Here is a 72,089-nt window from a genome sequence, read left to right as displayed (position 1 = left end):
TACTAACCAGCGTGTAAATTAGTAACTGAAACATAATAAGTGCATTTGTTTTAAAAAATGTTTTTGTTTTGCCTGACCAGGCAGTGGTACAGTGGATAGAGCATCAGCCTGGGATTCTGAGGACCCAGGTTCGAAAACCCGAAGTCGTCAGCTTGAGCGCAGGCTCACCAGATTGAGTGTGGGGTCACTGGCTTGAATAGACATGATCCCAAGGTCGCTGGCTTGAGCAAGGGGTCACTGGCTTGGCTGGAGTGCCCCGGTCAAGGCACCTATGAGAAGCAATCAATGAACAACTAGGATGCCACAACAAAGAATTGATGCTTCTCATCTTTCTCCCTTCCTGTCTGTCTGTTCCTCTCTTGTGAAAAACAATGTTTTTTTTATTTATCGTAATAATGGTTAATTATTGTTTTAGACCAAAATTCTGCCACCCAGAAGCTGCTTTTTGGGATAGTGACTCAGAAAAGAACTTTGGCCCTTCCCCCCCTTTTCTGCACAAGAGATTCTGGCAGAGAAACTTGATTTAGGAAAGAGAATTTAGGATTTTTGCCTTAGTCTAATTTAAATTAAGTATGGTAAACCAGAGGGCTTCAGGCAGGAGACTGTTAACTAGACACCCCCACATCCCATTGTTTCTGAGTCCCCGAGCAAGGATTTAGCAAGGATTTTTCTGACATGTGTGTTGGATCTTCATCAACTACCTGTCAATTGCCCATTCTCACTTCTGAAATCTAATATCTCCTCCTCCCTCATTTCTTCTTAGTCCAAAAATGTTTTATATATCCAGTGTTGCCTTACTGTCTTTGGAATTTTCATGGAATTGTCATGCCTATGCCAATCTTATGTGCATGTATTAAAATTTGATTTTTCTCTTGTTAAACTGTTTGGAAGAACTTAGAAGGCAGAAGGAAAAGTATTAGTATTTCTTTTATTAAAATTTTTTAAAAGGTTTATTTATTAATTTTAGAGAGAGGAGAAAGAGAGAGAAGAGGATTAGAAAGCATCAACTTATAGTAGCTGCTCCTCATATGTGCCTTGACCAGGCAAGCCCAGGGTTTTGAACTGGCAACTTCAGTGTTCCAAATTGATGTTTTAGTCACTGTGTCACCATAGGTCAGACAAAGTATTAATATTTCTTTTATCCCCACAATAACAACAGTAAAATATAGCAATAAAAATAATGATCACTTATGTCCTCATCACCAACACCTACAAATGCACAGTTTATATCTCAAGAAAACAGTAACAGAGCCCTGGCTCTTGAACTTGACCTTGCTCCCTTTGACATTTAGACAAACGATGCTGCTCTTATTCACCATTTAAAAATCTCCTCTCATATTCCAGCTTCTTTACATGAACCTTAAAGGGATACAATCACATTGAGGAACATTGGTCATTTGGGAATAATCACACCTTTCTAATTCTAGTACTTCTTCCTGCTTACAAGCATATGTGATCTTTAACAACATTTCTTAATTGCCATGAATCTTTGAAGATTTTCCTGAGCTAACAGCAATTTGAATTCTATGGAGAATTTTTGCTTGTTTTTGTTTGCAAGGGTTCCAAATAAAACATTTTTTGTAGCATCTTGCTCAGTCATCCTCGTCATGTTGCTTTATGATTATTACCGAGAGTAAAGTCCCCCCCCCACTGGGTTTAGTCATAATTTCCTTCTTAGCTGAAATCTTAGCTCATTTCTCTCTCCCACCTTTCAGCAGGGAAGAACAATTCTTGCCATTTTCAGTAGGTAACAACGTGGCATAGACATGTAAGCACTGACTCAATTCTCACTCAGTCTGTTCTTTCTTCAGCTGAATCATCCTAATGCCCACTGGACAGATTGAAACTGTCCAATATATATTTTTAAAGTACTTTTGGAAACAGAAAACTTAAAAACAATTACCTTATTCTTCTCTGCATCTGGGCAGGATCACTTCTTGCCGGGAAGAGCAATATTCTTTCTTCATTTGAAGTGCTAGAATTGTAGTAGGCAGTTAGGCATGAGCAGAGCAACGATGGTAGGCCAGGTATGGAAGCCCACTGGGGCAGAAGGCCGTGGGTGCCTAGCAATGAGCAAAACTGGGACAACAGGGACCTCACCCCCAGGGTGACCTTTTCTCCCCTGGCATATCACTGGTCATACTGTTTGGACCCTCCCCGGTATGTCACTAGTCATGTTGTAGACACCCTTAGAGGAGGAACAAGCAGGCCAGCAAATAGCCTCATGTGATTCTCATACAAGCCCTTGCATGACCACTCCCAAAGCATTAATCCCTCCAAACAATGAGGTTCTGACCTTCATCAAATAATCTTGGAACAAAGCCTGAGGTCTGTTGACCACAGTTTTGGTCGAACAGGAGATAACATTTAGTTGTGTTTCAGTTCTAGATGGAGAAAAGCAGCAAAACCAGATGGAGCAACTCCATGACTGACATCAGGACCAGATGCAATGACTAATGACCCCTCCCCAGAGGCGGATTAAGGTTAGTTGAGGATCCGGGGACAGAGAAAAATATTGGGCCCCTTACATTAAAAAAAAGTGTAAAGCTGGGGTTTTGCAGGGCCTTTCAGAAGTCAGGGCCCAGGGCACGCGCCAGGTGTGCCCTCGGTTAAATCCACCTCTGCCCTTCCCCTAGCACCAACAAATCAAAAGAGACAATGACCCTGAAAGCACACACCTGGAAAAGCTGATGAATATTCTACTGAGATCTTTCCCTGTCACCTCCCTTAAAACCACTGCCTTTAGAGAGAGGATAAAAACCCTCCCCTCCCTCTGGAGCACGTCCATGCCACTTTCCCTTCTCCTTCCCCCAGGAGCCACTACCTTTGCCTTTTATTCTCCTAAGCCCCAAGGGCCCTTCTTTTGCCTGTGTAACTTGTTTCCTGAGCCCACGCAGCCCAGATGGCTAACTTATTCCATGGGTCTCTTCTTCTACCTCTGTGACTTTCTAAATAAACTGCTTATATTTGAGTCTTGGCCCTGAATTCTTCCTTAGCCAGAACTCAAGTACCAAAGTTGTTGAACGGAGGCCCAATTGTCAGTAACAGTGTCTCATCACCAGTAACATTCTGGTGCTATTCGTCGCTAACAGAATCCCCAAAGAGAGGGAATAAGTTCCAGGCTTCCTCATACTGCTCCTCTGATAGTAACTTAAGTCCTACTTTTAAATTGATGTTGGTCAAATAAGTTTGTAAATATGATATATATGTTTGCTCGCTTATAGTTTGCATTGAATGTGGGGGGACAGGTTATAAGCAGATAGGCTTCTTATAGCCTAAGGCAGGGGTCGGGAACCTATGGCTCGTGAGCCAGATGTGGCTCTTTTGATGGCTGCATCTGGCTTGCAGACAAATCTTTAATAAAAATAATAATAATGTTAAAAATATAAAACATTCTCATGTATTACAATCCATTCATTTCCTACTGCTCATGTTCATGGTTGCGGGTGGCTGGAGCCAATCATAGCTGTCCTCCGGGACAACACCAAATTTTTATTGGATAATGTGCAAGGTACATGGGTCGTTGTATGGCTCTCGGGGAATTACATTTTAAACTATGTGGCATTCATGGCTCTCTCAGCCAAAAAGGTTCCCGACCCCTGGCCTAAGGCTTAATTTTAAGACTAAGCCTTTCCCACCCTTTTTGATGTAGGGTGGTGCATTCTCATGAGAGATCTCATTATGCCTCAGATAAGTGACTTTGTATCAGAGACTTCCTTGTTTGTATATTGGATTAAAGGTTTTGATTTCTACACTATAAAGTGGGTCAGACTGGAAGCTTGCTCTTTCATGGTTCCTGAGATTAGCACTAGAGAGGAGAGCAGAGAAAGACCATGTGGAGAGAGGAGAAGCAGCCAAGATGGCAGAGTGCTGAAGGAGAAGCCAGTTAGTGCAGAGTTTGTGCAGAGAGAAGGAGATGGGGAACAGAGGTGAATAGGGCTGATGAGGTGCAAACCTTTGATTCTAGGAAACTCGGCTAAGTTAGTGGCTTTGGGAGCCCTGAATGGAAAGGGAAGTGTTTTCCCACTGTGTGTATTACTTGCCCGCCAGGTGCAAGCTAGGATTAAAGGTAACAGCCCACCAGTTCTTGGCTCCATTGTTTCATTACCGTCTGTCCGAATCAAATGCAAACCTGCACGGGCCAGGTGGCTGTGATGGTGGCCATGGATACTGGCTTTATAATTGCTTACCTTCTTTCTTTGGGTGTACAGATAAAGAGAGGGTCCCAGTGCCTGTCTTTTAGTAGTTTAGTATACAATGGGAGATAAACTTTATTTAAATGACATAAATTGGCAGCCATTTCTAGTGTGATTGCTAAGATAAAATTTATTTTAAACGTATCTAACCTGAATCTTTGTTGCTATTACTAAGTTCATCAGATGATGGAAGTATTTATTGCAGTTCATTTGGGGAGGATGACACAAGGTGGAATAAACCAAAGGATTAAATGTCTCATGTCTATGTAAGACACCTGAGCTAGGGATGAGGCAAGGTGCCTTGGGGCTTTGGAAGGTTATTGCAGGTAGAGCACATGTTCAGGTAAATCTGAAGAGGTCATCTCCAATGATCTTACTATGAGCAAGACCCCTAACTCAAGTTATGGGTAGTTAAGGGAGGTGCACAGGGTTTTCTTGAGCCCAGGGCCAAGATTGTATTAAGCTAAAAAAAAAAAAAAAATACACATACCACAGAGACAGAGCTTGGGGTAACTGGCTCTGAATCCCATATACATTAAGCACTTCTCTAGCCGTGAAAATACAGTTTTCAACAAAACAGACCAAAGAAAAAAGAGGCAATAAGCAAATTAAATAAGTAAACAGAATGTTACCATATTTCCCCATGTATATGACACTCCCACGTATAAGATGCACCTTAATTCTGGGGCCCAAAATTTGAAACAGAAATGTATTACATAAAGTTATTAAACTCAAGTCTTTTTTTCTAAATTTATTTATTAAATTTAATGCAGTGACATTGATAAATCAGGGTACATATGTTGAGAGAAAACATCTCTAGATTATTTTGACATTTGATTGTGCTGTATACCACTCCCCCAAAGTTAAATTGTCTTCTGTCACCTTCTATCTGGTTTTCTTTGTGCCCCTCCCCTCCCCCAACCCCTCTCTCCTTCTTCACCCCATCCCCCCTCCCCCCACCCCCCACTCCTGTTGCCATCACATTCTTGTCCATGTCTCTGAGTCTCATTTTTATGTCCCTTCTATGTATGGATTCATATAGTTCTTAGTTTTTTTTCTGATATACTTATTTCACTCCGTATAATGTTATCAAGGTCCATCCATGTTATTGTAAATGATCCAATGTCATCATTTCTTATGGCTGAGTAGTATTCCATAGTATATATGTACCAAAGCTTTTTAATCCACTCGTCCTCTGACAGACACTTGGGCTGTTTCCAGATCTTCGCTATTGTGAACAATGCTGCCACAAACATGGGGGTGCATTTCTCCTTTTGGAGCCGTTCTATGGTGTCCTTGGGGTATATTCTTAAAAGTGGGATAGCTGGGTCAAAAGGCAGTTGGATTTTCAGTTTTTTGAGGAATCTCCATACTGTTTTCCACAGAGGCTGCACCAGTCTGCATTCCCACCAGCAATGCAGGAGGGTTCCCTTTTCTCCACATCCTCGCCAGCACTTATTCTGTATTGTTTTGTTGATGAGCGCCATTCTGACTGGTGTGGGGTGATATCTCATTGTGGTTTTAATTGCATTTCTATAATAATTAGTAACGTTGAGCATTTTTTCATATGCCTATTGGCCATCTGTATGTCCTCTTTGGAGAAGTGTCTATTTATCTCTTTTGCCCATTTTTGGATTGGATTGTTTGTCTTCCTGGTGTTGAGATTTACAAGTTCTTTATAAATTTTGGTTATTAATCCCTTATCAGACGTATTGTCAAATATGTTCTCCCATAGTGTAGTTTGTCTTTTTATTCTGTTCTTGTTGTCTTTGGCTGTGCAAAAGCTTTTTAGTTTGATATAGTCCCATTTGTTTATCCTGTCTTTTATTTCACTTCCCCGTGGAGATAAATCAGCAAATATATTGCTCCGAGAGATGTCAGAGAGCTTACTGCCTATGTTTTCTTCTAAGATGCTTATGGTTTCATGGCCTACATTTAAGTCTTTTATCCATTTTGAGTTTATTTTTGTGAGTGATGTAAGCTGGTGATCAAGTTTCATTTTTTTTGCAGGTAGCTGTCCAATTTTCCCAACACCATTTGTTAAAGAGGCTGTTTTTACTCCATTGTATTTCCTTACCTCCTTTGTCAAATATCAGTTGTCCATAGAACTGTGGGTTTATTTCTGGGTTCTCTGTTCTGTACCATTGATCTATATGCCTGTTCTTATGCCAGTACCAGGCTGTTTTGAGTACAACAGCCTTGTAGTATAACTTGATATCAAGAAGTGTGATACCTCCCACTTTATTCTTCTTTTTTAAGATTGCTGAGGCTATTCATGTTCTCTTTTGGTTCCATATAAATTTTTGGAATATGTGGTCTATATCTTTGAAGTATGTCATTGGTATTTTAATTGGTATTGCATTGAATTTATAGATTGCTTTGGGTAATATAGACATTTTAATGATGTTTATTCTTCCTAATCATGAGCACAGTATATGCTTCCACTTGTTTGTATCTTCCTTGATTTCTTTTATCAATGCTTTGTAATTTTCTGAGTACAAGTCTTTAGTCTCCTTGGTTAAATGTACTCCTAGGTACTTTATTTTTTTGGTTGTAATTGTGAAGGGCATTGTTTCCTTAATTTCTCTTTCTGACTGTTCATTGTTGGTGTATAAAAATGCCTCTGATTTCCGAGTATTGATTTTATATCCTGCCACTTTGCTGAATTCATTTATCGGGTCCAGTAGCTTTTTGACTGAGACTTTAGGTTTTCTATATACAATATTATATCATCTGCTAATAATGATAGTTTTACTTCTTCTTTTCCAACTTGAATGCCTTTTATTTCTTCTTCTTGTCTGATTGCTGTGGCTAGGACTTCCAGGACCATGTTAAATAAGAGTGGTGAAAGGGGGCACTCCTGCCTTGTTCCTGATCTTAAGGAGATTGCTTTTACTTTTTGTCCATTGAGTATGATGTTGGCTGCGGGTTTCTCATAGATGGCTTTTATCATGTTCAGGTATGTTCCCTGTATTCCCACTTTGCTGAGAGTTTTGATCATGAATGGGTGCTGGATTTTATCAAATGCTTTTTCTGCATCTATTGAAATTATCATGTGGTTTTTCTCCTTCTTTTTGTTTATGTGATGAATCACATTAATTGATTTATGAATATTGTACCATCCTTGCCTCCCCAGAATAAATCCCACTTGATCATGGTGTATGATTTTTTCCATATATTGTTGGATCCGATTTGCTAATATTTTGTTGAGGATTTTAGCATCTATATTCATCAGAGATATTGGCCTATAATTTTCTTTCTTTGTGTTGTCTTTGCCTGGTTTTGGAATCAAAATTATGCTCGCCTCATAAAAGGAGCTTGGAAGTCTTCCTTCCTCTTGAATTTTTTGAAATAGTTTGAGAAGGATAGGAGTTAGTTCTTCCTTGAATATTTGGTAGAATTCCATTGTGAAGCCATCGGGCCCTGGACTTTTCTTTGTTGGGAGTTTTTTGATAACTTTTTTGATCTCCTTTGTTGTAATCGGTCTGTTTAGGTTTTCTGATTCTTCCAGATTGATTTTTGGAAGATTGTATGTTTCAAGGAATTTGTCCATTTCATCTAGATTGTCTAGGTTTTTGGCATACAGTTCTTAATAGTATTTTCTTACAATATTTTGTATTTCTGTTGTGTCAGTTGTTATTTCTCCTCTCTCATTTCTAATTTTATTTATTTGAGTCCTCTCTCTCTTTTTCTTGGTGAGTCTACTTAAAAGTTCATCAATCTTGTTTACCTTTTCAAAGAACCAGCTCCTAGTTTCATTGATCCTCTGTATTGTTTCTTTAGCCTCTGTGTCATTTATTTCTGCTCTGATCCTTATTATTTCCTAATTTTGAATTATATTTTAACAAGCACACAACATTAGCATTCTCCACCCCTAGAAGATTTATGTATTTATTTATTTTTTATTTTTCCTTCTTTTCCAAGTGAGAAGATGGAAGATAGAGAGACAGACTCCTGATGTGCCTCAACCGGGATCTACCCAGCAATCCTTGTTTGGGGCCGATGCTCTACCCATCTGGGGCTATGCTTGCAAATGAGCTATTTTTAGCACCGGAGGTGGCTCCATGAGCCATCCTCAATGAGGTCAATGCCCTCAAACTAATCGAGCCATGGCTGAGGGTGGGGAAGAGAAATAGAGAAAGAGAAGAGTGGGGGAGAAGCAGATAATTGCTGCTTCTGTGTGCTCTGACTGGGAATTGAATCCAGGACATCCACACACTGAGCCAATGCCCTGCCACTAGGTCAACTGGCCAGGGCCAAGATTCATGTATTAATTTGGTTTTTTAATTATATTTATTTATTCATTTTAGAGGAGAGAGAGAGAGAGAGAGAGAGAGAGAGAGAAGGGAGGAGCAGGAAGCTTCAACTCCCACATGTGCCTTGACCAGGAAAGCCCAGGGTTTTGAACTGGCGACCTCAGAGTTCCAGGTCGACGCTTTATCCACTGCGCCACCACAGGTCATGCCAAATTTGGTTTTTTATAAAGACTGTGAAGTAATGGCCTTGCCAAGTAGCTCAGCTTGTCAGAGCATCGTTCAGATACCCCAAGGTTGCAGGTTCAATACCTCGTCAAGGCACATACAAGAATCAACCAATGAGTGAATGCATGCATGGGTGGAACAACAAATTGATGTTTCTCTTTTTTTCCTTCCCCCCACCCCCACCAAATCAATCAATAAATAAAAATCACCAAAAAAAGAGAGACTATGGCCTGACCAAGCAGTGGCACAGTGGATAGAGCAGTAGTAGTCAATCTGGTCCCTTCCTCCCACTAGTGGGCATTCCAGATTTCATGGTGGGTGGTAGCGGAGCAGCCAAAGTATAAATAAAAAGATAGATTTAACTATAGTAAGTTGTTTTATAAAGATTCATTCTGCCAAACAGCGAAAATTCGACATAAAGTACTTGGTAAGTAATTATTATTATATGCTTTAACTTGCTGTAACTCTGCTTTATAAATTTTATAAAGTAAAGTTACTTCCCTCTTTATAAATCACTATTACTGTGGAACCAGTGGGCAATTAGAAAATTTACTACTAACAAAGTTACAGAAGTGGGCAGTAGGTATAAAAAGGTTGACTACCCCTGGGATAGAGCATCAAACTGAGATGTGGAGGACCCGGGTTGAAATCCCCAAGGTTGCCGGCTTGAGAGCAGGCTCACCCTATTGAGCATAGGATCGTTGGCTTGAGCATGGGATTATAAACATGACCCTATGGTCATTGGCTTGAGCCTAAGGTCTCTGGCTTGAGCAAGGGGTCACTCGCTCTGATGTAGCCCCCCTCCCCGCTCCTTCTGTCAAGGAACATGAGAAAGCAATCAATGAACAACTAAGGTGCTACAACAAAGAATTGATGTTTCTCATCTCTCTCCCTTCCTAACTGTCTGTCCTTACCTGTCTCTCCTTGTTCCTCTCTCACAAAAAATAAAAAATAAAAAGAAAGAAAGAAAGAAAGGAAGAAAGAAAGAAAGAAAGAAAAGACTATGATGTCAGTTTCTATTTCCTGAGAATTTGGGGCTGTGCATGCTTTAGAACAGTCAGCAGAATGTGTGATGAGCAAGAGCCGGATGGTGGCTGGAGACCGAAATCTCACCTTGGAAAACCGCCTAAATACAAACGTAGCTTAGGTAATTGATGCTTATAGGGTTTTTTTTTTCTTTGTATATGTGAGAAAAACTGGTTTGTTTTTCTGCATTAAAGAAGAATTAATGAACCTCAGAAATGAAAGAAATCTGAGATAACATTTGTGACATTAATGATTTTAAATACTTCTCTAGTGATTAATAAGTGCAAGGCACTCTGCTCTTTCCATAGAATATCTCACTTAATGCTCACAGCAGGTTCATGCAGTGAATATTATTATTATTGAACAAGATTACCTTAGTATTCCCTTCAATTTACTTTAGTATGGCTTCCTTCTGATGCTAGGCACTTAACCTCCATTTCCTTTACTTTTCTTTCTTTCAGATTTTATTTATTGATTTCTAGAGAGAGGAGAGGGAAAGAGAAAAAGGGGGAAGAAGTGGGAAGCATCAACGAAGCATCGACTTGTAGCAGTTAGTTTCTGTATGTGCCTTGATTCAGAAAGCCCAGGGTTTCAAACCTGTGACCTCAGCGTTCCAGGTTGATGCTTTATCCACTGAGTCACTACTGGTCAGAATCTTGACCTCTTTTTTTACAGAGCATTTACTTTGGATGACTTGCCATTGTAAATTCTTCCTCTGCCCCTTTGAGATGCAACCCCCCCACCCCCCAGTCTCTTGTCACTTTTTCAACTCCAGGATATTTTTCTCCTGGATAGGAGCCATCTCTTTGGAATGTAATCCTCAAAGATTAGCACTCTTATCACTTAATTTCTGTGGGAGGCTAGGAGCCTAACATCTGACCACACCTAGCTTTAAATTGCAGAACTATCGACTGTAATAAAGGTATGAGAGAGATTTTTCCTTTGGATAAAGCCAATTAGCAGACAGGCATGGCCTATGACACCTCTTCAGGTCCTCCAGCTCTTTACCATTAGCTTACTTGCTTCAGCAGATATGACTTCATACTCAATTCTGGTCTGTCTCCCCTATTGCAATAGCTATGAATAAAGTCCTTTTTTCTTGCTTAAACTTGGTGCAATTTTTACTTTGATATTATCCATTGTTTATCGATTAAGAATCTGAGGCACAGAAAAATTGAGTAACTTGCCTAAGGTCACACATTAGTGAGTGGGATTCTAGTCAGTCAGGGCTTTCTGTATGTTTGAATTCTTCCTGGAATAAACATTACTGAATGATTCAAGTGAAAACATTTGTTTCCATGAGTTTAGGGCCCCAAGGTTTAAGGTTCAATCCTCACTGCATTCTTGGGCTGTGATTGTAACTAGAACTAGAAATGTGGGAAGGGCTAACTTCCATCCAACTCTGGAAACCTATGCTCTCTCCAAGCCAGCTAAGTATCTGTGATCCCTTCTTTCCTGTTCCAGCAGTAGTTCCCCAACTCCTTTCCTCACCCAACAACCTGGAAGGCCTTTCTGTAGTTCATGCAGTAAAGCCATTTCCTAAAGCTCTCTCTACCCACACTGCTTTCCTTTGAACCAGCTCCCTGTAATGATCCTGCCTTTCCCCAGCCTCTTAGAATTCACTTAGGAATTCCAGTTCATGTATGGATGTGCCATTTTGCCCTGTGAGGCCACAAAGTATGAGCTCCAGCCTGTTTCCTGCGAGTGTCCTGTCTTCCAGATCGGCTTCTTTTTCTTTTCACAAGGCTTCCCAGATAACCAGTACTGCAATGGGGGCGATGGGTGGAGCAGGTAAGAGGAGTTGTGACAGAGCTACATCAGCCGAAAGGGTATTGATTGGTAAAAGAGGATTGTGTGGTAATGTACTGCTCACAAAAATTAGGGGATCAGAGAATGTGCAGTACTTTCAGCTTTTTGTATAGTGTATTTTCAGCAATGAAATAAAAGTTGGTTTTGCATCTCATTTGCATAATCAAGTTTCTTTGACTTGTCGTTTGCTTTTCTGATGTTCTTGTTTAATAAAAAAAATCAAATGCTTCTTTTAATCGCTTCATATTAATTTTGAAATATCCCCTAATTTTTGTGAGCAATGTGTACTTTCACAAAGAGAAGGTATCTAAGGGAAAAAAGCCCCTCAGGTCGGGAGAGCGCACCTCTATCTCTAGCTGCTAGCCGCGTGATTTTTGTCATGCTCATTTCCTTTTTTTGGGCCCTTTTTCCCCTTTACAATCAGACCCTGGGCTAGTCCTTTCAAGCTGTGATATTCTGGGATTTTCAAGCCTGGTTTTCGAAGTGAGGATGGAGGTGTTTACCTCTTCCCTGCCGACTCACAGAGAACTCGGTTGTCCTTAGGGGGTCATATGGTGAAAGGCAGCGGAGAGCCGGAACCTTGCGGCTTTACAAGGACTGCAGTGGCTGCGCGCACCAATGAGCACCGCACTGCCATGCTTCGGATCCGTTTTTCCTAAACGCGGCTGACCGTGCCACCCTTCCCCCACCCACGTGGCAGAGAGGTGGGCACTGCGGGCTGGTCTGAGGATGATCTGCTGCTGTCAGGAGGCGACCGGCCGGCCGAAGAGCTCTGTCCCACACGCCCCCGTCACGGCAGGGACAGTTGGTGACTGGGAAGCTGGCAGAGGAGCCCACCTCTCCTTGGGAGAAGGTAGGGCCCAAGCTTGTGCTGGAGAGATAGAGGGGAGCTGAGAAGCTTTTTGTTTCCAGGGCTAATCATAGAACCTTCCCCAAACGAATGTGATTCACCCTCGGAATTCTTCAAAATGTGCCTGGGAGAGGACGTGGGGGCAGAATGCTTCTCTGCCTCCCTCCCTGGTATTGCCTGTGCGAATCCATCAGTTACTCCTCAGGGCTGTGCGCACCGAGGAAAGCAGGGAAGAGGGGCACCGGACCCAGGACCACACCCTACCTCCGGAGCGCTGTCCCCACCTCCTTCTGGGCGTACTGCTTAGAGGCCTTCAGTTACTCATTCCTGTATCTAATATATATAGTTCCGGGCGAAGCTGAATGTAGGAATTGCTTCGTTCTTTGGTCTCACCCTTTTCTCCACGAAAAGGGTCAAATGTGCTGTTAGTCTCTGTAAATGACATAATCTCACAACCAAGGTGACCTTAACGTTTCTTCAGCTTGACTCAAGTTTGGACAGGCTTTTTCCTGACGCTTCCCCCTAACCTCTTTTCATAAAGCATTTGTTTTAGAGAATTTTATTGTAAATCCTTTCTTTGACCCTTTGAGATGTAAACCTTCTCCCTTCCTCATTTCTGTTTAACAACCCAGGAAAAGACTGAGAACCCTGTCTCTATAATGTAAATATCAGGGAAGATAGTGCTCTTATCTCCCAGTTTCTACAGAAGGGTAGACACATAACTTGGGAGGTGGGCATGGGGAGGCCATATCTCCAAGTTGTAAAACAACCTCTTGTTTGAAGATAACCACAAAGTTTACTTCTCTTTTGGGTAAGGCCAGTTACCAAACACAGATGTTTAAGATACTCACAACCTATTGTTTCCACGGAGCTAGGGATCCAGCTTTCATCCATGCTCTTGCCCTTGCTGGCAATAGTACCAGAATAAAAGCAACCTCTGCCAGCTCATTGTATCTGCTATGAATTTTTTTTTAAACACTCATCATAGTTATGATTTCCTTCAAATTCTTCTCTCCTGGTCTTTGCTGTCTTGCAAAGGCAACCAAGTAATACATTAATGGAAATGCGTGTGTGTGTGTGTGTGTGTGTGTGTGGCCTCTCCTAACCTAGTAACATTTTCCTGGGGCAGCACTGCATCTAGGATGTCTGTACCACATACTGCCTGGTAGAGCACTGTAGGTACTCAAGCCCTCTTTGTTGACAAAACATTTTCCACCCAACACAAACCATGATGCTTAGTTCTCTAATAACATGGCAAGGTTTTAAAAAATATTTTTATTTGTATTGTTTTCTGCCAGCAGAAAATACAGTAAATGTTTTGCAATGGCCAAAAAGAGGGACTCTGTATCCCATTCATCTTTTTTCCTATGAAGAGACAAAATTTGGGATAGAGGGAGGAGCTAGTTTTAAGGGGGAGGCTGCAAGTGGATCTCCTCCCATGAAGCCTCAAGAAGAAAAGCAAGACTCTGGTGTTGTGAAGACATTCTGGAATTTAATTGGGAACACATAGGATGAGTAGAGGGAATCCCACTGTGGGTTGCACCAAGGTTTCAGAGTCTAGAAGTAGGATTTTTTCCTTCCTCACTTAGCTTGAGCTCTTTGAGAACATTCCAGCAGCAACGCTTGTTTCTCAAACTTTATTATTCTTAAAGCTTCTAAGTGTCCTGGGAAGTGTCAAAGCTTGGGAGAAAATTAAGTCTTTGTTCAGTTTACCACTGTCTATATCATGTATTCTAATCCCCACATAGTAGAGAAACCAACGTGCAGAGAAATTAAATGACGTGCCTAAGGTCTTTCTCTGTGTGTGCAGTTCATGACAGCCTCAGGACTTAGATTCCAAATCTCTCAGCCCAGTTTCTTGTCCTGTGTCCCATGCTGTCTTTCTCCCACTGAGCTCAGGGGTGTGAAGGGCCAGGGAGAAGGAGCTGGATGTTGGAGGCAGTACTACCTCCTGCAAGAAGAGGTGGGAATTAGACTCTTCTGTGAAGCCACTGCTGTCAGAGCATGTGCTGTTGTGGTGGTGGGGAAAGCCTGCAATGGGAATTAAAAGGAAACACATCTTTAGAGACAAGTTTGGCTGTTGGCGTCGGTAGAAACTTTCATACCCCACCTGTGGAAATGTTTCTCACTACTATGAGTAATACTTAAAGTTATTAGCAGCAGCAACTTTCTGCTTTTCTTACCATGAAGTGACATTTCTGGAAGCGTTCACCTCTTATTTTTTAGACTTACAAAAGTATATCTATACTTTATTCTTTTATGAGTATTGCTGAACACTGCTGTAAAAATTGCAAGATCATTGCCAACGCATGTCCTGCACCTTGAGCTGAGCCCCAACTTTATTCACCTATTCAACTGTAAATATATGTTTCTATTAATAAATATTTCTCTTGTTCTGCTCTATAGTGACAAATAAAATCTTTTCTATCTTCTTGAAATTTCCTGAGTCACCCTTTTAGTGATGACACAACAGGAAAAAAAGAGAAGCTAATAGGCAGAAATTTCTTGGCTTCCCTTCCAAATGACCAATGTAACCACATACCTGTCCTTTTTTCCTTTCTTCTAAATCTACACCTTTATTTTATGGCTAACCCATTTCCCACCACAAAGTACTTTGGATCTCAACTCATTCTGATTCTCCATTGACCTCAGGTCATCATTCTCCCTTCCATCCTGAACCATAGTTTTGCCCACCCTGTTGATTCTTTTCCTGCAGCAAATATACATGCTTAAACCTTCCCCATCCTAAAACAAACAAACACCTCCCCCTAAAATAAAAAAACACTCCTTAGAGTCTCTTGACCCCATTACTTGCTTTATTTGCATAATTTTCTATTCACTTTCAATTACTATTTTAAAGCCCTGTCACACAAATAAAAATAGTCTTATCAAGGTTCCTAATCCAATGGTATTTTTACATTCTTGCATTCTTATTCCTACTGGTTATTTTATGACATGTATTATATTAGTGAGGATTACATCCTCCTTCTTGAAACATACTTTATTTGGCTCCTATTTAAAACTTTCTTTTTCCAATCACTATGGTCACTTCTTTATGGATATCTTTTCTTTAATCAATCTCAAATATTAATGTTGCTAAGGGTTTCTTCTTTTGTTTTTCTTTTCGTTTAGTGTGTGTGTGTGTGTGTGTGTGAGAGAGAGAGAGAGAGAGAGAGAGAGAGACAGAAAGGGAGAGAAATGAGAAGCATCAACTCATAGTTGCGGCATTTTAGTTGTTTATTGATTGCTTTCTCATACTTGCCTTAACCGGGGGACTTTAGCCAAGCCAATGACCTCTTGCCCAAGCAAGTGACCTTGGGCTCAAGCTAGGATCTTGGGCTTCAAGCCAGCGACCTTTGGTCATGCCTATGATCCCACACTCAAGCCAGCAACTCCTTGCTCAAGCTGGTGACCTCAGGGTTTCAAACTTGGGTCTTCAGCATCCCAGGTTGTCACTCCATCCACTGTACCACCACCTGGGCAGGCTAAGGGTTTCTTTTTTATTCCAACTCCTGACTTTGCTTTACTTAGTGAATTATTATTTTCATGCCTTCACCTATCATGAGTAAGCACTAAATTCCAAAAAATGCTCCTCAAGTTCCAATATTTAGCTGCCTGGTGGACTTCTTTAGTTTAGCATTTCAGAAGTACCCCAACTCATCATATTCAAATCTGAACTCATCAAATTTTTCTAAACTTAAAAATAGGCCAACAAGATTACCAAACATCCTCTTGTTGTCTACTTACATGGCTACTTTATCAGTCTGTAGGGGCAGCGGCTACCTTGAAAATTTATGTTGAGTAGAGATGCAAATAATTCTTTCCAGTGTGATCAATATTCCTAGAGATTATGGCGTTGTTTGATATTTACTAGTTTTGTAACTAACCGGGCCACCTATTAAGTTGTCTGTATATAACTAGCTTCTCAAATACTCTCTGGACCAGTTTAAATACATTAGTTACCTTTATTAATTAATGAATAAAAGATTTGAACTGCTTGCCTGACCAGGTGGTGGCGCAGTGGATAGAGCGTCGGACTGGGATGCGGAAGGACCCAGGTTCGAGATCCCGAGGTCGCCAGCTTGAGCGCGGGCTCATCTGGCTTGAGCAAAAAGCTCATCAGCTTGGACCCAAGGTTGCTGGCTCCAGCAAGGGGTTACTCGGTCTGCTGAAGGACCGCGGTCAAGGCACATATGAGAAAGCAATCAATGAACAACTAAGAAGTCGCAACGCGCAACGAAAAACTAATGATTGATGCTTCTCATCTCTCTCCATTCCTGTCTGTCTGTCCCTGTCTATCTCTGCCTCTGTAAAAAAAAAAAAAAAAAAAAAAAAAAAAGATTTGAACTGCTTATCTTATACTTGCATGAGTCATTATTTTGCTTTTTGAAAATTATACTTTTAACTGAAATACTTGCCTTCTAACTTGTTACTTCTACTTATTCTGTTCTAATAAAAGAACATTAATATAAATATTTACTTGGTCACCCTCAAAACCCTAAAAATTTCTTCATTTCTTTTCTCACCTCCCACTTCTTAAATACAAGTCTATTGGTCCTAGGTTTAGTCACAAAAACAATAAAAACCTCAAAATTTCACTCCTTTTCCCATGCATTCCCAGCACACTCATTTTATTTCTGGTCTTTACATTTATCCTCAATCTTTTGTGGTAGCCATTTTAAATGATTTCTCTTCCTCCACTGTCTCCCTATACTGTCCATTGCTCGTATCTCTGCCAGAACGATCTTTCTAAAAGATAAACCTAATTTTATCATTCCTTGGTAAAATTTGAAGTGGCTCCCTATCTTTCTAAACTAAATAAAAATAATCTAAAATAACATACAAAACTTTGTTTTATAGTCTGTTAATCTTTCCTAGTCTTAATTTTTACCTTTTTTTTTTTTCATTTTTCTGTAGCTGGAAACAGGGAGAGACAGTCAGACAGACTCCCGCATGCGCCCGACCGGGATCCACCCGGCACGCCCACCATGGGGCGACGCTCTGCCCACCAGGGGGCGATGCTCTGCCCATCCTGGGCGTCGCCATGTTGCGACCAGAGCCACTCTAGCGCCTGGGGCAGAGGCCACAGAGCCATCCCCAGCGCCCGGGCCATCTTTGCTCCAATGGAGCCTTGGCTGCGGGAGGGGAAGAGAGAGACAGAGAGGAAAGCGCGGCAGAGGGGTGGAGAAGCAAATGTGCGCTTCTCCTGTGTGCCCTGGCCGGGAATCGAACCTGGGTCCTCCACACGCTAGGCCGACACTCTACCGCTGAGCCAACCGGCCAGGGCTCTAGTCTTAATTTTTATCTTCTCCCACATATCTCTTTTCTTCTACTAGGCACAAGGTGTAGTTTCTGAAGATATTGTAACTTTCCGTTCCTCTTGGCCTTTGAACATGTTTTTTCTCTAACTGAAATATCAGTGTCCTACTTCTTCTTCTATTTCTTCCCACTGCTTTTACTCATCTGTTCAGATTCACCTGGAAATATCATTCTCTGGAAACTTCATTTTTCTATGTCCCCATGGCATCTAATGAAATTAAATTTAAATAATTGTTGATTCTCCTGTCATGTCTTTCACTAAAGAATGAGCTACAAGTATCCTGTGAATGTTCTTACTTAATCTATAGTATAATACTCCTCTTGCCAGTGAGTTTATAAGAATGCAAGCAAAACCAGTGGTGACACAGCTCAAAGGGTTAGGGGAGACCCAAGCGCAGGAAGTGAGGCCTGCTCTGACCCACAGCCACAGTCTGAACTACATTGTCAAGGCAGTGTGCTCTCAGGAAAGAAAAGTTGGTTTGTGAGTCAGGAAACCTGAACTCTAGTTCTGATTATAATATTAACTAAGTAGTTACATGGTCTTGCTAAGTCATATTTCATCTCAAATAGTTTATATGATTATTGACTTACATGAGACAATATCTCTGAAAATACTATATATGCACTAGAGGTATTTGTACCTGAAGGTAGTATAGATGGAGTGCAGCATCTGCTCTGCACATCTCCAGGAGCAATGCTTACATTGCTGTCTATGTGAATGTGAACTTAAAATTGCATGGCTTGACAGCTTTGGATATAGCCTTGGTAATTTATTGAAATGTTTGAAATGAATAACTCAGAAAATGAGCATTATGCAGTGCAGAGAGAGCATTTCCTCCTGCTTTCCATAGCTCTAAAGAAGGATGGGGCCATACAGACAAAGGGAAGGCTAAGGAAGAGAAAAGAAGATGCACAGAGGTGAACTGGCAAACACAAATCAAGAAGAAGCTTAATTCTCCCTCTTGTGAAAGAGGCTTCTTTGCCTCCCCACCTTTTCTTAAAGCATGTTTCCTTAGAAAACTTGTAAATTCTTTGTCTCTTTGAAATATATGTAAATCTTTTTAAAAGGCTTACTAAGTCTCTTGCTACATTTATATACCAGAAATGTCTTTCTCAAAAGAAGCCATTGCTTTGAATTGTAATCATCATGGGAGGATGAGTGTAACTTACATGCCTGGCTCCGACTTACAAAACTACCTTCTGCTATAAAGATAGGAGAAGTTTGCACCACTCTAAGTCAAGTCTCCTTGCATCGCCATTTATCCTCCTTTATAATGCAATATAGCTCTGGCCAGTTGGCTCAGCAGTAGAGCATTGGCTGGCATGTGGAAGTCCTGGGTTTGATTCCCAATCAGGGCACACAGGATAAGCAACTATCTGCTTCTCTACCCCTTCCCCTTCTCTCTCTCTTTCTCTCTCTCTCCCTGCCCCTGCAGCCATGGCTTGAATGGTTACAGCAAGTTGGCCCTGCCCCGGGCACGAGGATTGCTCCATGACCTCACCTCAGATGCTAAAATAACTCTTATTGCCAAGCAATGGAGCAGTGGCCCCAAATGGGCAGAGCATCATCTGGTAGGGGGCTTGCCGGGTGAGTCCCCAGTTGGGGCACAAGCAGGAGTCTGTCTGTATCCCTGCCTTTCACTTAATTAAAAAACAAAAATAAAAACAAAAATCCCCCAAACAATACAATATACAGATGATGGATTATAGAATTGTGCCTCTGAAATCTATATAATTTTATTAACCAATGTCACTCCAATAAGTTCAATAAGAAATAAATAAAATGATAAAAATTTAAAAAAATTAGTAAGAAAATAGGGAAAGCTTTATTATTCATTTGCATAGAGGCAATTAGCTAACACAGAGGCCACCACAGTTACCAGGTAAACCCAGGTAGGATGACCTATGTGTGACGAATAGTGCTGTCAAGTCCTCTTACTGAAGGCCTAGCTATTGTTTATTTTTACATGAATGCAATGTGCTGTATTTGCTTGGCTATTTAAGAGGTGAGATTTCTTTCTGCCTTTGCAATCTTGTTCCTCGATTGTGTATGATGAACACCACATTTTGGTTTAATGCTTATTTAAAAATAAAACTATTTTCTTATTCTTATACTTTTCTGGAGAGATTTTTCTGGGGCAGAGGAAGATTTTGTTTTTAATTATGTGTCTCCAAGAGGCACAAAACCACAGAGGCAAGAATTCTAAATGAGGCAGCTTTGGCCAGTTAGCTCTGTTGGTTAGAGACAAGGTTGCTGGTTTGATCCCTGGCCAGGGCACACACAGGAAGAAAGCAATTAATGCACAAATAAGTGGGACAACAAATAAATGCTTCTCTCTTTTTCTCTCCCTTCCTCCCTCTTTCTTTCTAAAACTTATCAATAAAAAGTGAATACAATAAACTTAAAGACTATAAATGAGGCAGAAAAACAATTGTCACAGTTTCATGATGCTCTCTCTCCCTCTCTTCTCCCCTTTATTCATTTCTCCCTTTTCTTTAATCTATTAGTTTTCCTTCAAAATTTATTTTGGTATAAAAATAACTGCCCAGTGCTATCATCTATACATGGGAAACAATAAAAAATTATACATCATAGGATTAAATGATTTAATTTCCATAAAGTGCTAAGAATAGTAGTGTCTGACACAGAGTGAGCCTTATACATGTTATTGTTAATATTATCATAAGAAAAATCTTACATCAAAGGGCAGGTCTGTAACTACCTGGCACACATAGGTTCCACAGGTACAAAAGATAAGCACATTGAGTAACCCCCTGTGGGGCTGTCAAACTAGCTATCTTTTTTATCCCATGCTCTGCACTAGTCCCCATCCCTTCCTGTCTCTTCTCTCACTGCTACCAGAAGAGCTGATCATAAAATGATGCCTCTCATCTCCATATGTGATCATTTCACAAAGAGAATATCTGTTGGTCTGTTCTACTTCAGAGCTACTAAAAGAAACAACAAAAATTAAAAACTTCCTTGGCCCAGCCTTTTATAAAGGTGGTAAAGGTAGAATGGTTTAAATTTCAGCAATAGGGCACTACTAAAAGGGCTGTAGATTTGAAATTCTTGAGCATGGTGCAAATGATGAGGCATGATGAGGGTCATCCTTTCCCAAGAACTTGGAGGAAGATTAAGACTTCTTCTCTGTACAGACTAAATAACAGAAGTGGGAGGGAGGACAGCTGAAAGCTGGGGACTAGATCCTCTTTTTTTTAAGTGAGAGGAGGAGAAGCAGAGACAGACTCCCGCATGTGCCTGGACCGGGATCCACTCGGCATACCCGCTAGGGGGCAATGCTCCACCCACTTGGGGCCCTTGCTCCATTGCAACCAGAGCCATTTTTTAGCCTGTGAAGCAGAGGCCATGGGGCCACCTCAGCACCCAGGGCCAACTCACTCCAATTGAGCCATGGCTGCAGGAGGGGAGTTAGAGAGGGGGAGAGAGAGAGAGAGAGAGAGAGAGAGAAGCAAGAGGGGGAGGGGTGGAGAAGCAGATGGGCATCTCTCCTATGTGCCCTGGCCAGGAATCAAACCAGGACATCCACACACTGGGCCAAAGCTCTACCACTGAGCCAACCAGCCAGGGCGAGACTAGATTCTCTTTTAACAGAAAAGGTGATCTTGTGCTAATTACAGAAAACACTGACCTTATGTAGATTAGGTCAGTGTTTTAGGAGATGAAGACCCTTTAGCTTTTGGGTGGTAAGCTCAAGAGAGTTGATTTTGAATTCCTATTTGTCTTTCTCAGTGATTGTCTTTGTGCAAGGTGAGGACTATGCACACTGGACACAGTAGCTGGTTAGGTGCCACTTACCCATGGCAAGTGGTACCTTTCTTATCCATGCTCACACTCCTCCTACACCAGATAATCAGGAGTAGATTAACGGCTGGGACTTGATACAGAGATCCTGGGAGATAATTTGTCTCTAGGAGATAAATTCCCCCTTCCATATTTCTCTCTTTCTTTTAAAAAAGATTTTATTTATTAACTTTTACAGAAAAATAAGGGGGTGAGGGAACAAGAAGTATCTAGTCATAGTTGCTTCACTTTATTTGTCCTGTATTGCTTGTTGTATGTGCCTTGACTGGGCAAGTCCAGGGTTTCAAACGGCGACCTCAGCACTCCAGGCCAACACTCTACCCACTGCATCACAACAGGCCAGGCCATATTTCTCACAAAGGCTTTCATCTTGGCAGTCCTGAGCTGTTCTCATGGCTATCCTTCCCTTCCTGGGATATCTTAAAGGATCATAGTGGAGTAGATTGAGAGAGATAGTTCACAGCTTTGTGAAAAGATGATTAAACAGACTCACAGAGAATTGGAAAGATTTGGGAACCACTGTGATCCATGTCTCAGCGACAGATTGTCAGTGAAGACGAGACTTCATTCTTCTAGGGAGGGAATCATACAAGCACAATTTATAAAATCACTTCCTCATTTACCTGAGAGATTAAGTACATTTAATGTCTAAAGTTAGTGTTCTGAATTTGATAAGTCATTGTTTGTAAGACTTATAATTATTTTATATTCCACTAAGGAGGCAAAAATATTAAACAATTAAATTGGCTGACAATGACAATTAAGACCTATTCTATTTGAGAGATTAAAATGTAGAAAAATATATGCCTTAGAACAGGGGTCCCCCAACTTTTTACACAGGGGCCAGTTCACTGTCCTTCAGACCGTTGGAGGGCCGGACTATAAAAATAACTATGAACAAATCCCTATGCACACTGCACATATCTTATTTTAAAGTAAAAAAAACAAAATAGGAACAAATACAATATTTAAAATAAAGAACAAGTAAATTTAAATCAACAAACTGACCAGTATTTCAATGGGAACTATGCTCCTCTCACTGACCACCAATGAAAGAGATGCCCCTTCCGGAAGTGCGGCGGGGGCCGGATAAATGGTCTCAGGGGGCCGCATGCGGCCCGCAGGGCTGTAGTTTGGGGACCCCTGTCTTAGAATAAGTGAAACAGAATTTCTAATGGAAGTTTCTCTTGCTGTAATGAAGTTGTACCACCACAGCAGAAAGTGGAATCTAGTAACTTATTTGAAATATGTTAACTCCTAGAAAAACTTCCTCATGGCATAAGCATATTGCTCCTGCATGACCTGCTTTGCTGGACATCTTGGTATTTTTCTTGTGCAAGGCTGACATCTGCTGGATAAATAACACTTGAGCAAAGTTCTGTACAGTAGTCATCTGCTATCTACAGTTTGGCTTTCTACCATTTCAGTTGCCCATGGTTAACAGCAGTCCGAAAATATTAAATGAAAAATTCTGGAAATAACCGATGAGTTTTAAATTGTATGCTGTTATGAGTAGCATGATGAAATCTCTTACTGTCTTGCTGTGTCCCACTCAGGACGTGATTCATCCCTTTGTCCAAAGTTTCTACCGTTTGAACATTTCCTGCCCAGTAGTCACTTAGTAGCCATCTCAGTTATCAGATCAACTGTCAGGATATAACAGAGCTTGTCTTCAAGTCACTGTTATTTTACTTAATAATGCTACATTACCTTAACTTTTATTATAGTATATTGTTATAATTGTTCTATTTTATTATTAGTTGTTAGTCTCTTACTGTGTCTAATATATAAATTAAACTTTATCCTAGTTGTGCATTATCAGAAGAAACATAACATATATAGGGTTCAGTACTATCTGTGGTTTCAGGTATCCACTGGGGGTCTTGGAACACGTCTCTCAGGCTACTGTGTGTATGTGTGTGTGTTGTGTGTATTCTCCTATTTTGTAGGACAAAACTAAAGTGATTTCTGCAGAACTAGTATGACGTTTGTCATTTGTCTCCACATCTAAAACTTTTTCAACCACAATGTAATATTGCTGCTTTCTAATATTTACCTCTTTTGTGACTGATTAACTGTATACATACAATCTGTATACCTGGAGATGCGGGTAATGGGTGAGAAAGAAAGAATAACCATTAGGGCTCTAAAACCACAGAGAATTAGAATGAAAAGAGTTAGAATGGTAAAGCACTTTGTGATTACGAACTAGTAGCACTGAGATTTTGAAGTATTAACCAAAAAAGCTTTTGCGCTAGGAAGTACGGTAAATAGTATTAAGACATGCAAAATGAAGGGAACTCTAAGCCAGATAAATTTTGATTCATTTACTTAATTCAAGAAAGGTTTCAATTCCTACTATCTTGGATAAATCATTTTTCCTGATGCCACCTTCTCTTTGTCCTAGGATATAGGTGGTAACTATGGGAGGTTAATTTTCACTTAGTTTAAATAAATCTTTAACCAAAATGTTCAAAAGTATAAGGATGACTCTGAAAGAGTTAATACCTATAATTCACATCAAGAAGAAAGACATTTAGTGGCAATAACTATGTATGTGAGGTTCATTGTCCTTTGAGGAGGGGATGGGAGCTACATACATCCACCCTCATTGCAAAGAAAATCTCAGAGTCTAAATGAACAAACCTGTGAGATACACTGAGGAGCCTCCTCTAAGTCCTGTGATGTGGGCTGAATAGAAAGTAGCTAAAAAATGTAGGTGCTGGCATATAGAGCTCCAAAACTACTACAACAATATTTCTCAAATTTCAATATGCAAAAAAAAAAAATCACTAAGGATCTTGATAAAATCACTATTCATCAGGTCTAGGGTAAGGGCTGAGATTCCAAATTTCTAACACAATTCCAAGTGATGTTAATGCTACTGGCCTGCAGACTACGTTTTGAATATTAAGGTTATACAGACTTTCCCCCCAGAACAACAGTTCTCCGACTGTGATCACCAGACCAACAGCATCAGCATTGCCTGGGAACTTGATAGAAATTTAAGTTCTTTGGCCCTGTCTAGACCTATTTAATCAGAAACTCTGGGAGCTGGGGTCCAGCCATCTGTATTTTAATAAGTTCTCCAGATGAGTCTGATGCTAACATCTGGGAACCATTGATTATTCAGCTATCACAGAATTACCTTAAGAACTTAAAAACAAAATATCAATCACTGGTTTCCATGCCATCTCCAAATCAGAATTTCGGGATGTGGGGCCCTTTGTTGTGAGTATTAAAAAAATATTCCCAGATGATTACAATGTGCAGCCAGGTTTGAGAATATGTGTGTGTGTGTGTGTGTGTGTGTGTGTGTGTGTGTGTGTGTGTGTTTAGAGAGAGAGAGAGAAACTTACTTTTTGAGTCTTTGCCAGCAAAAGTCTGGTAGAGGTGAGGGGCTCTGAGTCTGCTGGCCCAGTGGGTCTCCTCCTCCTCACTGTTGCCGTGCACCTGTAACCAAGATCCCAGCAGAACTAGTCAGAGTCAGTGGTGGGCAAAGGTGCAGGATGGCAGGCTGCCATAGGGGTAAAAGGCTGCGTGTACTTGAGGGCCCTGGCCTCTGCTTCTGTGCCAGGATCCCAGTAGTGAGGAAGGCAGGAGCTGAGGTACAGCTCTACACTCAGTGAGAGGTGACAAACAGTGCAAATGATATTTCAAACCATCACAGCTTCTCTTTGTGGCAAAGACTTGAGAGCTTTTCCAAGAAACCCTTGCTATTGATGACAGTACTACAGACCTAGGCAAGAGGAGTCCTGAGTTTTTGAGAGTCTATGGGATAACGAGTTGATGGACCTAAAGAATGTGCTTACCTAGATCCTACACTACCCCTTATAGACCATGCTTGGGTTACCTAGAATGCCAGCTATACTGCTTAAGTGGCCCTAAGCTTGCTTCAGTGAACTGCACTGATTTTGCCTGGTATCTATTCTCTAAGGGCCATCTTCTCTACTGGTCTATGAACTCCTGGGCCTGAGTGATGGCTATTTGAAATATCAATGGATGGCTATTTGTGTGGTTGGGGATATGCAGCATTTAGATATGCAGGCGGGACTGTTTACACACTTGTGTATGAAGTTCCTGATGGTTCAGGGAAGATCTGGGATGGGAAAAGAAGGGGAGGGGCCAGGGGCTGGGAGGTAGCTCCACCTGCACTGCCATACTCTAGCACAAAAGTCCTAAGAGTCTGAGAATTCTAAATTTGAACCTGGTCTTTCAGGGGTATTCATGGTTATATATTTGTCAAGGGAAAAGAAAAGGTATTTTATTTAATAGTGTTTAGTTACTGTATAACTGACCTCCACTCTTGTGTGGATCCCACAAATGATAGGGGCAGGAGTACATGATGAGAAACTTCACAAACATCCTATCAGATGAGGAATTAGAAAAGCAGTTCTGGAAACCTGGATGCTCATAAGAAACCAGGCTCATTACTTTTTCTGCTTCTATATTAACTCACTCCCCAATGTTTCTGAATGTAATTCAAGGATGACATATCCGATGAGGACAGCAAGCCCAGATTCCCTTTACCTAAAGAGAAGAATTCAGAGTCTTTCTCTGCCAACCTCTTTCTCACCTCCAACTGACTCACCTCCTCTAAATCAAAAGTGTCCCACAGGGGCTGAGTTAGAGATCGGTGCAGTTCTGGTCTCTCCTGGCTCTGCTTCCATCCCTGCTGGATGATGGACAGGTCCAATGATTTAACCTTCCTGTTCACGGGATTCTTCTGAAACAAGCTCTTTCTTGCTCTGCTCTTCTTTTTCCAGAGACTTCCATCCTTGGCTGAATGCACTTCCTTACTGGTGGCCTGTAGACCCCACCCCTTTGTGCTCCACTGTAGATCTGCTCTGGGCAGAGAATGTGAGCAGCATGGTGTCTTAGGGTTAGAATGCAAAGTTTGTGATGGTGTGCACACTGTGGCCATCCCCCGCTGTGTTTCCTCTTTCGGGCAGAGGACACATGAACAAGAAGTAGGCAGCATTGAACCACCAAGACGGGGCACAGGACCTTCCTGTGAGCCTGGCCCAAACTCCGGATCTTGCTGGAGAATCAGTTTCTCTCCTCTCACTCTGTCCATCACTTCCCACACCACTTGGTCCAAACTGTTCCTTTTGGGAGCATTGTGGGGTGATGATAGCCGAACTCTGGGGCATGTATACAAGCACATTTTGGAGATGGCTTTCCGGAGGCGCTCTATGGGTGACTGAGGTTCAGGTTCTGGGGCCAGAATTTTGATTGATGGCACATCAGTTGGGTTGCCATTCCAGAACATGTGGGATGGTGTGAACTTTTGGACAGGTGTCTTAGACACGTAGGAGTAGAGACAGAAGAAGGCGTCGGCAGTGACTGCCAGTGTTTGCACCTGCTTAAACCTGCCTGGGTACAAGGGTTGAAGTTGGTAAGCTTAGGGGTTCAAACTATCAGCAAATTATTTATAGAATTTCTCTCTTCAATAGCCTTCCTAAACTTAAAATTCAGAAAGAAGGTGCCAATTTCCCTAACTAGTGTTTCTTCCACTTAGATTTCTGACACCCAGGATCCCCTTTCTTGATTTTTTAAAAAAATCATTGGTTAATAAAATTAATAGGTTTCAAGTGTACAATTCTATAATACATCATCTGTGTATTATATAATATTATATGTTCACCAACCAAAAACTCCCCATCCCAAGTAGGTATTTTACTTTAGTCCAAAATTAATTCTGTATGGGATGAGAAACATTGCTATATCTTGAGTTAGCATGTCTTTCTGCTGTCAGCATATTCTAAATAATGGCCTCTATCACTATGTTTGCTTTAGATGAGAAACATGATAAAAAGAACAAATACACATAAACATTCTCTTAGTAACACAACATTGGGGTTATAGAAGGCTTCTGGATAGCAACAAATTTGAGGGATAGAAATGACTAGGCAATGGACTGGAGTAGAAAAATTTAGATGGACTTTATCATTTCTGTTAGAGCTTTGCTTCTCAGATTGTGGTCAGTAGTCCAACAGCATAAGCACTGCTTGGCAACTTGTTATAAATGCAGAATCTCAGACAGTATGTCAAGCATTTTAGCAATATCCTTTAGTAATTCATATACACATCCATGTTTGAAAAGCACTGTGATAAACCATATAACCATTAAATTGTAATTTTCCTGAAGGCAAGAATTACATTCCTTTTGTCTAGCTATTGTTGTTCCAGAATTTAACTCCTAATTATGTACCTGGAACATACAACAAATTCAATAAATCACCCTCGAGTGAACGTGACTAAGAAACATCTAAGGAATGAAAATATACCAACTCTAAATTTTTGATTCAGCAGGTGACACTCAGGAGTCTAGTTTTACCAAGTTTTAGAATCTGAAACAACATTGTCAGAAACACCTTTATGTATTTTGTGTGTGTGTGTGTGACAGAGACAGAGAGAGTCAGAGAGAAGGACAGATAGGGACAGACAGACAGGAAGGGAGAGAGACAAGAAGCATCAATTCTTCATTGCGGCACTTTAGTTGTTCATTGACTGCTTTCTTGTATGTGCCTTGACCAGGGGGCTACAGCAGAATGAGTGACCCCATGCTCAAACTAGAAAAATTGGGCTCAAGCTGGTGAGCTATGCTCAAACCAGATGAGGCCATATTCCTGCTGATGACCTCGGGGTCTCGAACCTGGGTCCACCACGTCCCAGTCTGACACTTTATCCACTGCGCCACCACCTGGTCCAGCAACACTTTCATGTTTTGGGTGTAGCAGAATATAATGTGAAATATGTTCTAACATATAAAATCAAATAAAGTCTTTTATACCTCATCAAGGTGAAGAAGCCCTTTCATATCTTTCCTTAGTATGAAATCATACAACTTACTGTTTCCCTAGATGTGGTCTAATAATTACACATAAAAATAATTTCTGTGCTTGTTTAAAATAAATATTCCTGAGTCCTTCTTTCTCTGGAGGAAGAAGCCATGAATATGAATGCTTTGCAAACTCCCTGCACAATTTAACATATTGAACTTTGAGAACCACTGCCTTAAATGAAAGTAATTTTAATGCAGTGGCCATAAATAGGAACATTTGATAATTCCAACTAAGAAACAGAAAATTGGGATGAGATTTAGAGATATTCTGATTTAAGAAGGCCAACAAAAAGCAATGGTGATATGAGGTCTCTTAAAGAATATTTCTTTTTTTCTTTTTATTTTTTTGTGACAGAGACAGAGAGAGTGACAGATAGGGACAGACAGGCAGGAAGGGAGAGAGATGAGACACATCAGTTCTTCGTTGCAGTTCCTTAGTCTCCTTAGTTGTTCATTGATTGCTTTCTCATATGTGCCTTGATTGGGGGGCTACAGCAAAGTGAGTGACCCCTTGCTCAAGCCAGCAACCTTGGGCTCAAGCCAGAAACCTTGGGCTTCAGGCCAGCAACCTTTGGCCTCAAGCCAGCGACCATGGGGTCATGTCTATGATGCCATGCTCAAGCTGGATGAGCCTAAACTCAAGCTGGCGACCTTGGGGTTTCAAACCTGGGTCCTCTGCGTCCCAGTCTGATACTCATTCCACTGCACTACTGCCTAATCAGGTTCTTAAAGAATATTTCAAGAGAGAGAAATAGATGTCAAAGTTCTCCACCTTCACTGAAGACAACATAAGAGAAAACAGGATCAAAAGACAAAAGATCAAGTGAGGCTAATTCAGAGAAAGTAGGATTTGGATCCATTGATCCCAGTCTGGAGGCTTGGGGAGAAGCATAGCACAGATTTGTGGAGACACTCACTGGCCAGCATGAGACAAGGGTCCTCCATCTCCATCCTCTGCACCTGGGCCTTCAGGAAGACCTGGAAATCAATGCCTCTGGCCTGGGAGGGGTTGGCAAAAAATCGGGCAGGAATCCGAGAAGTGTCTTTGTGGTCCTCTTGGCCAAAGCCCAGACTAAAGAGAACATCTTCTGCATCTTCTTGGACCTTGTCTAGAATCTCAGAGATGCTGAGAAGAGGGAGTTTTAGTAAGTAGGGGCAATTTTGAGACACAAGATAATCCAGAGTATCTTTGACTTTGAGAATAGCTTTCATTTCTCTGAATCTAAATTTTCTGTCTGAAACACGGGAATTATAGTCTAGCTCTGGTTCAAAAGTGGAATGAAATTCTACCATAGTACTTTGAACTATTGACTTTAGGTGAGTGAAAATTTACTATGAGAAGATTTGTACAATCAAAAGCCGTACAGATGCAAAGAAATCTGTGGTTGTGTTATGAACCAGCCAGTGCCCACTTGCACATACATACTATGACCCAGCTGGCTTCTGCCTAATGCTCAGCAATGTGCCACTCAGTTTGCCCTTAGCAGTTGAGACAACTAGAAAATGCATATGTAGGGAACATAAAACTCATTTTATTCTCATTCTGAGGGTAAAATTTTTTTTATTATGCTAGGTCCTCACTTAAGGTCTTCAATAGGTTCTGTGACTTTAAGCAACTCAACATATAGTGAAATCGAATTTACCATAGGCTAATTGCTCAAACAACTGTTAAGTTCCTGTGGTATCTTATCAATGTTGTAACAAAATGGTGTTAAGCAAAACAATGTTATTTGAAGACCTGCTGTGTATTCAAAATCTGATTTTGAGAGGTAGATTTTGTAGCACCATTTTCATTATAGACATGCTGCATTACAGAAGATCAAGTACTCTCTTTTAATAGCACCAACATGTATCCACATCCAGATCTGTGTTCCACCAGCCTGGTGACACAGAGCTCAATAACTATGCATCCCAAACAACAATGGGAGTGAGAAGGCTGTGGATTATTTGAAACTTTAAATAGTTACTGTGACTTTCTTCAGAAAAGATGCTGGACTTTTTGATCCAAATAAGTACCATCTTTTGTAATTAATAGCTGGGTATCTGGAATCCCTGCTCTACTTCTCTGTTTGTTACCTAAGAGCTGATTTTCTTTTCATAGTCCTGAGTTTTTTTATCTGAATTGTGAGCCTAAGTCTGGATCATTTATTAGAATCACTTTGGGGAAGGCTGTAAGAATTACAGATATCTCAGTCCTAACTCATGAGAGGCCAATTTATTTGAACTTGAGTGTGGCCAGAGCTAGGGTTCTGTAAGGACAAGTCACTAAAGGTAGTTAAATAAGTCTCAGAACCAGGTCTCAAACTTAAGCTTTGACTCAAAATCCCAGTCAGTTTTAATTGTGCCACACTACTATGCATCACTTTCCATCTTGTTTTAAAGTTATTTGCATGTTATTTTGCCCCCCCCCCATTGGATTGTTGAACTCCTGGGGCAAGCTTTTTATCTTCCTAATCTTTTCAAATTCTATACAGTCACTGCCCAGCCTGCACTAGAGGATGCAAAAATTGCCTGAATAAATTAAGATTTTATAGCTTCATTTAATCTACAAATCAATTAATCAATATGTTTATTGATTGTATACTGACTCCAGGAGCTGTGATGATAACCAGTACTATACTTCTTAGGGTATAAAGTTCACTGGAAAGACACCTGTTATTTTACACATAGCATCCAGCTCTGAGCACTAGATTGTTTTTTTTTTTAATTTCTTTTTTATTCATTTTAGAGAGGAGAGAGAGAGAGAGAGAGAGAAGGGGAAGGAGCAGGAAGCATCAACTCCCATATGTGCCTTGACCAGGCAAGCCCAGGGATTCGAACTGGCAACCTCTGTGTTTCCAGGTTGATGCTTTATCCACTGTGCCACCACAGGTCAGGCTGAGCACTAGATTCTTATGCCTTCCCCACTACAAGCAAATATGATAATACAGTGTGTCCATAAAGTCATGGTGCACTTTTGGCTGGTCACAGGAAAGCAACAAAAGATGATAGAAATATGAAATCTGCACCAAATAAAAGGAAAACCCTCCTAGTTTCTGTAGGATGATGTGCCAGCATGTACGCATGCACAGATGATGACGTAACACCGTGTATACAGCGGAGCAGTCCACAGCCTTGCCAGTCAAGATGTGGACGGTACAGAGGAAAGTTCAGTGTGTTCTGTGGCTCACTAAATTAGAATCCATGACCAAAGTGCAATGTGAATATCGGCGCATTTATAACGAAGCGCCACCACATAGGAATAACATTACTCAGTGGGATAAGCAGTTGAAGGAAATCGGCAGTTTGGTGGAGAAACCCCATTCTGGTAGGCCATCAGTCAGTGACGAGTCTGTAGAGGCTACACGGGATAGCTACCTAAGGAGCCCTAAAAAATCTGTGCGTGAGCCCACATCGAACTGCACTGAATAGATATGAAACTGGGAGAGTTTTCCTTTTATTTTGCAGATTTCACATTTCTATCGTTCTTTGTTGCTTTCCTGTGACTAGTCAAAAGTGCACCATGACTTTACGGACACACTGTACTTCTTAAGCATGTGACTACGTAAAAGCTTCAGTAAAATGTCCCAGAAAAAAATGGGCAATGGTTCTTGGTCCCATTCTCTTTTGCCTCTAATCTTCTGCATTCTTCTATTCCTGCCGAACTCAGTACCTACCTTGAACTAGTCTTGTTGGTCCCACCAGTCATGCTGCTGGAAGCCAAACTGCAGCCAAGGTCTAGCAGCTGGCAGGGCCGGGCTGTCTCTAAGAAACTCCTGCAGGAATCAGAGATGGCGTCACACTAATCCTGTAAGCAGTCTACATCATGGCTCCAAGACTCTCTGCTGGGCACTGTCATTCCCTGCTGGGTACCTTTAATCCATCTACCATGAAAACTCAGTCTATGACTTCATTCCTGGTTGGAAAATCTTAATTTACTGTGAAATTTTAGCTCTTTGTTTAGAATTTCTCTGACTCTGACACTTACCCCAGTTCAGTAGCTCCTCAAGGAGAGACCATTTAACCTTGCCGAACCTGACACTTACCTGGAGAAGAGTTTGCCATTGGTGGCCAAAAGTGTGGCTGGACAAGGAACAGAAAAGGCAAAGAGAAAGTCAGAAAGGAGAATAAAACTCATCTAACCTGCCCCTTCTGAACTTGAAACTCAGGCCCCTCTGTTTCTCTCTGTCACTACCACAGGATAGCTGAGCCCCATGACTCAGGATGATCTAAAGATGATCAAACATAGACCTGGAAGAGGGACGGATGTGGCGGAAAACAACTGACCCTGTGCCTCTGAACTTCTGGACCATGACTGGTTTGTAGGCAACAGTTCCTCTGTCCTGAGAATGATAGTCACTCAGACAGTGGTGGGATTCAAATAATTTAACAATCAGTTCTCTGCCCTAATGACTATTTTTAGTATAAAAAAAAGATATACCAAAAGGTAGTTTATTATTTCATGCATTTAATATTTAAATAAGAACAATAAAAGAGGTACACAAAACTAGGTTATGTTATAAAAAAGAGTTTTAAAATATTAATGAAAAAATATAAATAATACCTGACAAAAAAAAATAAAACTGTTATTGAAGGTATTTCCATATTGCTTCTCCTTTTTTTTTTTTTTTTTTTTTTTACAGGGACAGATTGAGAGTCAGAGAGAGGGATAGATAGGGACAGACAGACAGGAATGAAGAGAGAGCTATGAAAAGCATCAATCATCAGTTTTTCGTTGCGACACCTTAGTTGTACATTGATTGCTTTCTCATGTGTGCCTTGACCATGGGCTTTCAGCAGACCGAGTGACCCCTTGCTCGAGCCAGCAACCTTGGGTCCAAGCTGGTGAGCTTTTTGCTCAAGCCAAATGAGCCCATGCTCAATCTGGCGACCTCAGGGTCTGGAACCTGGGTCCTCCGCATCCCAGTCCAACACTTAATCCACTGCGCCACTGCCTAGTCAGCCCCATAATTGCTTCTTGACTGGCATTCTCACTTGCAAATTTTTTCACCTATGGATGGAATGAACATTACTATGGGCGCTTAGCTTATGCGGTTGCACAGATGAATGTTAAAAAGAGTAAGGAATGTAAATTTCTGATTTCCACATTGGGTGGTTGCCAGGTGCCCACCTTAGAGAGAACCCTGATTACAAGTGCCATTTTAACAATTGGTTCGCCGAACTCAACAAAATATTAGGTATTGGTTCCTATGAATTGGTGTGAACTGGCTGAATCTCATCACTGTATTCAGCCTACCAGGCCAGACTTCCTATGCCACTACACCAGTCTCTACAGGTCCTAGTAGACACTCGTAGGTTGCTATAACTCCCTCTTTTCTTATTCAAGCCTTCATCTTCCTGCAATGAATTCTCTTTCACACCCAGAACCTAGGCCACTTTGGGTTTCCTACAGAGAAAACTATTTCAAAGATATCTGGGTAGCTAATGTTATCGTGCTTTTATGTTATCTTCCCAGGGTCCAAAGAAAAGCCCCAATGATGAACCAGTGGGCATCCTGATAGGCTGGTGCAGAAGTATTTCTGGGCATATGATGCTCTCTGCATTTTACATTAGATCTTATCAAGACTGTTCTTTCCCTGTGGCTAAGACCCCAGGGATGAGCTGGTTCTTTCTGTATTTCCCCTTCCACTCTAACCTTAATTAATCCAATGTATAGTCTCTTACTGTATCTCAACCTCGGAGAATGCCACTTACCCTCTGCTCCAAGGGTCAAGTCATCTTCACAGCTGGTTCCATGGCTGGGACAACCTGCCAAATAATAAGGCAAAGGTCTCAGGAAATTAGGCTTGGGCACACACACACACAAAGCCACACAGTCACATCAGACATCCACATGTTTCAAAACTTTCCTCAGCTGTACATACACATACTACCTCAGAAATCATATTTTTATTTTGACTCAGGAAGAATCACATAAACACTCATCCTTAATTAACCTGTTCGCTATATCACATAGTCACATACACAATCCCTTGCCAAGTAGTAAGCACATGGGGGTGTGCACTCACATACATAAACACACATTTTATAAAGCTCTTTTCCCATGGCAATGATTGTCAGCTGAGCAACCACTAATGGACAATAACCTTTAAGTACTGGGGAGCCTCTGGGCTCTATGCTAATGTTTCTTCTCTCTCCTGGACTTTCCTGACTCTGACCACTAATAGGTGTTTTGCAGACAGTTATGAGAGAGTCAGCATTTTTATGGATGCATATGCATATGCAAATATTCTCTCTCTCTCTCTCTCTCTTATACACACACACACACACACACACACACACACACACAGAGCCACATCACTATCCAGGTAGAAAAACAATAGAAGAAATAACAGAGCCCACACTCACCATTATAGATCGACTGTCCAGCTTCCTCAAAAAACCCTTCTTCAAAGTATCTAAAAACAAAAAATAATTTTATACATTAAAATCACTACAGTTTCCAAGGGCTTTTTCTCAAATATGCCCCATAGGTTTACATAATTTTCCAGGGAGAGTCAGTAGTATTTAAATTAATTTATGTAGAAGAAAGAAGACTGAATGGTGATTTGACTGACAAATTCATGGAGGTAATCAGGGGAGCCGGGGCTGGCATGCTGCCATTGTACTGACCACATTGTCTAAAGTTACCTGGAGAATTGCTGTTTACCTAACTAATCCCTAGGTAAAATAGGTAAAAAAGAATATAGAAGAAAACCTGAAGAAATACATTTATAAAAGCCTGAGTTTAGGTACATAATTTCACCATAGCAAAAACAAATATAGAGATTAAAAGCCTGACCAGGCAGTGGTGCAGTGGGTAGAGTGTCGAACTGAGATGCAGAGGACCCAAGTTCAAAACTCCAAGGTCACTGGCTTGAGACAGGCTTAAGCGCGGGCTCACCAGCTTGAGCGCAGGTTTGCTGGCTTGAGAGTGGGATCATAGATACAACCCTGTGGTCGCTGTCTTGAGCCCAAAGGTCACTGGATTGAGCCCAAGGTCTCTGGCTTGAGCAAAGGGTCACTCGCTCTGCTGGAGCCCCCAGTCAAGGCACATATGAGAAAGCAATCATTGAACAACTAAGGTGCCTCAACAAAGAATTGATGCTTCTCATCTCTCTCCCTTCCTATCCCTGTCTCTCCCTCTCCTGACTCTCTCCCTTATCTGTAAAAAAAAAAAAAATTTTGAGAGAGGTCATCTTATTTACTCACATCCCCTTCCTTCTCTCTGAGGCATATTCTTGCAGAACATCATGTCTTGCAGGAAGCAGCAGAAATTGCATCTTGGTTAGAGATTATATTTTTACATTTTGAGATATAGGCTTATCAAATGTCTAACATCTTCAGAAGAAAAACAGATGGAAATCATCATAAATGGTAGTGAGAAAAAATTCAGTTCTATAAACAAGGAAGAAATTCTGCCTAAAACAGGTGAATGAAGTCTATGAAAAGCTTCAAAAAGGACCAGAGCACCTAGATTCCAGTCCTGACTCCCTGCTGCTCAAATATTACATAAGGGATCGAATGCCTAGATATTATTATTAAGTCCACTTCAAGCACTGATGCGTTGTGAGTTTTATAGAATCTACACTCCTGAGAGCTTTAAAATGGAAGTTGCAACATGATGCTTCAAATGTAATCTCATAAGAAGACTAGAGCAGAAAAGATTTGTTAAAGTGAGTTATCAGGGAAATGGACTGGAGTGCATCCATTTCATTGGCATGGCCTTAAGTAAGCCTGCCACTTTACCAGTTTCCAGAGATCCAAATAAATCTCAGGCTATTAGAGCATCATTTGTGAAATGTTTAATAATGACAATGAGTTTACTAATTGAACATATGTGGATTAGTTGTGTTTAAATTTTACAATCATAGCCTGATCAGGAGGTGGTGCAGTGGATAGAGCATTGGACTGGGATGCAGAGGACATAGGTTCGAAACCCCAAGGTCACCGACTTGAGTGCAGGCTTATTTAGCTTGAGCGCGGGCTCATCAGCTTGAGTGTGGAGTCTTTCGCTGGAGCGTGGGATCATAGACATGACCCCATGGTTACTGGCTTGAGTCAAAGGTCACTGGCTTGAAGCCCAAAGTTTCTGGCTAGAACCCAAGGTCATTAGCTTGAGCAAGGGGTCACTCGCTAGCCCCCAGGTCAAGGCACATATGAGAAGCTGCAATGAAGAATTGATGCTCCTCATCTCTCTCCCTTCCTGTCTATCTGTCACTATCTGTCCCTCTCTCTGTCTCTGTCAAAAGTAACTTACAATCATATATATAGATATCTTTTATTGGCACTTTACTTTCAAAGTGAAAAAAACAACAACCTGTTTCCCAAATTTTGTATTTTTATATGTCTTTATGAAAAAAACTCTACATCAGGTATAGTATAAAAGGTGAATTGATCTACCCAAGCTAATTGAGATTTGGTAACTCTAATACTACAACTTGAACTACAAATAGATACTTTTCCTTCTAATATATAATATACATAAAACATTATTATATCTATAACATTATTCCATAAATATACTTTAATATAATGTTACAAATATGTTAGTATATATAAAGAAATATTAGTATAAACTAATATTTACTATTACTACTAAGACAGTGATAACCAATATAGTTACTATGGCATTTAATACTTGTGCTGTAACTACATAGTAGTGCAGCTACTAAAGCCAACTATTATTGTGGCTATAATAACAGCACACTATTATTGCATTTCTGGGTGAATATTCAATGGAAATGCCTATATACACTACTCACAAAAATTAGGGGATATTTCAAAATGAATATGAAGTGATAAAAAAAAAGCATTTGATTTTTTTCATTAAACAAGAACACCAGAAAAGCAAATGACAAGTCAAAGAAAGTTGTTTGATTATGCAAATGAAATGCAAACCCAATTATATGATTGAGTAGCAAGTGACATATTGGTGGGGGAGAACAGAAGCATGGCAAACTGGATGAGAGTGCCACACACTGACTGTTCAGTAGGGTGTATAGTCACCCAAGACTGCCAAACCACACTGACAGTGATGGGCATGGACAGGATCAGACTGTCGAGCAGTTCTTGTGGGATCCTCTGCCACTCTTGCTCCAGGGAAATTTCCAGCTCAAGACGTGTTGTGGGAGGCATTGGACGGTTTGCCAGATGTCTTTCCAGTGTATCCCAAGCACGTTCCATGGAATTCAGGTCTGGAGAACATGAGGGCCAGTCCATGTGCTTGATTCCTGCCTCCTAAAGCATGTTGTTGACGAGATGCACATGGTGGGGCCTTGCATTATCGTCCATGAAAAGAACGTTGTTTCCAATTGCTCCAGCATAGGATACCACTGTAGGGTGCAGGACCTAATCTCAATATCTGACAGCAGTCAGTGATCCATTTCTGATGATGTGGAGGTCAGTACGACCACCATTGCTGATGCCAGCCCACACCATGATTCCACCACCACCAAAAGAGTCACTTTCTCACATAAAACATGGATTCTCCCGTGTTCCTCATTCACGCCAGATCAGGACACAGTGATTCTCAGGCTACAGACTGAACCGTGACTCATCAGAGAAGAGGATAGTTGACTACTCATCATGGGTCCAATGACTATGCTCATCAGCCCACTTTCTGCAGGTTCTACGGTGTTCAGCAGATAACAGAATGCATACCATTGGTCGCCGGGCATGCAGTCCAACACAATGGAGCCTGATTTCATATGGTATGGGTGCATATCCGTTGTCTAGTGACAACAAGAAACTGTCCCCATAACTCTGTTACATTGTTGCGCCTGTTCTTTCTTGCCAATAAGGTCAAGTAGCAGTCACCTCTTGCTGTTGTGGCTGGTGCGTGACTCTGCCCTCGTGTTCTTCATACTATGCCAGTCTCTTGAAAGCAATTCCACAGTCTGCTAATCAAGCTCTGGGATGTTCCAAGTGTTGTTGCCATTGCCGTCTGTGTTTGATCAGCTTCAAGACATCCTATGGCTCTCCAGGCTTCGCATTTGGGCAAATCATGTTTCAGGGGCTTTGCAAGGGCTGGGAAATTGCAGGGTGTGCACTTTCAAGATCAGGGAATGTGCAGATACTCCAGTACTTTCAGCCTTTTGTATAGTGCATTTTCACCAATGAAATAAAAGTTGGTTTTGCATCTCATTTGCATAATCAACTTTCTTTGACTTGTCGTTTGCTTTTCTGATGTTCTTGTTTAATAAAAAAATCAAATGCTTCTTTTTTATCACTTCATATTCATTTTGAAATATCCTCTAATTTTTGTGAGCAGCATAGTTCACAAAAAGAAACTATTTTTATAACTCAAATCTTTAATTATTATAAAGTTGGTAAATTATAGGATGAATATATAATTTAATGCTATACAACAATAAAAAGTATGACTTATTGCTGCTTACAAAACATGGATGAACATCACAAACAATGCTGAACAAAAGAAACACAAAGCCTGACCAGGTGGTGGCACAGTGGATAGTGTCAGCCTGGAAAGCAGAGGAGCCAGGTTCAAAACCATGAAGTCATCCATTTAAGCATGGGTGCATGGCTTGAGCACAAGGTCACTGGCTTGAGCACGGAATCATAGACATAATCCCTAGGTCACTGGCTTGAGCCCAAGGTCACTGGCTTAAGCTAAGAGTGACCAGCTCAGGTGTAGCCCCCCTTGGTCAAGGCCCATGTAAGAAAGTAGCCAATGAACAACTAAGGAGCTGCAACAAAGAACTGATGCTTCTCATCTCTCCCCCTTCCTGCCTGTCTGTCCCTCTCTCTGTCCTTCTCTTGGTCTCTCCCTTTCTCTCTCACTAAAAACAAACAACAACAAAAAGCCACAAAAACAGCAACAAAAGAAACACATATAAAACAGTCCATGTTGTATGATTCTGTTTATAAAGAGCTAAAAAGCTGCAAAACTTATCTTTGATGTTCTGTCTGGTTACTGGTACCTTGGAGGCAGGGTGATGAATGGAAGGGGACAGAAAGGAGCTCCTGGAGTGCTGGGAATGCTCAACTGTAGGTTTTCCAGGTGTATTCCCTTTGAGAAAGCTCCTTGGGCTATATATTTAATATTTGTTTATTTCTCAGTAAATAGTTTATACTTCAATACAACTTATATTATTATTTTAACAGCTTTATTGAGGTATAATTGATATACAAAGAACTGCACATATTTAATGTATACAATGTGATGAGTTTGGACATAATGCAAACATCTGTGATACTGTTGTCAACCAAGGTAACAGCCATACCTAACAACTCCTAGTTTCCTTTTTCCCCTGTGTTTTTTTGAGGTAAGAACCCAATATAAGGATCTACCCTCTTAAATTCTGAAGTGCACAATACCATATTGTTAACTATAGGCACCATGCTGTATAGCAGATGTCTAGAACTTATTTAGCATAACTGAAATGGATACCCACTGAGTTGTATACAATTTATATGAAAAAAAGAAATGCTGTGTATGCTACACCCCAATAAAATTTACATTAAAAATATCACTGATAAAATTCCTAGTCTATGCAAAGGAAAATTTGCTATTATTCATTAGCTACAAGTTTTTGTTGCATGCACACTCTGTATTTCTCTTCTCTAGTTGGGTCCTGGCAGGCATATCCATATTCTCCCTCTGAGGACCAGCCCAAGATGACTCTTGAAACAATAGGCTTCTGTCCATAATTCTGTGGTAGATCCTACAGACACACAAGAAAGCCTACTCTCTCAAAGGTCAAGCCAGTGACAATGGGATCATGTTGACGATCCCGAGTTCAAGCCAGTGACCTCGAGATTTCAAACCTGGGACCTCACCCTCCCAGGTTGATACTCTATCCACTGAGGCACCACTGGTCAGGCTGGACATGCATTTCTGACAAAGAGATATATAGACAGAGAGACATATAACTCGATAGATGATAGAATTATTTTGTAAAATTTTAAGGTAGCATAAAACCCCTACTTTATAAACCTTACTACTCACATATCAACATACATCATATCATTTAAATCTTTGAAAATTTTTGAAACTACTGAAACCTCAGAAATGTTTGAAACTATTATTCTAGTTCTCTACTTCATAGCTGAGGAATCTGAGAAAGAAAGAATTTCAGTTGTTTGCTTACAGTTTACACAGATAACTAACAAAAGAATTAGGCTCAAATCTTGGAGTCTTTTTACTTACCAGTCTACATTTTCAACATATGTGTTGTATCAGAGTTTATCTTTGTAGAATACAAATTGGGAAAGGTGATTTCTGAAGTTTGCAATCTTATATTTCAGTGAATTTAATCTTTTTAACTAGACCGTAGTATTTAAGAAGCCAAGGAGCATGTGTTAAAATGACCCCTATCTAGACTATTTAGACAATCAGGCAGTAAACAAATGCACAGTTAATACTTGTTGATGTGAGCCTACCCAGGCTGTGCGCAGTGGATAGAGCATTGGACTAGGATGCGGAAGACCCAGGTTAGAGACCCCGAGGTTGCTGGCTTGAGCATGGACTCATCTGGTTTGAACACAGTTCACCAGCTTGAGCCCAAGGTTGCTGGCTTGAGGAAGGGGTCACTCACTCTGCTGTAGCCCCCCAGTCAAGGCACATATGAGAAAGCAATCAATGAACAACTAAGGTGCCGCAACAAAGAATTGATGCTTCTCATCTCTCTCCCTTCCTGTCTGTCTGCCCCTATCTGTCCTTCTCTCTGACTCTCTCTGTCTCTGTCAAAAAAAAAGAAAAGAAAAAAAAAAGAGAGTGACATCAATTGAGACTGCTAGCTCTCTTTTTCAAATCTGGTGAAGTATTTCAAATCTTAGGACAGTTCTCAGACACTAAAACTTGCAGATGTTCCTATTCCTACAGTCCTTTACTTCTCTATATTTTGATTACCCTTAATTGACTCCGAAGTCACTGAATTGTGAACCAGATTAAGACTATAAGGATAATATGTTTTATAAACAACAAAAACAGAATAAACCCTTCCTGGCATTACCGTCTGGGGTATACCTGAAATAAATAATGTTGGATTATTCAGTGCTATTTATTTCCTACCCAATAAGCAAGGGTGGGTTTATGTACATGTTAATAGATGACTTTAGATTAAAGGCTATATAAAGCGTGGACAATTCCTGGAGGGGAAATAAGGAGCAGGCAGGAATGATAAACCCTGAGAATGCATCATCGCACAAATGATCAGGCTTAAAGAGGTCACAGAAGCTTTCCCTCTGTGTCCTGGGTATACTGAGCCTAAAATAGTACAGGCTGATTGGGTGTGGGGTCTTATATTTTACAGCCTTCCTGAGGAAAGAGATACTACACTTTGCCTTGCAGTACCTGCTCCAATTCTTCACTGCTTTGAATGAGTAGGGTAAACCCTTAGCCCCTTGTTCTGTATTATGCAGTAGAAGTAAACAACATAATTATGAATTACCCTAATCCTAAGAACAATTAGATTTCTAACCTCTTTTGTTACACAGTGTTTAGACTTCAGCCTAAAGGGAAAAGCAGTAGAGGAGGGATTTGGAACTGAGCCCAGCCATTCCTCAAAGCTGCAGATTTCCATCATTCTTGGCTTTAGAACAGATCCACCCTATATTTCCAGACCTCCACCCTAAATTAGTTTCGTCCTAGAGTTGCACTTGAATCATAGCCCCAATGCCCACACTCACCCCAACCATTGCCTTCCTCTCAACCTCACTTCTAATCACTAAACCCAATTCAAATTCATTTTCCTGTTTCTGAGTTCCCATGAGTGAGTGCCTATTAGCATATCCAAACTTAAACTGCACCCCATCCCAACGCATCCGGCACTCACCCACAGTCTTGCAGCCAGTCTTCAATCTTCGTGATTGAGTTCCCTGGGAAAGTCAGACATCAGATCACTGTGAGAACTGAAGGAAATCAGACTCCTTCCCTGCAACTCACCCTGTTCTCAAGTTTATTCTCACATAAGCCACATTATGAATCCTTTTTTCTCCCCTATAAAACTTTTTTTAAGACACAAAAGGAATATACCCATCTGTAAAATTAGTGGGTATTTCTTCTCTTTGCTCTCCTGTCCCATTCCTTCCAGGAACCTGGAAAATGCCCAGATGTCAGGCCCACTGCTCTCTTTCCCTGAAGATTTGGAATTAAGAGTGACTCTTTCTCCTTAAAAACAAACAAACAAATAAAAACAAAACAACAAAAAACAAACAAAAAAACCCCCAAAACCAAACAAACAGAAAAGTATTATGATTTTTGTTTCCTACTAAATAATCAAGAATGAGTTTATTTATGTAAGATTTTTTCTCTCCAATGGCTGTAGACTCATTTGAAACTCAAAGAAGCTCTGAGAGGCATGTAGAAAAGGTGCTACTACTGTAGAAAAGGTACTACATATCTGTCTCTGGACAAATATGTCTCAGAGAAGTGAGTGACTTGCCAAAGGTCACACAGCTTGTTAGTGACAAAGTTTTGGCCAGAGTCCAAGCATTCAGGTCCTATGAATTTGCAACACAGACAAAATAGAAACACCCCCAAGCATTCAAGGAGAACCCTGGCCTCAGGCACTACAAGATGACACAAAAATGGGCTTCCCTTTGTTTCCTAATCTCATGCTCGTCTCTTTTTCACATAATTCATATTTTGTATTACTTCTCCCCTTAAAACTCATTTAAACCAGTCAAAATGAGCCTCCCTGAAAGCCTAGCCTAAACAAGGAACCCACTGCCCATACTTGGCAGGTCTGTGCCTATTGCCACATTTTCCCTACAAAGACAACACAGAAGTTTGTTTAATGTCTAACTCTTACCTTCCTGGAAAACATCATCCAGGCTGGAAGGCTCAGGGTCTGAGACATCCTGCAGGGCAACTTCAGCCTCCTCTTCCAGAACCTGGGTCTGCCAGTGATGGCTCTGACGGAGCCAGGCCCGGCGCCTTTCCCAGGATGTGGGGCTCAGCACAGAGCCCTCCATGGTCTTGGTTCAGACTTCAGGGTCTCCTGCCACAGTGATGCTGCCCTGAGAGTTGAAGCACAGTGATACTCCCTCATCTTCTATTCCAAAACCACCACTCCCAGGGTGTCCCCCGACCCCAAATCTTCTTGGATCTGCACAAAGGAGCATGATCCCTCTGCTTGCGTTAGGGAGGGGTTAGATGTCTAGTCCTTCCTTCATCTTCCAAAAAAAAAAAAGAGAGAGGAATGCTCTGAAGAATCCAAACACCAGGACAAGTCTTTCAAATCCATATGTCTAGAAACTTCAAATATCATATGGTTAAGGGACATTGAAATAACTCTTCTTATGTTTCATGATAGCTGAAATGGTGTATTAGAAAACATTTTTCTTTTATTCTTAAGAATATTGTTTAAGAATCTTCCTTGACATTAAAATATCTAAATATCTATAAGTTTGCAATTTATAAAATTCACCTTAGAGATTCATGGACATAGATAAGAGTGCAGTGGTTACCAGTGGGACGGGAAGGGAGGACAGGGAAGGAGATGGGAGGAGGGGAGGGGCATAAAGAGAAACAAATATAAAGTGATGAAAGATGATTTGACTTTGGGTGATGGGTATACAACATAATCAACTGTCCAAGTGATGTGGAGATGTTTTCTCTAAATCTATGTACTCTAGTTGACCAATGTCACCTTGTTAAAATTTATTGTCTAAATAAAAATAAATTTAAAAAAATAAAAAATTCACTTTATTTGATTCTCATAAAGGTGTATGAAGAAGTCTCAAATCTCAAAGGTTGAACAGCTTTTCTAAAGTTCCACAAACAGGATGCCACTCTAAATAGTCACTCTGTGGGTTTGTTCATTTTTGTTTCCTCTTTTACATATAGGGGTTCATATAGGATTTCTCTCAGGGAAATAATTTCACAATAAAAATAGCAAGGAGCCTGACCAGTGTGGTGCAGTAAATAGAGCATCAACCTGGGATGCAGAGGTCCCCAGTTTGAAACCCTGAGGTTACTGGCTTGAGCGCGCACTAGTGGACTTGAGTGTGGGCTCATCAGCTTGAGTGCAGGTTGCTGGCTTGAGCGTGGTATCATTAACATGATCCCAAGGTCACTGGCTTGACCAAGGGATCACTGACTCAGCTTGAGCCCCCGGGTCAAGGCACGTATAAGAAGCAATCAATGAACAACTAAAGTGACTCAACTATGAGTTAACGCTTCTCATCTCTTTCCTTCCTCTCTCTCTCTCTCTCTCTCTCTCTCTCTCTCTCGTTTTCTATCTCTCTAAAACAACAACAACAAGGAGACCTTGCCTTAAACAATTAGCAGCCACTACCTTCAGAATCATCACTTTCGACTTTGTGAACTTGGATTTCTCCACAGCTGTAAGTTAATTCCTTAGTTCATCAATGTGTTTATATTTCTTTTAGCACTGCCTAATCAGCACCTCTGTGTTCTTCAAAAGGTTCATTGTGATGGCACTAGCCATTTATTTATTCAAAGAGAAAGAAAGAGGAGAGTAATTATTTAATTGTCCAAATAGAACTTAAAAAGACTGGAGGTGGGCCCTGGCTGGTTGGCTCAGCGGTAGAGCATTGGCCTGGCCTGCAGGAGTCCCAGGTTCGATTCCCAGCCAGGGCACACAGGAGAAGCGCCCATCTGCTTCTCCACCCCTCCCCCTCTCCTTCCTCTCTGTCTCTCTCTCTTCCCCTCCCGCAGCCGAGGCTCCATTGGAGCAAAGATGGCCCGGGCGCTGGGGATGGCTCTGTGGCCTCTGCCTCAGGCGCTAGAGTGGCTCTGGATGCAACAGAGCGATGCCCCAGAGGGGCAGAACATCGCCCCCTGGTGGGCATGCCGGGTGGATCCCGGTCGGGCGCATGCGGGAGTCTGTCTGACTGCCTCCCCATTTCCAGCTTCAGAAAAATGGAAAAAAAAAAAAAAGGACTGGAGGTGAATAAACATTTATTGGTTTTTGTTCTGTCCTCCTGCCGCACTCATGAGTCAGTGGGATTGAGAGCATTGCTCCCTACTGCCCGTCGCTCTGTTCCATGGAGCTGACACAACACCTCATCTTCATAACAAAATTTTAACTGTTAGGGTAAACGGGAAAAATAAAAGAAAAATATAAGGAAAGTGCCAGTTTCCAGAGACTTCTATTCTTCAAACATTTAAAGGCAAAATCATTACTGAGGCATTCAACTAAAAATTTAGGCATTAAAGTAGCTATTTTTCAAGAGAACAACCTGAACGTAAAACACATTCCTAGGACAATAAAATTTATCTGAATGTCTCTGCTTGCTACAGACAAAAACTTATCCAGAGGAAAATAATACATGATTATTATTGTCTGATCTTAATTCTTTTACTTTGGTCCAACCTAAGAATAGTTTTCTCCAAGGAGCAATAGCAGTTGGCAGTATGAAGCTTTGTTTACGCTAGGCAACTGACTTTTTGTCCACTGTCTGTGCTTTTTAAGGGAAATTAAATGATTGAATTAAGCTTGTGACATAGGGAAGCCACAAAGAGGGGTAGCAGAGATAATTTGTTCTTTGGTTAGGGCTGTCATGAGTTGATAAAAAGAGGAAGTGCCCTGGCTGGTTGGCTCAGCAGTAGAGCATTGGTCTGGCATGTGGAAGTCCCAGGTTTGATTCCTGGTCAGGGCACACAGGAGAAGTGCCCATCTGCTTCTTCCCACTTCCCCCTTCTCTCTCTGCCTCTTTCTCTCTTTCCTTCTTGCAGCCATGGCTCAAATGGTTTAAGCAAGTAGGCCCTAGGAGCTAAGGATGGCTCCATGGCCTTGGCCTCAAGCACTAAAATAGCTCAGTTGCTGAGCAACATAGCAGTGGCCCCAGCTGGGCAGAGCATACCCCATGGTGGGCCTGCTGGGTGGATTCCGGTCAGGGCACATGAAGAAGTCTGTCTCTATGCCTCCCCTCCTCTCACTTAATATTAAAAAAAAAAAGAGGATGAAACTGCCACTGGAAATATTGTAGGAAAAGAATCTAAAAAGTCTTGATCAGAGTTTATCTAGTTAGTCTTGCACCTCAAAATATTAAGTAGTTTAGTGTCAGTGAGTCCAGAAAAGAACATGTCAAAGGCTGACTTGCTTATTGTCTTTAAATTGTCTTTAATTCTCATAGCAAATGGAGTTCACTTAAAGCACAAGAACTCTTTAGTTCACAAGAAGGTTTTTGGTGATTAGGGGAATTTAAAAGAAAGAGAGGAAGGAAGGAGGGTAGGAAAGGAGATAAGAAAGAAAGAGAAGAAAGAGGGAAGGAAGGAAGGAAGGACGGAAGGAAGGAAGGAAGGAAGGAAGGAAGGAAGGAAGGAAGGAAGGAAGGAAGGAAGGAAGGAAGAGGGAGGGAGGAAAGAAAGAAGGAAGGAAAAGAAAGAGAGAAAGAGAGAAAGAAAGAAAGAAAGAAAGAAAGAAAGAAAGAAAGAAAGAAAGAAAGAAAGAAAGAAAGAAAGAAGGGAAGGAGAGAAGGAAGGAAGGAAAGAGGAAGGAAGGAAGGAAGGAAGGAAGGAAGGAAGGAAGGAAGGAAGGAAGGAAGGAAGGAAAGAAGGAAGGAAGGAAGGAAGGAAAAAAGGAAAAGAGAGAGAGAAAGGAGAAAAGAGGGAAGGAGGAATACGTGATGCCCACTTGCTGATGGTATAATATTGGAAAACTCAGTCTCCCTTTCTGGTCTTAGTTTCCCAGTCAGGGCACTCTAGCTTAGCACAGTGCAGACACTCACTAATCGAGATGAAAGATGGAGACCTCTTCTTGAGTTTCAACATCTTCTGTGATATGAATCTATTCTATAGTCTTCCCACATGTTTGAAACAACATCACACTCATACCAGCTAATTTCCCCTGAAAATTCTTATCTTTTTATTCATTCTAGGTTTTTCTCATGTTCTTACCTCCCCCCTCACTCCCTTTCAGTCACTCACCCTTTGGCACACTTAACCTGCAAAGTTCAACTCTTTTTTTTTTTTTTGTATTTTTCTGAAGCTGGAAACGGGGAGAGACAGTCAGACTCCCGCATGCGCCCAACCGGGATCCACCCGGCTCGCCCACCAGGGGGCAATGCTCTGCCCACCAGGGGGCGATGCTCTGCCCCTCCAGGGCGTCGCTCTGCCGAGACCAGAGCCACTCTAGCACCTGGGGCAGAGGCCAAGGAGCCATCCCCAGCACCCGGGCCATCTTTGCTCCAATGGAGCCTCGGCTGCGGGAGGGGAAGAGAGAGACAGAGAGGAAGGAGAGGGGGAGGGGTGGAGAAGCAAATGGGCGCTTCTCCTATGTGCCCTGGCGGGGAATCGAACCCGGGTCCCCCGCACACCAGGCCGACGCTCTACTGCTGAGCCAACCGGCCAGGGCTGCAAAGTTCAACTCTTAATCAACTTTCTCCATGAAGCCAGGCCTGAATTCTACAGCCTACAATGGTCACTTTTCACTGAGTTCTTTACCTGCTTAATTTTTTCTTCATTGTCATCACTAAAATAATTTATATTTTATTTGTTGAAATAATTTATTGTTTTACTTTTCTAATTAGAATATAAGTTCCATGAGGACAGAGATTTTTGTCTGGGTTGTTCACTGTTGTGTTCCTAATATCTAAAACAGAGCCTAACTCATTGCAGTTACTTAGTAAATACTTATTCTCCAAATGAATGAATCATTAGTTGTATTTTCTTTTTTTTTTTTTTTTTTTAAATTTTATTTATTTATTTATTCATTTCTAGAGAGGAGAGGGAGAGACAGAGAGAGACAGAGAGAGAGAGAGAGAGAGAAGGGGGGGAGGAGCTGGAAGCATCAACTCCCATATGTGCCTTGACAAGGCAAGCCCAGGGTTTCGAACCGGCGACCTCAGCATTTCCAGGTCAATGCTTTATCCACTGCGCCACCACAGGTCAGGCTAGTTGTATTTTCTTAACTATATATTTCTATTTGTTGTTCTGCCCTATGAAGAAAAGTTTACCCAATGTAAATACCTAAAGAAATTCCTATGGAAAAACAATCCTCAGTACTTAAGAGTTTCCAAGAAAGGTTTACAAATAAATGATTATTATTTTATTATGATAACAACAAGGCTGAACCAGTTAAGACTCTACTGCCTATTAAGAATGATAGCCATTTTCTAAGCAATTTAAGTAGTAATTGAATAATTTCTTCTTTTGAAAAGTCAACAATGGTCTCAAATATGAAATAAAAGATGCAACTATGGAAAATCAGACATGGACCAGGGAATTGAATAAGCTAATATTCCCCAATCTCTGCCACACTTGGGCTGTAGAGACATGTGCATGGAATGTTATAAGGGACACTATAAACACAGCAGTATTATGAGGCAGGGAGAAATTGTCTAGTTAGTGGTAACAACAGGAAGTTGTGCTGCTGGGAGATAAGAGAGTGGGTATTTGTGGACATCTGGAGGAAGCGGCAAATGATTATCAGACAAGCACATCAGCAGTGCAAGTGTCAGAAAGAACTGAAGAATCTGGGGCACACAGCTGTCAAGATAGCACCTTGTAAGGCTTGGGGACCCCTTGTAATAAAGAGAAGAGCATGGAGATATTTCCTCCAAACAAGTCACACAAAATCATACACCCGTATGTACAATGAAATTTGGTGTGGTGAAAAGAGCATTGATTAGAAATCGGGAAATGATAGCTTTCCAATCTTTGTATGCAATTAATAAACCTCTGGCAAGTCAATTAGATTTTATTTTTCTTTCTTTTTTCAATTCTGGAATGTAAAGCTCATTTTAGTTAAAGTATAGTTGATATAGTTCACAAACAATATTATATTAGTTTTGGGTGTCTAACACAGTGATTTGACATTTATATATCTTACAAAGTGATCACCACAAGAAGTCCAGTATCCATCTGTCACCACACACAGTCATTGTGAAATTATTGACTGTTTTCCGTGTATTGCACTTTATATTTCTGTTACCTATTTACCTTATAATTATAAAATTTTACCTCTTAATCCCCTAAACCTTTTTCTTCTTTTTTTTTTTTTTTTTTTTTTTCCTGAAGCTGGAAACAGGGAGAGACAGTCAGACAGACTCCCGCATGCGCCCGACCGGGATCCACCCGGCACGCCCACCATGGGGCGAACGCTCTGCCCACCAGGGGGCGATGCTCTGCCCATCCTGGGCATCGCCATGTTGCGACCAGAGCCACTCTAGCGCCTGGGGCAGAGGCCACAGAGCCATCTCCAGCGCCCGGGCCATCTTTGCTCCAATGGAGCCTTGGCTGCGGGAGGGGAAGAGAGAGACAGAGAGGAAGGCGCGGCGGAGGGGTGGAGAAGCAAATGGGCGCTTCTCCTATGTGCCCTGGCCAGGAATCGAACCTGGGTCCTCCGCACGCTAGGCCGACGCTCTACCGCTGAGCCAACCGGCCAAGGCCCCTAAACCTTTTTGCCGACCCCTTACCCCTCTGGCAACTATCAGTTTTTCTGTATCTATGAGTCTGTTTTGATTGTTCATTTGTTTAGTTTTTTAGATTTCACATATAAGTGAAAAAATACAGTAGTTGTCTTTCTCTGACTTATTTCACATAGCATAATACCTTCTAGGTCTATCCATGTTGTTGCAATGGCAAGATTTCTTTTTTTGTGTGTGTGGCTGAGTATATAACTATTTGTTTATCTTTTGATGCTTTTAAGATCTTTTTATCTTTAACTTTTAACAACTTAATTATAATGTGTCTTGGTTGGGACTCTCTGTACATCCTGGACTTGTGTGTCTTTTTCCTTTTCTAGGTTAGGAAAGTTTGCAACCATTATTTCTTCAAATACATTTTATGCCCCTTTTGCTTTCTTTTCTCCTTCTGGACCCTTATGATTCAAATATTAGTACATTTGATGTTGTCCCAGAGGTCCTTTATGCTGTCCTCATTCTTTTTCAGGTTTTCTGGGTTTTTTTGATCTTCCATTGGGTGATTCCCACAATCATGTTTTTCTGATTGCTGATTGATTTTTTGGTGTCATCTGATTTGCTGTTGATTCCCTGCAGGGTATTTTTCATTTCAGTTGTTATATTCTTCAGTTCTGATCAGTTCTTTTTTTAAAAAAAATTTATCTCTTTGTTGAAATTCTCACTGAGTTTACCCACTTGTATGCAGAGTTTGATGAGCATCTTTATGCCTATTACTTTGTACTCTTTATCTAGTAGACAGCTTAGCTCAGTTTCAATTAGTTCTTTCTCTAGGGGTTTGTCTTTTTGTTTTATTTTGTTTGGAACATATTCTTTTTTCTCCTCATTTTGTCTGTTTATTTCTATATATTAGGTAGGTCAGCTATGTCTCTTGGTCTTAAAAATGTGGCCTTGAGGGGCCCAGTAGTGGAATCCCTCGTTACCTGAGCCAGATGCTCCAGAGGTGTTCCTTGGATGGATGTGTGTGATCTCTTGTTGCGGTTAGGCCACAACTGCTATGGAAACAATTTTATGGAGGCTGGTCCCTAGCCTGCTGGCTGTGAGGCCTGGCCACAACTGTTGCTGGCTCACTGGTGTGCAGGGCAAGCATTTGGTGTGGCTGGCTGTGAGGCTCAGCCATGCTGTTGCACACTGTTGTGTGCTGGTGCTGACCGAGGCCTGCACTGGGTGTGGCAGGAAAGGAGCTACTTTGGAGGGGTGAAAAGTTGATGAGTCCTCAGGGAAATGCCAGGGTGAGGTAAAGAGTATTAGCAAGATTCATGGGGAGTGTCAGAAATGGCACCTGCCAGCATCACACCAGCTAAGTGGGAGAAGAGTAAAGAACGGGATTGGGGGGGACAGCACCCACCAGCACTTCTGACTCAGGAGAAAGTTCCAACAAATTCATATCCCTCTAGCACACATCTTAAAAGTAGTCAATGTATCGCATTCATATATGACCTAGATCCTTTTCCAACTGCTGCCTCTGTGCTGGGACTCAGAAAGAGTGCAACCTGGGTTTCCCACAGCCCTTTGGCTCTATAAGCCCTGACCCAAGCCTTGTTGGTTTTCAAAAACAGACATTATAGGGGTGCCTCTTTCTGGTACAGGTCCCCTAGGATAGGGCTCAGAATCTTTGTTCTTTGGGGACCACCTCTGTTGTTGTGATATCCCGTCTACTTGTTAGTCACCATATGGGGAGTGGAGGGTAGAATAGCTCCTGACTAGACATAGTCTTTACCCCTCCTACCTGTCTCAATGTGGCTTTTGATTTATATACATAGTTGTTGAAAATCTGTTCTACTATTAGTTTTCAGGTTGTTCTCAGAGATAGTTGTTCTATATGTAGTTGTAGTTTTGGTGCCAATAAAAGGAAGTGAGCTCAGACTCTTCCTACTCCACCATCTTGAACTTGAAGCCAGGAGTCTTACTCTTGAACGCCAATTTAGCTAGTCTGTGAAATGTTCCTTGCGATTGGGAGGTACACTGCCCCCACAGCAAATGTGGCTCTCTATGGGACCATCAAGTCATTCTATATTTTCTACTTGGAAATTGGTTTTAGCCTCTAGAAAATGGAATAGTGGGATTCGATGTTGTATAAGTTTGTTGCTAATACCAATGTTTATGAATTTATTCTACTTGAGTTTGAAATATTTGTAAGAATAATATGTGGTAAAATGAATGTGTATAATTCTCTCCATAATAATTAGGAAATGGTCCAGTAGCTTCTGAAGTTACTTCCCATTTAGTAAATTCCCTTTCAAATTAACACTGACTTAAGGGGTTTCTAGATTTCCAATATTCACTGACCTAGGAAAGTTCTGAGCATGAATGAGGGAGGCCGAGAAGGAACCCAAATGTGTGTGATTCAGTCAGATGTTGCTCACTGACCTCCAGCACTTGAACTTTTCTGCTTTTTTGCTTTAGCTTATATAGGTTCATCCACCTTCCTCTCTATCCAAACAAATTCTACCTGACCTTTGAAGGTCTACTCAAGTCATCTGCTTTCCATTACCTACCTCTAACAACTAGCACACATATTATAGTATATTCAACAAGAGATAAATGGCTACCTTTCTCTTCATTATCCACTACTTCTTGTGGCCTATCCCCTAAATCTTATTTCAGGGCCTAGCACAGTACCCTGCAACAGAAGGGGCTCAGTAAATGCTGTATCTGCAGAGCAGTAAGAATTACACTGTGCTGAAAAATCCTCCTTAATGTCATAGGACAGGTACTCCTGACTTTCCCTATGGTCTCAATTCTTAACGTACAGATTTTATATTCCTTGTAGTGAAAAGGAAAAAGGCTTGAATCATAGTCAAGCCAATACTTTGTTGATATATCACATTTTTCGCTCCATAAGATGCACTTTTCCCCCCTCAAAAGCGGAGGGGGAAATGTCCATGCTTCTTATGGAGCAAAAAATATGGTATTTTGTTAAATATTTTAACACACCATTTGGTTCAGAATATTTTTTTCTTATTTTCCTCCTTAAAACCCTAGGTGTGTCTTATGGTCAGGTGCGTCGAATGGAGCGAAAAATACGGTTATATAGGGGTCACATTAGTCTGACTAAATTTATACGCTTAAACTATCAGATTTTCCTCTCTTAATAAAATTCTCTAGAAGTTTTTATCCTAAATTTTCATTCTTTGGTCAAAATTTCTTTCTGGAATCTGCATACCATGTTTCTCAATGCTGTTTTGTATTATAATATTATCTTTATTTCCTATGAGGATATAAATCTGAAGTCTGCCATCTTTTCTGTGACATTCTCAATAATCACACCCTAAAAAAAAACCAACAAAAAACTCTATCCTGGTTCCATAACTACTTTCCTGAGTCATCCCAAAGTCATATTTTTCCCTCCCCTACCATCACTAGCCTGTTGTCCTTTCTTCTTCCCTACATTTCTCACAAGGCTTACTACCCAGATACTTTTTCACAATCTGTGAGGTGTTCTGAAATCTGACCACAACCATGTAGAGTAGGAGAGAATTCTCTGTTCTGAAGATGTTTATAGTTAAAAACAGAAATTACAACAGACATTACAGCAGACAAGGTTGAAGTTAGACAGGAGAAGTCACCTCAACTGGTTTAATATTAGGGAGTGGTTTAAGAGCTTTGAAATTAATATCCTTGAACAAAAATCATCATCAGAAGCAGTAACTTTAGTAGCAGAGAAAACCTTTATGAGTATGTTATTATTACAACACTGAGAATATCAAATACTTCCAGTCTCTGTTTATCAGATATAGTCAGAGCTCCCTTACAAACTAATATGGACAAGTCAAAGCAATATGTAAGATGTATTATGAATACCTTGTATTTATTTATAAAATTTTTCTAGAAAATACATTACTTAATCCTGACAACCACCTTTGAGCTAATTATTGTTATCTGAAGTTCAAAGATGCATGACTTGCGTAAGGTCATATATTTAGGATATCATAATGTTGAGATTGGTCTCAACAGGGTGATCTGCCTTGAGGTGCAGTCTTTTCATTAATAACAGAATAAAAAAATAACTAAGATCACCATTTATGTGTCAGTAGTAAATGTAATTTGCGATAAAAGAAAGGAGAAAATTTTAGTAAAATCTCCATATCACGTTACATAAGCTGTCCATATTACAGCCTAGCATAGAAGAGGCAGCATAAACTAAAAGTAATCTATACCTGACTTTGCAACAATCTTGGTGAAGGAGGTGTTTGGTTATTAGCATAGTATTCTTTCATGACTTCAACTGATTATGAAGCAACGTTGCCTTCTTCAGCCTTATGGAGTGGATTAGCAACAAGGACCCAACTAAGTTCTAGTGGAAAGGAAAAAAATCTGTCTGAAAATTCACATTACTTGTAGATTGCTGTGGAATTCAGAACATTTAACAATGATGATGGAATGGCATAGACCAATCAGAGTTGACACCAAACGCAGCCCCGTGGCCGAGTCTTAGAAGTGCATGGCTGGTGTGACATTGAGTTTTGTTGCCAGTCTTGGGAATCTTGTGTTTGGATAGCAGGGTTTATGGCACTCAAAGGTGTAGTTTATCATAATTTGGTGTGGGCATATTTTAATATTTAACAAGTAGTATGGGCCTACTAATTTTCACCTAGCAAATATTAGTTTTGCTTACAGTTATCTCACCATGGGAATATTTCCAATAGTCTCAGGAAGAATGGTCAACTCCTGAGAAGAAAAACTGTAGAAAGAGATGGGCTATGAATTCAGAATAAGGTTATGGTTTTTTTTGTTGTTGTTGTTGTTTTTTCTGGAATCACAGTTCTAGCTACTTACTGCATGTGCCCTTGGTAAATTACTTATCTCCTCCAAACTCAACTATCTTAACATGTAAAAAAAATAATGTATCAAACTTGTTGGGTTATTGGGGGTTAAAATTGGATAATATACAGGGTGGGGCAAAAATATGTTTACAGTTGTTCTTCTGGAAAATAATACAGCAAATAATAAATAATAATGCAAAAACAAGCACCGTGTTTCATGTACTCACAACTGTAAACTTCCTTTAGCCCCACCGTACATATTAAGTCTCTGGAGTTGTGAAATAAATGATAGCTATTGTTATTATTAATCTAAATTAGTAATCAGTCTAAAACATAAACATTTTCGGGCATAAGGGAAGAGTGGGCAGCTAAGTCCAGTAGTGTGTGTAAAATCCAGATGGCAAGTAAGGGATGCTGCCGTTAAGCACAGATGGAAAGTATGCAATGCAATGACTGGGCCCTTCATTCTTACTTACTGTCCAAAGGGATCTGAGAGACCACATAATTCTGGTCACTCATTTTGCAATTGAAATTAAAAGAGAGAGAGAGAGAGAGAGAGAGAGAGAGAGAGAGAAAGGCTTATCTGAAGCCACGTAGAATATTAATGGTTATAAATGGAAAGCACACTTACAAGTTCTAAGTCCCAGGTGATGCCTGCTTCCTCTATGTCAGATAGCCTTCTTCCTGCCACTCTTGGTCTCCAAGACCCTGCCCCAGGTTTTTGTTTAACACTCTGGATCTCCTCCCCAAGACATGTATCAGACAGATCTCTCTTCTCTTCTGTCTCTATATTTCCTACACCCCAAGCAGTGTCTGTGAACTGGGACTGAGAATGAAAACAAGCGTGGGAGGAGAGGAAAAGGAAACAGAGTTTCCATGATGGGGCCCATAAGACCTTGCACATCTTCTCCACACTTGCAACCCAGACACACGTCACCACCAATGCAAAGGGTTGTGGAAAACCCCAGGACAGCCGATGTTCTTTGTGAATGGGGCAAACTCTACCTCAAGCTAGACTTGACTATTCCCCATTATATACACCCCAACTGCAAGGTCTTCTCACATGCCTTCATAGATAAGAAATATGTTTTTAATTTCAAATCCTCTTTCATGCCACTGCAGTTTATAAGATCATCAGAACAAAAAGTACTCTAAGAATAACATTTGAGCACTCTGAGACTTCTATGATCTAAGGGAGCAGTTCAATCTATTTCAGGAATAAAGGGAGATGTTGTTTGATAAATAATACCAAAAAAATGCCAATTCATTAATATAAGTTTTTCCCACTTTTTTCATCTCATCTTTCCCAAGATACATTTAGCTGAATAAATACTAAAAGAAGACCATCTAAGATCCCCTTTTCTCTTCTCTCTCTCTCTCTCTTTCTTTCTTTTTTTCTTTCTTTCTTTCTTTCTTCTACTTCCACAATTTTGATGAGTTTTATGAAAGGCTTACAAACTGCTACAGTAAATAATAAAGTTGCACATTTGGAAAAAAGTTATCCTGTCTTCTCGGTGTTAAGAGACACTAAATTTTATTCATCTGAATAGGCTCTGAAGACTTCAAGAATAATATAACAGATTGTGGAGAAGTTGTGGGAAAAAAATGAACCCTCATTCACTGCAGTGGAAATGTAAACTAGTACAGCTACTACAGAAAACAATATGAAGGCTCCTCAAAAAATTAGAGATAGAGCCTGACCGGGCGGTGGCGCAGTGGATAGAGCGTCGGACTGGGATGCGGAGGACCCAGGTTCGAGGTCGCCAGCTTGAGCACAGGCTCATCTGATTTGGGCAAGAGCTCACCAGGTTGGACCCAGGGTCACTGGCTTGAGCGGGGGTTACTCGGTCTGCTGTAGCTCTATGGTCAGGGCACATATGGGAAAGCATTAATGAGCAACTAAGGTGTCACAACGAAAAAAACTGATGATTGATGCTTCTCATCTCTCTCTGTTTCTGTCTGTCCCTCTCTCTGACTCTCTCTCTCTGTCCTTGTAAAAATAAATAAATAAATAAAAATTTTAAAAAAGAAAAAAAAATTAAGGATAGAGTTACCATATGACCCAGTAACCCCTTTTTCTGGATATCTACCCCCCCAAAATTGAAAACATTTCTTTGCAAAGATATAGCCACCCCTATGTTATTATGTTCACTGCAGCATTATTCGCTTTGGCCAAGACATGGAAAAAACCAAAGTGTCCTTCAATAGATGACTGGATAAAAGTGATGTAGCACATATATACAATGGAATACTACTCAACAATAAGAAAAAATGGAATGCTGCTATTTGTGACAATATGAATGGACCTTGAGAGTATCATGTTAAGTGAAATAGGTCAGACAGAAAAAGTTAAGAACCATATGATTTCACTCATGTGTAGGATATAAAACCAAAGGCAACAAATAAATAAGGAAAAGCAAACAAACAAAAACTCATAGACACAGACAACAGTATGGTGGTTACCAGGGGGAAGTGGGGTTGGAGTTAGTAAAAGGTAAAAGCTGGCCCTGGCCGGTTGGCTCAGTGGTAGATTGTCGGCCTGGCGTGTGGGGGACCCGGGTTCGATTCCCGGCCAGGGCACATAGGAGAAGCACCCATTTGCTTCTCCACCCCCCCCCCTTTCCTCTCTGTCTCTCTCTTCTCCTCCCGCAGCCAAGGCTCCATTGGAGCAAAGACGGCCCAGGTGCTGGAGTGGCTCTGGTCAGGGCGGAGGGACGCCCAGGAGGGGCAGAGCATCGCCCCCTGGTGGGCAGAGCATCGCCCCTGGCGGGATGCCGGGTGGATCCCGGTCGGGCGCATGCGGGAGTCTGTCTGACTGTCTCTCCCCGTTTCCAGCTTCAAAAAAAAAAAAAGGTAAAAGCTTCCAAATATTATGGTAATGGAAGATGATTTGACTTTGGATGGTGGGTGCACAATGCAAAATGCAGATCATGTATCATAAAAATGTGTGCTTGACACATATATAATTAGTCAATGTCACTCTAATAAATTTAATAAAAAACACAAATACTAAAAAAAAACCCAAAAACCATTTAGTTCATCTGGACCAGTTTAGAGTTTAGTCTAAAGATGACACAGAATGATCAGATACCTTGAATTCTTCAGTCCTATTTCCATGGTAATGAAGCTTTTTCCCACATCTAGTAATTTTTATTCTTCCCTCTTTTTCTTTCACAATATCTGAACCTTCTCTTCTCAAAGTCTGTGTTTACATCTTTTTGCATTAAGCCTGGGCAGAAGCAGGGCACAGAGCACGGTGCCTTGCACACTCTGGTCTTATCCTTTTACATGGAAAACAGAACAGCTGTCAAATGAAAATAAGTGTCTGATCTTTCCCCCTTCTGTAGTCCAGAGTGGACTTTGTAAATCATGGTCAGAGGCAGGACCAAACTTGCTCTCCGTTCTCTATTAGAAAAAAATCATTAACCTTGTGTCGGGTCTCTGTGGCCACTACATAATGTTTCATCACTGAATTCCATCTAACTTTCAGAGGACCAAAGGATTTATGAAGAAGTGTTCTTGGTATGGTTGTAAAGAATTTCTAAACGTCCTGGGGTGCTTGTGAATAAGAAATCATTTGTAGATCTCTTTATCCCCTTTTTATATCTTCAGCTTGTTATTTCTAATAATATATAAAAATAGATAACAAACCTGGTTTACCCTCCTCCTAATAATGCTTCACATTACAGAAGATCACACAAGATCTTTATCTCTAACCACTCAGGCCTAACAACTTTTAAGTCTGAAGCTTGAACACACAAGTTGAAAACCTTCAACATCCAACCTCCTATCCTTGGCACTACTGTGTACTGTCTAGAAAGTCCCCTGGCCTCTCTATTCAAGGCCATTTGTGGTAGATGGAGTCACTATTACTTGCCTAGTTATCTTTTCCAAATCCTTGTGGTCCTATCAAACCACTTCTTTCAAGTTCTTTTATCTTGTCCTTGTTCTGCTCCTTCTTCTTCACCCACTGGTGAGCTCAGTAGCACAGCAGGGGCCTGGGAAAACCCCAGTAGAGTGGATCTTTCCACTCCTCTACTCTCCCCAAAACTCTTCTTGTAGGTGGTGACAGGTCCAGCCTGGCTACCACTAAGACAAGATGTTGGTGAAGCACAGAATCCAATTCCCTCCCCTCCAGGATATGTCAGTCATGAAGTAGTCAACGTATTCATCGATCCATCTCTGAGACGTACAGTTGAAAACCAATCATGGCAGGTAAGTTATCTCTCTTGAGCCTTTCAGTCAATTTGGCCTGGTATCTCCCGGTTGTGTAACTTCACATGTAACCCCAGTCTGCCTCTCTGTAGTTTATCTCCTCAACAGTTTTGTTCCATGGCTTCTGAAGAAAGCTCTATACTCACAAAAAGAAAAACTGATTTAGGTCAAGGAGTCTTAATAATTAGAGTATGGACACTAGAATGGGACCTGCAATGAAGCTAAGAAACTTTTCTCCTGGAGAAACTGTCCAAGTTAGAATCTCATTGAATTTTCAGCAAAAGTGAGCACAGCAAGGCACAGAGATAAACTTCTCAAGTGAGAAAGGTAAAAAATTCCTAAATATTAATTTAGTTCATCAAAGAAAGCCATGTTTTGTGACCCTAGAAAGACTACCCCTTTGATAACGGGAGGAAAAAAGAAAGTAAAGGAACCTTCATGTTCCAAAAGGCACAATGATGAAATTTTTAAGGTTGAAGTCCAATGTGGGGAGATTTTCTCCTGACTTTTCCCCTTTCTTCAAAGAGTACTTTTTCTCTGACTTGTTTTTTTCTGTTTCCCAGTATCACCCTAAATCACTATTGTCTAAAAATTGAAGTGGAAGCTGCACTTACCTGCTTGCTGGTAGAGAGCTAAGTTTGAGGCAAAGCGCTTGTCAAAGCTGGACCCACCCTTTCCCAGGCATGGGGATCTCGGTGAGGACAGTGAGACAGTATCATGTTGCATGATTTACTTTTCTCTTTGTCCTCATTAAACTGCTGTTGCCAGTTTGAAAGAGGAAGCGGAAATGAGAAAACAAACATGCACACATACTCACATATGCACAGTTACCGCCTCCTACCCTGGCCACATCCTCTGCCCTTGCTCAGGAGGCTGGCTGAAGAACAAAGCATTTGCGGAGTGTCGAGCTCACCAGTAGTGAGCCCTTCCCGTCAGAGAGCTGACTTGGTCTCTCCAAAACAACAGATCGTTTCCTAATGGGCAGCCCCTGAACAGCATGTGCATAGGGAAGTCTTCCTACCATATAACTGGACCCCACTGCTCCAAATAAAGCTCTCTGTCCCTAGGAGGGGAGGCGTCTAAAAATGATAATAAAGCTCTCTCTGGAAAATGATCTCACATTTATCTCAGAGAAGATGCTCACAGCCCCATCACACACTTGAGAAGACTCTGAGACAAAGTGGATCTATTTCCCTAACTCTTTCATACTCTGGTAAATTCCCCAGAAGCTTGTTTTCAAATACTGTCTACCAGCGTGAGTCACGTTTTTCTAGGTTGACTTCTTTTTTTTTTTTTAATTTATTTATTAAATTAAATGCAGTGACATTGATAAATCAGGATACATATGTTGAGAGAAAACATCTCTAGATTATTTTGACATTTGATTGTGCTGTATACCCCTCCCCCAAAGTTAAATTGTCTTCTGTCACCTTCTATCTGGTTTTCTTTGTGCCCTTCCCCTCCCCCAACCCCTCTCTCCTTCTTCACACCATCCCCCCTCCCCCCACCCCCCACCCCCCAGCCCTGTTGCCATCACATTCTTGTTCTTGTCTCTGAGTCTCATTTTTATGTCCCTTCTATGTATGGATTCATGTAGTTCTTAGTTTTTCTTCTGATTTACTTATTTCACTCTGTATAATGTTATCAAGGTCCATCCATGTTATTGTAAAGGATCCGATGTCATCATTTCTTATGGCTGAGTAGTATTCCATAGTATATATGTACCAAAGCTTTTTATTTTTTTTATTTTTTATTTTTTTATTAAATTTAATGCAGTGACATTGATAAATCAGGGTACATATGTTGAGAGAAAATATCTCTAGATTATTTTGACATTTGATTGTGCTGTATACCCCTCCCCCAAAGTTAAATTGTCTTCTGTCATCTTCTATCTGGTTTTCTTTGTGCCCCTCCCCTCCCCTAACCCCTCTCTCCTTCTTCACCCCCTCCCCCCTCCCCCAACCTCCCACCCCTGTTGCCATCACATTCTTGTTCATGTCTCTGAGTCTCATTTTTATGTCCCTTCTATGTATGGATTCATCTTAGTTTTTTTGTTTTTTTTTCTGATTTACTTATTTCACTCCGTATAATGTTGTCAAGGTCCATCCATGTTATTGTAAAGGATCCAATGTCATCATTTCTTATGGCTGAGTAGTATTCCATAGTATATATGTACCAAAGCTTTTTAATCCACTCGTCCTCTGACAGACACTTGGGTTGTTTCCAGATCTTCGCTATTGTGAACAATGCTGCCACAAACATGGGGGTGCATTTCTCCTTTTGGAGCCGTTCTATGGTGTCCTTGGGGTATATTCCTAAAAGTGGGATAGCTGGGTCAAAAGGCAGTTCGATTTTCAGTTTTTTGAGGAATCTCCATACTGTTTTCCACAGAGGCTGCACCAGTTTGCATTCCCACCAGCAGTGCAGGAGGGTTCCCTTTTCTCCACATCCTCGCCAGCACTTATTCTGTGTTGTTTTGTTGATGAGCGCCATTCTGACTGGTGTGAGGTGATATCTCATTGTGGTTTTAATTTGCATTTCTCTAATGATTAGTGATGTTGAGCATTTTTTCATATGCCTATTGGCCATCTGTATGTCCTCTTTGGAGAAGTGTCTATTCATCTCTTTTGCCCATTTTTGGATTGGATTGTTTGTCTTCCTGGTGTTGAGATTTACAAGTTCTTTATAAATTTTGGTTATTAATCCCTTATCAGACGTATTGTCAAATATGTTCTCCCATTGTGTCTTTTTATTCTGTTCTTGTTGTCTTTAGCTGTGCAAAAGCTTTTTAGTTTGATATAGTTCCATTTGTTTATCCTGTCTTTTATTTCACTTCCCCATGGAGATAAATCGGCAAATATATTGCTCCGAGAGATGTCGGAGAGCTTACTGCCTATGTTTTCTTCTAGGATGCTTATGGTTTCACGGCCTACATTTAAGTCTTTTATCCATTTTGAGTTTATTTTTGTGAGTGGTGTAAGCTGGTGATCTAGTTTCATTTTTTTGCAGGTAGCTGTCCAATTTTCCCAACACCATTTGTTAAAGAGGCTATCTTTACTCCATTGTATTTCCTTGCCTCCTTTGTCAAATATCAGTTGTCCATAGAACTGTGGGTTTATTTCTGGGTTCTCTGTTCTGTACCATTGATCTATATGCCTGTTCTTATGCCAGTACCAGGCTGTTTTGAGTACAATGGCCTTGTAGTATAACTCGATATCAGGAAGTGTGATACCTCCCACTTTATTCTTCTTTTTTAAGATTGCTGAGGCTATTCGTGTTCTCTTTTGGTTCCATATAAATTTTTGGAATATGTGTTCTATATCTTTGAAGTATGTCATTGGTATTTTAATTGGTATTGCATTGAATTTATAGATTGCTTTGGGTAATATAGACATTTTAATGATGTTTATTCTTCCTAACCATGAGCACGGTATATGCGTCCACTTGTTTGTATCTTCCTAGATTTCTTTTATCAATGCTTTGTAATTTTCCGAGTACAAGTCTTTAGTCTCCTTGGTTAAGTTTATTCCTAGGTACTTTATTTTTTTGGTTGTAATTGTGAACGGGATTGTTTCCTTAATTTCCCTTTCTGACTGTTCATTGTTGGTGTATAAAAATGCCTCTGATTTCTGAGTATTGATTTTATATCCTGCCACTTTGCTGAATTCATTTATCAGGTCCAGTAGCTTTTTGACTGAGACTTTAGGGTTTTCTATATACAATATCATATCATCTGCAAATAATGATAGTTTTACTTCTTCTTTTCCCACTTGAATTTCTTTTATTTCTTCTTCTTGTCTGATAGCTGTGGCTAGGACTTCCAGGACCATGTTAAATAAGAGTGGTGAAAGGGGGCACCCCTGCCTTGTTCCTGATCTTAAGGGTATTGCTTTTAATTTTTGCCCATTCAGTATGAGGTTGGCTGTGGGTTTCTCATAGATGGCTTTTATCATGTTGAGGTATGTTCCCTGAATTCCCACTTTGCTGAGAGTTTTGATCATGAGTGGGTGCTGGATTTTATCAAATGCTTTTTCTGCATCTATTGAAATTATCATATGGTTTTTCTCTTTCTTTTTGTTTATGTGATGAATCACATTGATTGATTTATGAATATTGTACCATCCTTGCCTCCCCAGAATAAATCCCACTTGATCATGGTGTATGATTTTTTCCATATATTGTTGGATCCGGTTTGCTAATATTTTCTTGAGGATTTTAGCATCTATATTCATCAGAGATATTGGCCTATAATTTTCTTTCTTTGTGTTGTCTTTGCCTGGTTTTGGAATCAGAATTATGCTCGCCTCATAAAAGGAGCTTGAAAGTCTTCCCTCCTCTTGAATTTTTTGAAATAGTTTGAGAAGGATAGGAGTTAGTTCTTCTTTGAATATTTGGTAGAATTCTGTTGTGAAGCCATCAGGCCCTGGACTTTTCTTTGTTGGGAGTTTTTTGATAACTGTTTCGATCTCCTTTGTTGTAATCAGTCTGTTTAGGTTTTCTGATTCTTCCAGATTGATTTTTGGAAGATTGTATGTTTCAAGGAATTTGTCCATTTCATCTAGGTTGTCTAGTTTTTTGGCATACAGTTCTTCATAGTATTTTCTTATAATATTTTGTATTTCTGTTATGTCAGTTGTTATTTCTCCTCTCTCATTTCTAATTTTATTTATTTGAGTCCTCTCTCTCTTTTTCTTGGTGAGTCTACTTAAAGGTTCATCAATCTTGTTTACCTTTTCAAAGAACCAGCTCCTAGTTTCATTGATCCTCTGTATTGTTTCTTTAGCCTCTATGTCATTTATTTCTGCTCTGATCTTTATTATTTCCTTCCTTCTGCTACATTTGGGCTTTACTTGCTGTTCTTTTTCTAATTCTTTTAGATGCAGGGTTAAGTTGTTTATTTGAGCTTTTTCTAGCTTCTGAAAGTGTGCCTGTAGTGCTATGAACTTCCCTCTCAGCACTGCTTTCTCTGTGTCCCATAAATTTTGAGTTGTTGTATGCTCATTGTCATTCGTTTCTAGGAATTTTTTTATATCTTCTTTGATCTCATTCTTAATCCATTCATTATTTAACAACCTGCTATTTAGTTTTCATGTGTTTGAGAATTTTTGAGCTTTTCTGTTGTGATTCATTTCTAGTTTCATGCCGTTGTGATCGGAGAAAGTGCTTGATACGATTTCAGTCTTCTTAAATTTGTTGAGAGCACTTTTGTGCCCTAACATGTGGTCTATCCTAGAGAATGTACCATGAGCACTTGAAAAGAATGTATATTCTGCTGCTTTAGGGTGAAAGGTTCTGAAGATATCTATTAAATCGAGTTGATCTAGTGTTTCCAATAAGTCTGCTGTTTCTTTGTTAATTTTCTTTCTTGAGGATCTATCTAATGATGTTAGTGGGGTATTGAAATCCCCTACTATTATAGTATTGCTGTTGATTTTGCCCTTTAAATCCATCAAAGTTTGCTTTATATATTTGGGTGCTCCTATATTAGGTGCATAGATATTAATAATGGTTATATCTTCCGTTGGATTACTCCCTTTATCGTTATGTAGTGGCCTTCTTTATCTCTTACTATATCCTTTGTTTTAAAGTCCAATTTGTCTAAGTATTGCTACCCCAGCTTTTTTTTCATTTCCATTTGCATGAGATGTTTTTTTCCATCCTTTTACCTTCAATTTATGTGTGTCTTTTGTTCTAAGGTGTGTCTCTTGTAGACAACATATGTATGGGTCCTGTTTTCTTATCCACGCAGCTACCCTATGTCTTTTGATTGGATCATTTAATCCATTTACATTTAAGGTTATTATTGATATGTAGTTGTTTATTGCCATTTTCTTCTTTAAAGGTGTATTCTTTTTTTTTTTTTTTTTTTGCTGTATTCTTTTCCCACTTTGATCTGTTTACACCAGACCCCTTAATATTTCCTGCAGCATTGGTTTGGTTGTTATGAATTCCTTGAGTTGTTTTTTGTCTGGGAAGCTTTTTATTTCTCCTTCGATTTTAAACGATAGCCTTGCTGGATAAAGTAGTCTTGGTTGTAGGTTCTTGTTCTGCATTACTTTGAATATTTCTTGCCATTCCCTTCTGGCCTCAAGTGTTTCTGTTGAGAAGTCAGATGTCATCCTTATGGGGGCTCCTTTGTAGGTGATAACTTTTTTTTCTCTTGCAGCTTTTAATATTTTTTCTTTATCGTTTAGCTTTGGTATTTTAATTATGATGTGTCTTGGTGTAGGTTTCTTTAGGGGTTTCTCTTTAATGGAGTCCTCTGTGCTTCTTGGATTTGTGAGAGTTTCTCTTGCATTAATTTAGGGAAGTTTTCAGCTATGAGATGATTGAACAAAGTCTCTATCCCTTGTTCTTTTTCTTCTTCTTCAGGAACCCCTATGATGCGGATGTTATTTCTCTTCATGTTGTCACAGAGCTCTCTAAGAGTTTCCTCTGACTTTTTGAGTCTTTTTTCTCTTTTCTTCTCTGCTTTCATGCCTTCATTCCAGTTGTCCTCTAACTCGCTGATTCGATCCTCTGCTCTATCTATCCTGTTTTTAATTCCTTCCATTGTGGTTTTTATTTCTGATATTGTATTTGTCGTCTCCAACTGATTTTTTTTTTATACTTGCTATTTCTTTATTTAGGTTTTCAAACTGCCTCTCCATTGTTGTTCTAAGATCCCTAAGCATCCTTACAATCATTATTTTGAACTCCGCATCTGGAAGTTTGATTATTTTCATATCACTCAGTTCATCTCTCGAAGGTGTCTCTTGTGGTTTCATTTGGATTGCACTCCTTTGTCTTCTCATCTTCTTTTTTGTTGTTGTTGTTTTATTTGTAGAGTTGGTTGAGTCTAGGCTTGGTGTTGTCTGCCTCCAGTTTTCATTTGTGTTATTTCTAGGTCTTCTTGGGTTGGTATCAGCTGTTATCTGTAATCCACTTTCCGATTTGGGCAGCTTTGAAGTCTTGATTTGTCTGTTTTCTTAACAGGTGATAGTCTTGTTTACTGATCTCAGCAGGGGGCTTCCTTGAAACTGTATCCAGGAATGCGGTGGGTGTAACCTGAGACTCTGAAGGCCTCTTTAGCCAGCTAGACTCACTGGGGGCAGGGTGTTTTCTCAGCTTCAGTAGGGGAAGGTGTATCTCAGATCTCCATGGAGACCTGAGTTACTGCCCCTCCTCCCCACTTCCTGTTTTCAGCTGTGTCTTGTTGCGCTGATTGGAGCTGGATAGATGTCCAATGGTCTCTGATCCAGAAGCACTTCAGCTCTGTTTTGTGAAAGGTTCAATCCCTCCCCCAGCTATGGCCGCCTCCAGCACGGATGAGTCAGCCCTTTTAGCTCCTCTCCTGCATTCCTTATCCCCTCACAGTCTGTCTCTCTCCCTGTCCTCTCCACCTGGGAGATAAGCTGGTCCTTTCAACGCATCTCGCTCCCTGGTCGCCAGGCAAGTGGCTGTGAACAGTAGTTTCTGCTCCCCTCCCTCCAAGATCCTCTCTGGGCTCTCAGCCCCACCTCCCCCCCTCTGTTCCGGCAAGTAGAGGAGGTTCAGGGGCTTTGTACCAGGACTCCTGTGATTTCCTCTTTGCTCCTTGGTTTTTGAGAGCCGTTCTTGCAGTTCAGAGTTGGTTTTTCATGCTGATTTTTCCTAAATTGATTTGTATTCCAGTTTGGTGGTGAGAGCTGGGCTTCTGTGCATCCGCCTACTCCGCTGCCATCTTTTTTCTGAGTGGGTTGACTTCTTAGCATTTTGTTTTTATGTTCAAACCACTTCAAAGTTTCTCTCTCTCTCTCTCTCTCTCTCTCTGTAATAAACGATTTTTTTTTCAAGGAATTTTTTAAACTGCATTAAAAAAAATTCCAGCATACCCTGAAGATATCTTCAACTTATTGGCTATCAATTCCAAGAAGGCTTATTAAACTCCAGAAGTTTTCTCCCCATCCTCAATCACTCCCAGCCCAACTAATTCAGCTGGATTGACTGCGTTTCTCCTCACTTCTCCAAAACCTATTAGTATGATGTCTTCTTTGTCTGCTGTGGCACCATTCCAGCTATCTCTTATCTAGCTGTCCGATCCTACTCTGTTTCTTCCCCTGTAACATTTATTTACAAATATTTATCACAATATTTATTGTGCAGGCCATGTCTCTCATGTGTTAAATGTGACTGATTTTTACATGTTCATTCTTTTCTTTCTGAGTTTTTGGTTATAACTTAGTTGGTTCTCTTCTTACCATGTCTCCAAGTTCCATTTCCAATTGCTAATAGAACAGTTTTGTTGGATAACCACACTATAGATCTGATGTATTTTAAAGAAGCCTAAATAAAATTCTTTCTTGGCGAGTTAAGTTTTTGAAACATTGATTTCTTTAAGGATAATATCAGTAAAACAATCATTCTTTCAATCTTTTTCTCTCTCTCCACACACACACACCACATTCATTCACACAAAAGGTTGGAAATGTCTAACATATTTTCTAGTATACTGCAGATAGTAAATATAAGGGTTTTTTTTTTTTAGAATAATCTCAAAGTTAACAAGCAAAAAACCAAACCTAGCCCTTTCTTGGTCTCTTTATTACTGTTCTTTTCTGTGCAAATTAACTACAGACCTTAAACCTGTCATGGTGAACCTATGACATGCGTGTCAGCACTGACACGCGTAGCCATTTTCAATGACATGCAGCTGCATACCAGAGAAGTATGGGGCCACATGCTGAGAAGGACATTTCATCCTTGGCTCCTGCATGGCCAGGTGCAGTAGCCAAGGATAAAACATTTGCTGTAGTGTCGACACTCTGTGCCGGAGGTCTGTAGGCCAAAACAACAGAACTCCGGCATAGAGTGTCTCTAGTTCTGGGACTTCCAGTTAGGCCGATAGGGGATCTCTGTCCTCACTTCTGGCTGGCGGAGCAGGGAGCAGCGGAATGCCTTGGGGGACGCATCTCTGGGGGCCCTGTAATCGCCATCACCAGCAACCACATAACCACAGCAATCATCATCCAATCTACTGTTCTGGGGTGTCGTGGATTTCTAATTGACCATCATTACTGAGATAAGTGAGGGGGAGGCTGGGAGAGGCAAGGGCCTGTGCTATGGGTGCCGTTTCCTGCCATTAGAAATAGCAGCAGCCATCTTAATTTACATAAGATGCAACTTGCAGAGTTTCAAGACAGCATCTGGGCTCAGGTGTTTGTCGACCTGAGATCAAAGCTTGAGAATCTGGGAAGGTGCCGCTTGGAGAATCTAGAGGAGTGCCACTATGAACAGGAAATTTGGAGTGCCTGGAACCCATTACCAGACACTTTTAGCACCCTGAAAAATATAGCAATGGCTTTACTCACAATTTTTCCCTCTACATACTTTTGTGAGACCTTATTCTCAGCGTTAAATAATATCAGAACCAACAAAAAAAACAGATTGACAGATGAAGTTAGTAGCGCTTGCTTGGGCTTGAAGTGTACAAAATACCAACCTTCAATTGAAGATTTAGCCAATGAAATTCAGCAATAAAAAAGTCACTAATAGGCAGGTTAGTTAAAGAATTCCCCCTCCCCCTCACTTAGTTCACAGCACCCCACACAAGTTAAATAATATCAGGACCAACAAAAGAAACCGACTGACAGATGAACAAAGAAGTCACTAAGCAGGTAAGTTAAATAATTAGTTTTTGGTTTATTAAATACAGTTATATATTACAATTATACATTTTTTGTTATTTAAACTATAAATACCGTGAAATTATGGTTTTTTTCTCGAAGTGACACACCACCTGAGTTATGCTCATTTTTTTTGGCAAATTTTGACACACCAAGCTCAAAAGATTGCCCATCACTGCCCTAAACTGATGGAATGCTCAAAATTGTTTTAAACCCTAAGTTGCTGAAATTGAGTATTTCTTTTACCAGTTATTTTCAGTGTGTTGGGGATAAGGAGAGTGCCATCTCTAGAGGGAGTTTGTCAATATGTGAGGGCATTTTAGCTGCTGGGGTGATAGGAAGCTGCTCCTGCTATTCTGTGCCTGAGGGCCAGAGATGCTGTGTGTCTTCAAAGTACAGGACTGTTCAGCATAAGAAACAATTGTTCTGGCCAAAATATCAACATTTTGAGAAACACAAATAGGTTCATGGTTAGGAAAGTAGATTTTTGAAGTCAAACTCTGATGCTAGGTGGCTTGGTAGGTCCAAGACACAATAATGAACATCTCCAGGTCTCAACTTCCTTGTCTACAGAGTGGGGATAATCTACTTACAGGAAGGGTTGAAAGCTATAGAATAAAGACATATAATGTTTTAAGTCCAGGGCCTAAGTCATGGCAAATACATGACAAATTGCTGCTATTTTTGAAGGCTCTTTAATACAGTGATTTCACTCTTTTTTCCCAGTGTGCTATAGATCAAAATTACCTCATTCAGTAAAGAAGCCATTACACAAGCAAATTTTTAGAGATTTTTGTTAATTAAAAATTGTCATTTTGATTTATTTTTTTAAGAAATATTTTCTTCTTTATAAGTAGTTGCTGCAAGACAAGGAAGAAGGTCATATATATGATTCCTAGGAGGATAAGGAAGTTCCAGGGTATTCTATGTCTTCTTCTTCTTCAATTGTAGACTATTTCTCTCTCTTTCTCTCTCTCCTGTATCTACCCTTCTTCCATTCTTGGAAAACATTAAGTGCCTCTATATTACTGACATTGTAGAGCTCTCTGGTTATATATTCCACATGCATCCCGAAAACTTAACTAATGGCTGTTATGCAAATGCAGTTCAGAATCTCAGAAGGGTTTTATGAGACTTTGTTCATGTCCCTCCCATCCCCCACTCGCTGTGAGACTCACCGGTGTAGTGCCTCATCACAAGGCCAGTTTATCATTCTAGGGAGCCCTCTCTCGTGTTTTATGGGATGTAGTAAACTGCTGAACTGAGAGTAAATGAGCCTTCTGACTTTTTTTTTTAATTTTTAAGAAAGACTTTATTTATTTATTCTAGAGAGAAGAGAGAGCGAGAGAAAAGGGGAGGAGCAGGAAGCGTCAACTCCCATATGTGCTTTGACCAGGCAAGCCCAGGGTTTCAAACCAGCGACTTCAGCATTCCAGGTCAATATTAAGAGCCTTCTGACTTGAATACTCATTATATGATACTTAATTTCATTGGGTATCAATTTCCTGCTCTGACAAACAGAGAAATACCTTCTAATATTCTGTTGCTTCTAAAATCTATAATATGGACACACACTATTTTTCTCTTCTCTCATGTAACTACGTGTTTTTTATTACAGAAAACCAAAACATTAAGTGACAGATGTTTGGTAAGAAATCATTATGAAGGTAATAAAGAATGCATTAGAAAAAAATTCTTGTCCATTGACAAGTCAAATAAAAATGCTTTTGAATGATATTACCCTCTAGACATGTAGCCGGTTAACACTGATAAGAATAGTTTCTGAACACAGATGTGTCCATCAAACAGATGGGTTGGGCATGAGTTCTGGAGCTACAGAAGTAAGAGTTGAGTTGGCAGGTTGCCCAGCTAGACCTGGGGCAGGGCCAGGACAGCTGCCCAGAAGAGACTGTCCCATGACAGAAAAGTTGCTGCTCACAGCCTCTGCTCAGAGCTGAGCAGCTGGGCCCCTCAGCCCAGGGCCAGATGCAGGTGACCTGCTTCTGTTTCAGTTCTCAGCTTTCTCCTTTCTCAGACCCTGGGGTTTGCAAACACCCATTTTTTCAGAGTCTGTTCCTGCACATTGCTGATGGGAAAGTTCAATGAAGTTTGTTTCCTTCCTGTATCAGACTCAGCTGTGGGAGAAAGAGTGGGTCAAATCCTAAGGGAGAACTAAGTAGTGGTCTAACTAATCAAAGCTTTTCTGAACTTTCTCTAGACAGAAAAGGGTCCACCAAACTCACCTTGGTCTTCCCTCTGCTTCTATGTCCTGAGAGTAAATAATGCCAAGAAATGGGATTTGCTAACTTTTCTAACACACTCATTCTCATGAATCACTCAACTCAGTTGCTAGAAAGTTCTTCCTTCTGTTTTACTATATCTTCCTTATTTGTAAGTTCAGCAGAACTGAAGAGTAATCTGTCACAGGCTCCTGCAGAGGGTATTTGTTGGGTAAACAAGTGTGTTACAGGTGTGTTAGGCTTGCTAGTTTCCACTTTGCCTGATTGGTGCATGAGCACGGGCAGCACCATGTGTGTATAGTCCATGTAAGGCTGTAGGTACTTGCCCTCAGGGCTGCAGATTGTAGCTTGTGGACTGTCTGCCACCATTGGGAGGGGGCATTGCTTGCTATTGTTTTCTGGAGAAGGGGTTCCCCCTACCCCTGGTCTGTTAGCTTGTGAGCCCTGAGAGAGAGAAGCAGTTTTCCCTGCCTGCTTGCTGATCTGCCATTCCAAGACTCTAATAAATGGAATGGCCCACCATTCTCTGGCTACACAGTTCCTTCACCGTCTGCCCAGATCCAATGGGAACCTGACTGGCCATGACCACTAGCCTTACAGTATTTCTTAAGAGAACTTTAGAGAATTATAATTTTATTCAAGTTGTATTTTATTGGGTACTGTCTAAGCGCCAGAAACAAACTAGATCCAGGGGCGATAAAGAGAAACAATGTAAAAGCTATCCTTTATAGTGCTTACTCTTAGTGAGATCAAATAATTTTGGTAAATACATGGTTAAAAAAAGGGACACCTGATTCTCCCTTCTCCCCTACCCCCACCATTTCATTAAGTTTATTCTCAATGCTTGCTCACTTATTAATTGTTTTCAACCATCTGTTTTTTTTTTAATTAAATTTACTAGGTTGACATTGGTTAATAAATTTATATAGGTTTCAAGCAGAGGTGGGTAATGCACTGGGCTGGTGCACCGGGCACCGGGCATGTACCCTGGGCCCTGACTTCTGAAGGGTCCCACAAAATCCCAACTTTACACTTTTTTCTAATGACACCAAGTCTGGTTTCCTATGTGCAATTTTAACATTAATAATATATAATATTTTTTTTTTTTTTTTTACAGAGGCAGAGATAGACAGGGACAGACAGACAGGAATGGAGAGAGATGAGAAGCATCAATCATGAGTTTCTCATTGCGCATTGCGACTTCTTAGTTGTTCATTGATTGCTTTCTCACATGTGCCTTGACCGCGGGCCTTCAGCAGACCGAGTAACCCCCTGCTGGAGCCAGGGACCTTGGGTCTAAGCTGGTGAGCTCTTTGCTCAAGCCAGATGAGCCCGCACTCAAGCTGGCGACCTCGGGGTCTCGAACCTGGGTCCTTCTGCATCCCAGTCCGACGCTCTATCCACTGCGCCACCGCCTGGTCAGGCTATAATATTTTTTATTTATTTAAAAATATGGCTAACTTATTTTTTTTTAATTTTCCCTGTCTCTCTCTCTCTCTTTTCTTTAAGGGACCCAATAATTTCTTCTGCGCCCTGG

At 40.7% G+C, this 72,089-nt stretch overlaps 1 protein-coding gene across 3 annotated transcripts; it reads right to left on the bottom strand.

Moving 5' to 3' along the window:
- Positions 1-13,645: 13,645 nt before the first annotated feature.
- On the bottom strand, positions 13,646-59,437 carry TESPA1 (thymocyte expressed, positive selection associated 1). 3 transcript variants are annotated; one of them, XR_010729166.1, is made up of 12 exons: positions 59,283-59,437; positions 43,111-43,318; positions 42,133-42,175; positions 34,703-34,752; positions 34,049-34,102; positions 32,380-32,416; positions 32,011-32,109; positions 29,272-29,480; positions 26,099-26,883; positions 24,867-24,960; positions 22,001-22,079; positions 14,273-14,393 (listed from the first exon to the last, which is right to left on the bottom strand). XR_010729166.1 is itself a non-coding variant. In XM_066258502.1 (11 exons), the coding sequence occupies exons 2-11, from the start codon at positions 43,271-43,273 to the stop codon at positions 14,185-14,187; spliced, it is 1,743 nt and encodes a 580-aa protein (XP_066114599.1). In that variant the 5' UTR covers positions 43,274-43,318; positions 59,283-59,437; the 3' UTR covers positions 13,646-14,184. The 3 variants fall into 3 exon arrangements, 2 of the variants coding, with proteins under 2 accessions (XP_066114599.1, XP_066114600.1); XM_066258502.1 differs by lacking the exon at positions 22,001-22,079 and having other exon boundaries at positions 13,646-14,393; XM_066258503.1 differs by lacking the exons at positions 22,001-22,079; positions 59,283-59,437 and adding an exon at positions 55,085-55,284 and having other exon boundaries at positions 13,646-14,393.
- Positions 59,438-72,089: the final 12,652 nt, after the last annotated feature.

The sequence above is a fragment of the Saccopteryx bilineata genome, chromosome 2, assembly GCF_036850765.1.
Source record: "Saccopteryx bilineata isolate mSacBil1 chromosome 2, mSacBil1_pri_phased_curated, whole genome shotgun sequence".
NCBI lineage: Eukaryota > Metazoa > Chordata > Mammalia > Chiroptera > Emballonuridae > Saccopteryx > Saccopteryx bilineata.
This window is presented reverse-complemented; position numbering and strand designations above follow the sequence as displayed.

Excerpts from the sequence above, each read along its gene's own strand:
- TESPA1 (XM_066258502.1), bottom strand. The coding sequence starts at position 43,273 with ATGGAGGGCTCTGTGCTGAGCCCCACATCCTGGGAAAGGCGCCGGGCC. Across the intron at positions 34,103-34,702 it reads TGGACAGTCGATCTATAATG|GTTGTCCCAGCCATGGAACC; the intron begins GTGAGTGTGGGC and ends ATTATTTGGCAG. Across the intron at positions 24,961-26,098 it reads ACACTTTTGATTTAGAGGAG|GTGCACGGCAACAGTGAGGA; the intron begins GTGAGTCAGTTG and ends TCTTGGTTACAG.